Here is a 60,948-nt window from a genome sequence, read left to right on the forward strand (position 1 = left end):
GATAATGCCCTCGTCAAATTCTCCCTTTGGGGTGAGACTCCACAGTCTAGTGATGAAATACAAATGAGCTCCCTCAGAAAGATTTATCTTTATTCCTTTCTTTGTATTTTGCATCCTATACAATAAAGCATGCAAGCTTTTATTAAATCTGCTTCCAGTTTTATGGCAACGTATGTAGATGAAAATTGCTCCCCGCAAAGCATGCATTATGAAAAATACCGTGCAAAACAAGAATATTCATTTTTCACAAAATTGAACTTTATCAATACCACATACAAACATTCATAAACCTTTTCATGTAAACCAGGATACATAAAACTGCTCCTTAGAAAGAGAAATGCAATCTTCTTGTTGTATTTTAATGTGTCAAAAAATGAATACAAACAGAAATTTATCACAAAATGACATACATGTTTAATACACCCAAACATGTGCACTGTGTAGGGACAATGACGTTCCATTAAACACGGGTAAACCAAAACGGAAAATCTGTTTTTGTTTGTTACTAGTACTTTTCATGTGAAAATTCCTCAAATTCACTTTTTCAAAATGTAATACGCTTTTGCTATGCACATTTTTGACGACAACATGCACTCTCCTATAAAATGTTTGACAAAATGGAATTCTTTTGTTTTTGTTGTTTTTAAAACTACACTGGATGCCAAAGACAAATGGTCATCTAAAATCTCAAATTTAATTTTGCCATTTCGACAAAAGAATACTCTGTACTAAGAGATTGTGAGATGTTATTTCTATTGAATTGTGTCATTAAAGTAAAACCAGATTTAGTGTATTTAATGTGTATTATTTACAGTCCATGGAAACAACAACAAAAGGGTATTATAAGCGCATCATTCAAGATGCAGCTCACCTTTATCAAAAGAAAAGACAAATGTACCTGCAACTTGAATAGAAATGCTGTTGGCATTGCACACTCATGCACGAACATTTCTCTAAAGACATCCATCTAAATATATCCATAACATGGCAAAAGTGTCACAATTAAATGCAGTGAGATCATAAGTATGAATATGTGTTATGTTTTGTCATTTAGAATCTACCTTACTCCTATACAGAGAGGATGATACGCATTGGTTCACACTTCCATTATGCGATTACTTGCTTCATCAATTTCTTACTGAGAAAAATAATAATAGACAGTTCTTGTATAGCGCATAACACATTACAAATAACGTCTCTATGCGCTTCCAAAGGACTTGGATATTATTACCCTGGCTTTAGCCCTGCAGCCTTTTCAGCGCTGTGGCATTTCAAGGGATAAATTCCTGCCAGGTACCCATTCACCTCACCTGGGTTGAGTGCAGCACAATGTGGATAAATTTCTTGCTGAAGGAAACTACGCCATGGCTTGGATTTGAACCCACGACCCTCTCTTTCAAAGTCCGGAGACTAATCCACTGGGCCACAACGCTCCACAGATTTTATAAAGGCAGATTTTATCAGCTCTCATGGTTCATGCCATTCACTTGGTTTCCTGGGAAATATCACAAGCTACCATATAACAATTTATTACAAGCTAGGAAGTTTCCTAGGAAGTACTAAAACACTATACATGTAAGTGCATGTTGACGTTATAGAACATGATATCAGAAACTACCGTTATGCCATTCATTTGGTTCCCATGGAAATTGAAAAAAATGTGCAGCAACAGCAAGACCTGCTTGCAATGAAAAGGCAATTTCCCCCAAAATGCTTCATAAAAAGTATAAATTAAGTAATACATGTACATGTATATGAAGGCCCCACGAAGTGGGTTTAATCCCATTTGGATGGGGTTGAGCTAAGTTAAAGGATTGGTTAAAAAAATAAAACTCAACTTGATATTCATTGAGTGCCTATTGATAGGGGATATAGAGTGGGGGCCTTAGGAGAGGGGATCTTGCATTTTCTTTCAGCCATGGCAAGACTAAGTGTCCTTTTCAATTAAAATAGTGTCTATACCATGTCTTCCTAAGACTTTACTTCAATTGACAACATTCCTCATGGGATTTTCTAATGTATCCTCTTAGCTTTATAAGAAAAAGTCCACCAAACCCCTAATATGAGCTTCTTACATGTTGTAACAAAAAGGGGGGGGGGTACCTTGAAGAGCTTCATGGAATCGTGGTTCCTACAAGCATGGACCTACTGCTACAAGAAAGGAGTCATGGACACCATTCTCATTACAAACCTAAAATCCAGTTTACTGGAAACCGGTTCACGGATCTAGTTTGGGAGATAGCTTTGCTAGCGTTCCCATTTGATTACCCGAAAGTGGTTTTCAAAACCGTTTTAGGGAAAGTGATCTTGTTGTTATGGGTACATGTATGCTCTCAGTTTCGCCTGAAATACAAAACCGCAGCGTAGGCATTCTCCACACAACAAGTGCGAAGATTGCTTCCCGAAGAACTGTTGTGTCCTCACTTACCGTACACTTAAACTAGTCTAACGAGGCAAAGCGATCTTGAAAACCGCCAGGTACATGTACATCGCCAGGTGATTTTCTGAGCCCGTTTGGAAGATCGCTTCAAAGACCACCTCGACAGTTCTCATTACATGTTGTTTCCACTAACTAGTTTCCAGTAAACTAGTTTTAGAACAGTAATGAGAATGGTGTCGGGGATCCACAAAGGAATATTAAATGTGCATTTCTCTGAGTAAGCCAACATGTACAGTGTGGAGAAAGATAGATTTATAAGCAAAAATAAAAAGAAAGACAGAAAGAAAGGTTGGACGGAAGAAAACAAGAATAATGAATTTTAAAAGAAGTATGAAGGAATTATAACAAACAGCCTATTAAACCAGAATCTGCATCAAATGAGGAGAATAAATTGATTCCTTATACAACACTGTACAGTACATACTGGATATAGGCCTATAAAATATTGTCTGTGAATTATATATGTTCTAACTTGTGCAAAAAATATCAATTAAAGGAGAATGAAACCATTGGAACAAGATAGCTTGTGTGAAAACAGAAAAATCAAAGAAACAGATCAACAAAAGTTTGAGAGAAATCGGACAAATAATGAGAAAGTTATGAGCATTTGAATATTGCGATCACTAATGCTATGGAGATAGCAAATTGGCAATGCTACAAAGATGTGTGATGTCACTTGTGAACAACTCTCCCCATTACTGTAGTATATATTTCACTTGAATTGCCTCTTTTATCACATCTATCCATAGATCATGTGTTCTTTCTACATGAGGGCATGTAATACATATTTTTTAAGAATGCATCATGGATAAAGAGTTTGTATCATCATAAGAAAAAGCAAAAAGAGACATTTTGAGGGTATTTTATAGTCCACCAAAGGGAAAGTTGTTCATCAGTGACATCACACATCCTTGTCGCATTGCCAATGGGAGGATCTCCATAGCATTAGTGATTGCAATATTCAAATGCTCATAACTTTCTCATTATTTGTCCGATTTTTCTCAAACTTTCTTTATTCTTATTCTTTGATTTTTCTGTTTCTACACAAGCCCGTTTGTTCCAAAGGTTTCATTCCCCTTTAATCTTGTTTCTTGCGATTGTACAATGCATATCATTTTCCACAAAATGAAAATATATCTGATATCTTTCAAATCTCAATTATCTATTTTTCTTATTATATACATGTATTTCCATAAACACAGGTATTCAAAAGCTACATCTTTCAAACTTCTGTGGCAACTTACACCACTCTATCGACCCCCTCGGGGAAAATGCCTCATAATTGGCAAACATACATAGCAAGTATATTACTAGAGATCTCTATCCTACTTTGGGCTATCCATAAAAATCAATAATCACTTTAGCTTCTCAACAGAACTCAATTACTGCCATTATCAATAAACAATATTCATAATAAAGTAGACCCCAGAGAGTTCCCAGACTGGATTAATGTCCCGTTATGTTCTCTCTATAAGTGAGGAGATAATTAGCCATTTTCCCCTTACATTAATCTGGACTGTCCATGAGTCCCTAACAACATAACAATAGAAAGAGCACCCAAGCCACCTCATTCAGCTCATTTTGAATAGAATCTTCAAAGGCTTTTACCATGAGGAATGCATGAAAGAAGGCCCCTTTGCGATTAGACACTGAATTGGTTTTATTTTGGTGACCTATACACATTGGTGACCTTAAATAGACAATAATACATGTAACAGATTCCTATTTTATTGGTAAAATTTCAATAAAATTTGTATCTTGTTTTGAAGTAACAACACTTTTAAGGGCTGCAGCCTGCTAAAATATTAAATTATATTTATTTAAAAAAAAAGGATAGCTAATCAACTCGACAATCGGCCAGGCAAAAAAAATATTTTTATTTTTTATTTTTGGGAGCTACTTTTCACAAATTACTGCTTAAATCTGCTTTATCATTGAAATGATTGAGGGGATTACAGGGTTCTTATGAGCATACCAGGGGGCCGTTTCATAAAGCTGTTCGTAAGTTAAGAGTGACTTTATGACTGGTGAACCTTTCTTACGCGCTAAACCATCTCTAATGGTGTATACCATTTATCACAAGAAAGGATCACCAGTCGTTCATATAGTCACTCGTAACTTTAATACGAACAGCTTTATGAAACACCCACCAGGGCTCTTTTGAGCATTTCAGGGGCTAAATCGCCTCCAGCCCCTGTTTAAACTTTTTTCCCCGCAATTGGCCAATTTGAGATTTGGAAAGGTTTATGATTTCACAAACTTCCAAAATTATGAACCTGATGATTTGTATATGTCTAAAGACACGTTTTGAAGTCATCTGCTTTTTGAATTAATTTGGTGATTGCCATACAATTTCATTTCACTTTTATTCATGGCTTGCAAACCTTCAGACATTGAACTCATCCCCGATTACTGAAAAGCAAACCTTATCATACATGCACATTTGGATGTGGGAATTAATAAGTTCCACATAGGCTCTTGTTGTATATGGGGAAAAGATTAATGAAACAAAGACATGAACATTTTTTATGTAGTAAAGCACCAATATTGATTTTTTTTTTGCAAGTTTGCATTTTATCTTTAGGAAATCAATGATGTAGTGTATATATAAGAGGTAAATCATCTTCTATCTCATATTCAATCACATTTCTTACACAAGAATATCAATATTCAAAGATTAATATCAATACTCAAAGATCAATATCAAGTTTCAAGATCAAAAGCAATACAGAAATTGTGGGAACAATTGTATGCATCCTGCATTCTTGATCGTTAATTTATCAACATTTCTTTGTATCCAAAATTGAAATCTTTAATGATTTTTACTGATCTTAAATGTTTCTACATGTACATGTACAGTACATGTACTCTCAATAGGATGTGATAATAATGTATAAATGACTTCAATAAACAAATAATTACATACTTGTACACATGTACATGTAATCTATATTTGTACAAATGATCATTATTACAAATGATATACAGTGTAAAATCTGTATCAATTTGTAAAAGGTGAAGTTCATCCTGGTGATTTGTTAGTTTCATCAAAAGCTGGAATTTCCGGAAAATAAGATAAATTATCAGTGAAGTTTTGATGAAAATCAATACGAGAATAAGAGAGGTCGTACATGTACATGTATAAGTATGTATGAAGTTTGGGTGACATCATAAATGTGCTGTATGCAAGCATCTAAAAAAAAAACAAATTTCATAAATTTCAATTCTTAACATTGGTTCATCATCATGACTGAGATTACATTTCTAGTATATGAAATGAAATCTGATGGTACAATGCACAGGGAAACCCATTTCCTTTTTCTTTTCTTTTTTTGGGGGGATAGCATTTTGTTTTATTCATATCACATGACACATACAATGTAGAGCTGCTCCCATGCAAGATTTAAAAACTAAAACTTTATATAAAACTCCATACATCACTTATTTTTGCCAATCCTTTTATGTTTCTATCACAACTTCATTACATGTACATAAATATTTATATTAAAACCAATATTATATGTGCGTCAGGGTAAACTATCCTAATTCCTATTCAATATATTTTCATTTTTTTGAAAATAAAACATAAAGGGAAACAAAGTCTACGTCCTCTTCTAATAAACTATTTTTTCTTTTAGTTTAATGCAGTGATAACACACGTGGGGTTGAATAAACGATATACATGTAATGCAAAGACCTTCATACACTGAAGGGTGTCAGCAAACAGAGAAACTTAGTAACAAGGAATACTGTCTTTTGTGTACACACAATAAGTGCTATCTTCTAAAGACAACACGATAGTCATCTTGGAGACCCCTATCGTTCAACAAGATGAATTGAATAGGGTATCTCAGGAAAAAATTATACCAAACTTGCCCAGTATTTTTTTGATAGTCAAGATATTGGGGACACTTTCAACAAAAAGGGTATTAAAGGTATGATCTAAGAAAATAATGTATCCAAATGTCTGGTGGTCAATATACATGTATTCATCTTGGAGACAATGATATTCAGCAAGAGAAGACAGGGTATCTACACATAAGAACAAGAAATACAATCTTACAAACATGTCCAAATGTTTGATGGTCAGGATACTAATCTTGGACACACCTATCTTTCAACAAGGAGGATAGGGTATCTAAAAAATAGTATAGCAGACATACAAGTGTATCCAAGTCTTTGATGGTCAATATTTATCCAATTTCATTAAAAAAATCTTTTGCCATATATTTCGCAAACTTAAATTAAAAAAAAAACGTTGTGAGTCTCTATAATTTATAGAATTACATGTACACTTTTTAATATCTCTTACTTTATGCAAAGCTTACAAAAAAATGAAATGAACAAAAATGAGAGAAAATAAAATCAACAAATAGCTGTATATGTACACCATACATGTACATTACATACATGTAGGCCTACGGTGTACCATATACTGTATGACAAAATACATGAGGAAAATTTTAAACGCAAACATAAACTGAGTCAAATAAATGCAAGGTGTTTTGCATCTACATGTATTTAGGTTTAATAGCTTTCTTCCTTTTTTACACCTATACTGGTGACCTGATTTACAGACTTAAAAATAAAATAGCACAAACACTTGTAAATCCAGTCTTTGGTTTTCAAGAATTGATTGGGAAAACTACTACGCAAACCCTCACTATGGTGTTTAATAGCTTGACAAACATCTCGCAGGACGGTACGAAATAGAACAAGCCTATATTTCTATTTAGGCCAACCAAAGGTGTCACTACCCATTCAGGGCTAATAACACAGATTACAAAGGGAAGAAGTCGGAAAATCATTACAGTGGTCAATCGTTCAGACCCCGGGCCCTATTCAACGTTCATCTTAACGTTCCTCTTGCAGAGACACCCCACAAAGAGGGACAGAGGAGGCGCGGATCGATAACCTGATTAAAAATGCATGAGACTTTTCAGATAGTGTGAATGAGTCGTAAAGTAGAGAACTCTCGTGGTGGTAGCATGTTTTCGAGTTTTGCCAGTGTGCTGTCGGTAAGAATGTAAGAGGGTACAGTATGTTTATTGGAGATGACATGGATGTATTGTTAGGGTGACATGTGCGGAATTCAGGCAAGTGTGAATGATCTAAAAACAAAGATCGTTATTGAGTACTAGTGTGAAAAGCCCATGACAAAATAAAATTCTCTTACATACAGTGTACACGTAGGACTTTCTTCTGATGTACAGTAAATATCAATTTCAAAAGAATACATTGATCATAATGATGAATGTTACCAAGGATTTAACTTAATGTTGGATCCAAAAAAGAGGGGGGGTCACACTTGACAGTGTATATGTACATTGTGTGCTCAATTTCCAAACAACTTTGAAGAGTTTATTGATTTCAACATAAATATCCCCAAAAGCTTTTAGGTTGGTACATGAACAGTAAGTTTAATGTACAGTACATGCATGCACATGTACAAACAGGTCAAACATCCTGATAAGATCTTCTCCCCCCCCCCCCCCTAAAAAGGCTTCTGAACATGTTTTCTTGGACTAGCTTCCATGGCTTCTGTTTTTTGTACATCTACGGTAGAGTTAAGCTTGTAGTACTGTACAGTATGCAAGCCTACATCTTTTAAAATATCCTTTGTATGTTGACTTTTTCATTTAATTCATTGCTGGGTTTCTTTGGGTTTTTTTTCTCTACTCAATAACTTGTAACTTAAACTAGTGTGGGCAGGATTGGACTTTTAACACACTTGATTTCTCTAGAACTGTATGATAGTATATTTCAGCAGTGCAGGCCTACATACACTTATGTAAACTCCACACCACGGAAGATGATTTGGGGGTTTTACTTCCTTTCATAAGATTTTGAAGTCCTTCCTTTCATAAGATTTTGAAGTCCAGTGCCCTGTGTTTCAAAGAGTTACGACTGATCCAATCAATCACTCACAACTATGGACAGCCAGCAACGTCAACATCTAAATAACACATTCATCGTTCTCTTCAAAATTTATTGTGTGCCTTTTCTCTTGTTTTCGAAGGATATTGTGCAAATTCCCTCGATAAAAAATTACCATTATGACATAGTTGGATTCCCATATAATTTGAGATGATCATATCACTTGTAATTCTTTGTAAGACGAGGCCCAGTAAGACATGAAATAGAACAAGACATTCATGATTGTATGTATTGTCCTCACGAAGATGGTTTAGATTAGAATCATGTTTACAACACAAACCATGCCACAGCTCCAGTAATAATGGTTGCCATGGGAGCATGTAAACTTTACTTAAACTCTACAGGATCTTATATCCACTATTCCCTGACTGATAGTCTGTGTGGTCAGACCCATGTAAGGTCAATGGCACTTTTTATAAGTTCTAAAACACTAACATGGAAGCCTAAGGGCTCCCACCGACCCTAACTATTAGAAATTATTTGAAAATAGACAAAATAAAAGCTTGTATATTGTTAGAATTACATGTACATGTGCATGTCAATAGTGTACCAGTCACCCTTCGTAATCACATAGACAACTAATAGAGATGTACACCGAGGGGGGGGGGGCGTACTCACATTTATTGGTGGTACAGGCTTTGATGACCTCGTTTTTCAGCCCTAATTATCAGTTCTCTAGATACTCCGAAAGACAAAAGTTCCATTCACAATCAGCTCCGCCCTGCTCGCAAGACCCCCTTTACGAAACGTCCCAGTTCCCTAGCCCTGCCAAAATTGTCCAGCGCGAGCTCTACATGCGAGAGCTACACGCACAGCTTCACAACTCCCTCCGCTAGCAGCTCCATGCACCACTAGCGCCCACATTTACTGTTACATTTGCCTACTGTATACTGCCATCCCATTCCGTAGACCATTTTTCACACCGCCCTGTATGCTCCCGAGACCCCGTATTTTACCCTTGTGGTCAGTTCCTTTGACCCCCATTTCAGGGTTTCGTGAAGCACACCCTCATCAAAATATACATGTAATTTGAGTGCCCCCCCCCCCAGGTTGTGCATTTGAGTGCCACGAAATAAGGAGCAGGCCCTACATGTATGTTGAACCATGCAATTTTCTGTACCAGTGCATGTATTTCATAATCATGGATCCCAATAATTTTTTTTAAAGGTTTAATACTGTTTCTCATTTCTCAAGTCATCCAAAAAAGGGAAAGGGATCATCGATTTGAGGAAATCACCCATATGACAAAAACATCAAACATTTTTAAGTCAAAGCTTGTTCTCTACTCTAGCAAAACAAGTCTGGTTTGAAAGACTATGACAGGGAAAATTGAGCCCACCCATGCACCCTTGGACAATAATAGGAGTTGAACTTCAAACATACCTGGATTCAAATTGCCTCAAGGTAAACTAAGTTGTACAGAGCTAAAGAATAAACTCTTGTGCACACCTCTTTTAGAAGAATGTTTGCATGAGAAATACAGTGTATATACAGAACAACAACAAAAACATCTCTGTGACAGCTTGAAAGGAGGAAGGAGGAGGGGGGAGGGGTACATGAAGGTAAAGTAAAAGGGAATATGACAAACATAGTCATGCATAAAAAAAAAGATACAGAAATAAATGAAATATTCAATGAAATACACGTAAGGTGATTTTTTTTTGCACTTTTTGCAAGCTTGTTTACATTCTAGATTGAGCTGGTTCAAAGACTCTTTCCTGTTCAGTGTTGGTCTCTGTGTACATGTAGAAGTGACCATCCAATTATTAATTTAGAAACTTGCAAACTGAAACGTCAACACTCAAGCAATACATGTAACTCAAACCTTGGACCTACAATGTATTAACAAACAAAAATATCACCTTACACAGGCCTCTACAAAAAAATTTTTCGTCACTTGCCCTGTTGGGCAAGTGATGAAAAAATTTGCTTGCCCGATAGAAAAAACTGCTTGCCCAATTTTTTAAATAATTTTTTCATTACGACGGCACTACTCTTATTAGGTATACTAAATAACAATTGAGAATCATGTCCAGTATGCAAGAACACACATTGAAAAGGATATTTTCAGCAACGTAGGCCTGAGTCTTTATGTTTATTTTGGAGAAATAAAATCAATATTTTATGGCTATTTAAGGTTTTAAAAAACCCTTCAACAAAAGTTGCTAAACTTTCATATTTTGCATCTTTAAATCCATGAAATGGCTACCTGCGTAGCATATTTCCTTAGAATTGCTTTCATTTACCGTAGTTGGAAACTATAAAGAAAGCCAGTGAAAAATGTTCAGCTCTTTATTGACTCGGAAAAAATTATTCTATCAAAAGTGGAGTGGCTAAAATTTCACATTTTGCATCTTTAAATCCATGAAATGTCATTTCATGGATTTCATGGTCATTTATTTTCCATATTTACTTGATTGAAAAATAAAATTATTTGGAAACCATCAAGTCTTTTCTTCATCATTTTATGATGTTCCACTCGGTCAATAATTTTATCTACATGTTTTCACATGCTACTTTTTTTCTATTTTGAGGAATACATTTGTACCTGTTCACTTATTAATGAATTATTAATAACATTGTTTAATATTGTATGATTTTTAAGTAATTTTTTTCACTATATACTTAGAATCTTGGGTGTGTGTGTGTATGTATGTGTGTGTGTGTGTGTGTGTGTGTGTGGGTGTGTTTGTGACTGTGAGTTGAACTTTGATATAAATGAATTCAATATCTAATTTCTACTTCGCCTATTCCAGTACAATAACCTGTACTCAGCCATGTAATAAAGGCCCACATACCCTAACTTTTCCTAAAGTTCTTTGAAAACGCAGACTTCTACGGAAATTGCATCTCTCTATGGGGGAGTCTAAATTTGGTGAGAATGTATTCATTAATAACTTAAATATACATGACAATGAAGAAATCATCAAACTTTATTGGAAGTTTTGAATAATATACCCGAAATGTAAACTCTGTCTGAAACAGAAAATCACCATCATTGAGGCCTTTACTGAGCGAATTGTCCCCCAGAGCTCTGGCAGAGAGACAGAGCTCAGACTGGCTAGCTAGTATGCGCACGTGTGTGAGCCTCCCGCCGGCCTTGTAAAATAGATGGAGCTTTGTTTGATGATTTATTGTCTGATATTTACCTCATCCCCTCAAAAAGGGAAACAAATGAATTTTAAGTTATAATTAACAAATACGGCAAGTTATTTTGGATGTTAATAGGCCGTTTTGAAAAGCAAAGCCGAATGACATGACAACTCACCAATGCGAGGTTACTAGACTCTGTGATTTATTTCCTGTGTAATTCTTATTATTTTATCACAGAATTGTGATATCGGAAGGGGGAAAATGTGCATTAGAAATTGCACATGGTGGTAGTCATAATGGACCCCTATACTACATTCAACTGTTTCCCGGCCATTGCGTTGATTTTTTTCATACCTGGTACCATGTATGGAAATACGCGGTACAGAAAAAATAACGCAATTTCGGAATTTGAAACTGCACTACTCGCTATTTTTTAAGGCTGATTCATGATTTTGAGTGTGGATTTTGGATGATTTATGGAAAAACGAGGTACGGTACAGAAAAAAAAGACGCAACAACCACTTGCCCGATCGGGCAATTGACTTTGAGAGGTGCTTGCCCGCACATCATTTTCACTTGCCCCGGGCAAGCGGGCAAGCGGGTTTGTCGCGCCCTGCCTTACATGTATTTACCACTAACCTGTACATGTATATTCATTACTTGAAAAGTGAATGCAATCTACAGGTAATTGTCAAATTTCAGCATATTGTGATAAAACAAGGAGTTTCTTGATGGGTTTTCTTTTGTCTTTAATAGCTTTTCATAGCTTTATAACCAAGCAGAAGCTACTCATACAAGTATATTTACAGGTCAGAGCAAGCAATTCATTGTCAAAAAAAAGTTCACAACTTGACAATAGAGCCCTGACCACAAACCTCTAATGGGAAGGTTTTCCCTGGAAAAACAAGCCAGCCAAATAATTAGACAATGGCAGAGCTAAGCTATCAATACTTCTTCCCTAACTTCCCATTCTTCAGAAAAGACATTGAATTTTCCTCTTGAGGACACAAATCAATAAAGGTCCTACTGTCCTTAACCCCTTACAAGAAATGGACAAAAACTTGACTGGCTTAAACTGTTTGATTGTCTCTTCTAAGTGGGCCAATACACTCTTGAGGAAGGTGTTGTTTTTGTTCTTCAAGTGGCAACCCCTAGGCCGAGTTCTATAGCAACGATTACATCTGTTGTTATGCACACACCCTGGGAGGGATGATACAGGTGGATAATATCCAGCAAACTGAAGGATTAAGTAAACATTACTCTCTTTTTTTCCTACTTGATGCTAAAAGTTCATAAACTTACTGTAAACATGGAGGTACATTGTAGAAAGTGTTGTACAGTAAACCGAAATGCCATCCCTCCATGTTGGTACATGTGCATGTAGTTAGGGCTTTTTTTTTGAAAGAGAGGGGATTAGATAAAAACATTATTTATTCAAATATCCCTAATACTTTTTTTACAAAAATCAAAACACAAGTTTAATAATTGATAAAAATAAAAAGTTCTTTATTAATCATTGAATGCCTACTTTATATAGGAATCTGTTTAATTTTCAAAATAAGTGATTTTGTTATCAATATCATCACTGATTAATGTAAAAAAAAGACAGGGAGCTTCAAGACTTGAAGAAGGTAGAATAGAGTGAAGCGTTCATCATCTTGTTTTGAAATCTTCCATTTTGATATGCATTGTACATACAGTATGTACATGCATTTCCAATAGAAGTTATAGGGCAAAAAGTTTACAAACTTTCCCTGAGCTCTCAGCAAAATACAATTTGTAATAAAAACTCAAGAAAGACTTATTTCAATGCAGCCAAACCAACGTCAAATACAGTCAAAAGTTTCAATTACTTTATCCTTGGTGAAAAATGCTATTCATGACAGGACTACTGTATCTTCACAACCTTCACTGAGTCAATTACGGTATCACCAATAGACGGTGCGTTTCTCTCTATAAGAAAATCAATATTATGTGGTACCTGTGGTCAGAGGTGATTACGGTCTATATTGGCGCTTTTTTATTCTGGGATTATACAGAAACTACATGTACATGTAAACCATACACAGGGGATTATGATTGTAGAAAACTACCAGATGATTTGGCAGAAGATTTAAACTGGAGATCTATTAAGAATACCCTTTTCATAAACCTATCCTCCAATTAGCCGCCTAAGAGTAATGCGGATAATTCAATAAAAATTGCGTTCATAAACTCTGAAAATAAGCCGCATTATTTTTACGAGCGCCCGTCATGAAAAAGGCGGATAATCGCCATGACAACTGGACACGCCCCCTCCGATGCGGTTGTGTTGGAAAAGGGTGACCTTGTGACCGCATCATGGCAATTATCCGCATTATTTGGAAATGCGTTCATAAACTCAAAATCTTGTCCCGATGCTGCTATTATGCGGATAATAGCAGCATCAGAGTAATGCGGATAACTCTTGTCCTCCTCCAATTTTACGACCAAATTATGCTGCTATTAGCCGCCTAATTCATAGTAATTGGGTTTATGAAAAGGGTATAAGAATAACCATTTCAGGAAAAGAATAAAAGGGTAGTGATTAAGCCCCACCCCCCTCCGCCTGAAAGTTATAACTGGAAATTCCCATTGACTGCAATGCTAAAGCTTGTCTAATGTTGCAGTTGGTTATTGAAAAGTAGCCCCCGAAAATAAAATTTTTTTTTGCCTGATCAATATTTAGAAAACCTGTACTCAAGCAAAGTTTTATTTCATTCATTTGATGGTCCAATCCAGCCCTGGACCAACAATATGTTGATTTAAATCAAAAGTGACAAATCAAACAAGTATATTACTAAAAAAAAAATTTAATCGGATGAAATAAGTTATAAATTTTCAAAATTTCACTTTTTGTGAAAAAAAGAAAAATTAGAAAATATATCATAATCTCTTTATTTCTCATCTGTTTTTTTTTTAATAATTTTCAGTGAAAATCATGTTTGTCTTACATCAAAACAGGTATTTTCTCTTTTCACTCATACAGTTATTTTTGTGGGGGCAGATTTTCCCTTTAAGGTTTGAATTTATATATCAAGTAAAAATTTGAATAATTGGTGCATTAGATCCCAAATCGGCGTAATGCACTTGGGAGCTTGTAAAGCACTCATATGAATGAACGACCAAGACTTTCATTGCCTAGTACCACCCCTCAATAATTGTTCAATGCAGGCATCCAATGTTTTTTTTTAACAGGATACAAGTACTGTGGAATAATGTTGTTCCTTATGAAATCTGTGCCACAATCACCTTCAAAGAAAAGGATAGTCAACAAATTCTGCGTCCTTGCACTCCAAAATCATCATCACCTTCAAAGAAAGGGATCACCTACAATTCTAAGCCCATGTCAACCAGATCATCATCACTCCTTTGAAAAAAAAAAGATAACAGGACCTGCATCCGGTTATCATAACTGGATGACGCACATGGGAAGTGATGAGAGGAAGAGTGTTGGAGAGCATCCATTCAAGACAGGTGCAGTGTCATGATATCAAAGGTCAACTTTTCTAATCCCTTACGAGGTCTCATTCTTTACGTTTTTAATGAAAAGTGCATATTTAATATTGCTCTGACGTGCACCATCCAACTCCATTCTGTGTTTTTTTTCTCTTTTGAATAAACTGGGGAAATATTAGAGGTTTGGAGCAACTGTCCTGAACACATTGTTTGGTGGATACATAAATAATCAATGTCGATGAATGTTCATCATTACCACCATCACTACCATCATTTAACGTAGCATCAACATCATCATCATCAACCTCATCACCATCACCAGCATCATTTAATGTAGCAACATCATCATCAATTTAGGTGTATCATCATCATTAATTCATTACTCAAACCTGATCCCTAAGATCATCTTGATAACAGTAAATATACATGAAGTAAAACTTTTTTAAATGGTGAATAACTCATCAATATCAGAACGAAATTGATGAAATGCGTAATTTCCTCAAAATTTCCTAAAATTTGGAGGAATTGTATCAAAGGAGTTGAAATCAAACCTGCTGATTAGTTTAAAGCTGTGCCCTATTTTTTGAGGTGACAGACCTATATACAATCCCAAGAATATTACTACTGGTGCCGTACATTAGAACGTAATCATTAGTAACGTGACAATGTAGTTATCCCACTAAATTTGATGTACGCCTTCAATCTAGAAACCTATTAAAAGGCGCAGAGGGAAGATATTGAGAATGGGATTGTAGGCCTACACTGTAAATTTAGGCTACATGTACAAAGGTTTATGTAGAAAAAATTAAGAAAAATATTGGTGAATGTTTTGATAAGTCCACCCCAACAAAAAGTTGATTTGAATAAAATGAGAAAAATCCAACAAGCATAACACTGAAAATTTTATCAAATTTGGATGTAAAATAAGAAAGTTATGACATAAAAGTTTCGCTTAATTTCACAAAACATTTATACATCCCGGGGGGTGTTTCACAAAGAAATATACGTAAGTATGTCTTAACCCTATCTAGGCCGGGGGGGGCCTCGGAGGCCCCCCCTCAACGAAATGCACAATATTTTCGCCGTGCAAAATTTTTTGACCGCGCCGCTCACTGACTTTTTACTTTCAAGTCTTGCGCAACTTTTGAGACCAATTTTGCGTCACCCGGGTACGTGGTTCCGAAATTACGCAACATTATGTAAGTGCATGTCAGACCGGAAATTGCTCAAAAACGTGATTTCGTGTACAAAGTCAATGCAAATTGTGTTTTCAACCAAAATTCATAAATGTATGATTATTTTTAGTTTTTCTAGTCTAAATGTATTCATTTTATGCTTTTTATGATCACAGAAGAGTCCCTAACAAATTTCATTGAAAAAACAATGAAAAACAAAAGGTCAAAAAACAAAGAAATACATAAGAAATTGCAAAAAACAATATAATACATAAGAAAATGATTTGATATCACAATTTTTTCCATGTACACTTGCTAAGGACACCACAAAGAGTTTCTATACCAAAAATTAGTACATTTAGAGCTTTATTTAGGGAGTTAGAGGGAAAAGTATTATTTCTAATACTAATTACGCATAAATTAGCATAATCACTTAATAGCGATTCGCATAAATAAATTACTATACAATCTTGTAGATTATGCCCAAGGCAACCCACGTGCCAATTTTCGGCGCGATCGCGCGGTCGACGGCCGAGATCTTAGGGGGGGGCCTGGGAGGCCCCCCCCCGGCCATTGGAACTCCCAAAATACCCCGGCCTAGATAGGGTTAAGCCACACTTAGATGCAAATGTGTACATGATGCAACACGCAATCTTATTGATAAATACGCAGCAGTGCACGTCCTCTTCGCATGATCTGACCAATGTGGCCATGCCTTTTATACCGCGTGCAACTAGATATATATAAGTGCGACTCTATGTCATTCTTAAATCTTTGTGAAACAACCCCCCCCGGTCGGTATGCAAATGAGGGAAATATGACATATTCTAATTCCTCATTGTTCTGTGAAACAAAATTTAATTTCTCCCTGAACATGTTGAATTACCATTGTTTAACTTTTCATGATTCAGTCAAGTTGGTTATTTTCAAATCTGTAAAAAAATAAAATATTGTATAATTCAATAAAAACAATAAAAAACAAAAAGTAAGTCAGGGACATCATTGATTTTCTTATTTGCATGTGACTAAATTGTCCATATACCGGTAACTATTTTGTGAAAAATAAGCGAAATTTTAAAATATCATAACTTATTTTATATCCAATGTAAACAAAATTTTCAGCATTATGCTTGTCTGATTTTTCTCTATTGATTCAAATCAACATTCTTCTGAGATGAACTTGACCTTTTAGTTTTGATTTTGTGATGAAGACGAGCAGCTTATCCATAGATTCTATTGTGTGACATAAATTCTCAATATAATTTCCTCAAAAGTTTGATTTTATTTGTAATAGGGTCTATTTGAACAGTACAAATATCATCAGACACATCATTTCATACCCTTATTTAGGCCAAGTAAAAAAAGATAGTAGTTGATCGTCCGGGTTTTTTGAGAGCGGTGATGAGGGAGGTCCTTGCTATTTGCTATCTTACTATTTTTTTTAAGAACACGGAGGCATTTTCTCGGTCCGATTTTTTACATCAGTGATGAGGGAGGTCCTTACTATTTACTATTTTTTTTGCTATTTTTTATTCAAATGATTGTCAGGCCATGTCAAGCTCGAATTATGTGATCGATGTATGCTCAATAGTAATAATAAATGATTAGAAATATATATATACATATTATTATATATGTATAAATATCTACGATTGGAAATCTATGGAAAATAAAATCTATTGATGTATTATTACTGATGTATACTGGTACTGTATTGTTGTCAAACAGAATGTTCATGTCAAGTGAATAATTTAAACATTTTAATTTATGTAAGGGTAAAAAAAATGCATGGGGGTCTTTTTTATTGTCGTGGAGTCTTGTTCAATTTTCCAGAGCCAATCTCATTTTTAGCTCTGGGTAGTATGGTTTCGCATCGCAGTTTTCGGGTGCTTGTTCGTTTACATAATGTTTAATACTACTGCTCAATTTTTATTCATTTTTAAAATTGATATTGAATATTAAATCCCTCATTGAATATTCGATGCATTGCCTCCTGACATTAGAAAACTCGCCAGAAAATTCAATGCATTTCACAAATTCACATGTCACGCCAGCACAGTCAAATCATCCTAGCACACATGCAGTTCTCCCAACAGAGTCACAAGCACACAATCACCGTAACACACATCTAAGTACAGGCGCTATCACTCACCAAAAAACCCGCTGAAATACAAATTACGTCATTAGAATTGATTTATCTGCGCCATATTTCAAGAGCATGCGACGGATTAGTTCAGATTCAGTAAGCGGGGTCCCCGAAAATGCACTAAAAATAAAGAAATCCGCGATCTTTTCCGAGTTTGCAAACTTTATTTCCTCGCTAATTTATGATGGTATCTTCAAAATCCAATAAAAAAACAAATCAGAATTTTTTTCTTTCTTGCAATTACGGCGATATCGGACTTTGCAATTGTTATTGAAGTTGCGAGAGAGATCCCAGAGTAATCTTGTGAATTTTTTCGTTATTCAGCAGCCATAAAAATAGTTAATAACAAGAAAATTGATGCTGTTGATGCTGCAATTAAAAAGGGAAGATGGCGAGGACGAGAAACAACACAATTTTTTTTTTTTTTTTTTTTTTTTTTAGAAAATAGTAAATAGCAAAAATTTTCATGCGGCGGCCAAAAGTGATGCGCGCGAGGACGATCAACTACTTTCTTATTTTACTTGGCCTTATAAGAAAAATACTTTCATTCATGTTCCATTTAAAAATTTCAATTTATGGAAATCAAATGGGGGGATTGCTCGCATGTGGCGTCACTAATGAAAAAACCTATTTCTCTAACCTTCATGAATATTTTCTCTATTTTTTTCTACTAATCAAAACCCAACTTATCGTCAGGCTCAACTTCCCGAGTTAAGCCTTTTTAATCTGACAGGGGGGTTTTCTGAAAAGCTCTCACTTCAACTTATAAAAATAACTTGCTTGCAAATTGCAATTCAAGTTTTTGCAACTAGACCTAACTCAATTTTACATACCGGTACCAATTGCATACAAACAGTTCTTCTCTAAAGTGTACATGTAAAGGGAAAGATGAAACACCAAGAATTCCACGATAGGCTTGATACTAACTTAATTACATACAGTTGCTGCCATTCTTTGTGGACTGATACACTGTCTATAAAGACGAACACTGACAGTCCCCACATTTTTTATTAAGAGGAAAAAAAAACATTAAAAATGCATGCCATGATGTAGAACATGTCTAGACCTCGATCACTGTTGGAATCTACTCACACTTCCATCTTTTCCACCGGCATAGAGACATTTCTGTTCCTTCCTTTCTTCCCAATCCTAGGCCCAGCCGCCATTCTGGGGTCTCGTGATGGGCCAGGGCCTGGCGGCTGATGATGGCTATTTTGCGAATGAATTCTCAACATGAAATTATGAAAGTTTATGAACGTCAAGAATTCCAAAGCAAATCATGTAACAAATCCAAAGGTGAATCAAATGAGCTGGATATCTACATTGTTTATATTGTCCAACTATCCACATATCCAACATGATCATTCTGATACTACATAGTTGCAAATGCTTTTAAAAAAGCTGTCACTGAATTTTCTTTCGACTTTTTAGTCCCTCCACGGCTACGGCCGAGCGGCTGGTCCAGCAGAGACTGTAGTCAATGACGCCCGAAGCCCTGGGGAGTGCAACACTTGGTTTCCCGATGACTCTCAATGAGCTTACCCAGCTTCCATGGCGACAGTTGGCAAAAGTAGGCCACAAAGTCAACTAAGAGCACATTATCTGTTCGATATACTATTGTCTCACATACATCAGATTATTGTTAAGTAGATCGTATCCCTGAAACAAACCGAACCAGCTAAGGTCTGTTTAAATTCGACTTCGAAGTCAATGACACCAACTGTCAGCACACACTTTCGTCGCAGTCGAACCGTTCAACAACAAAAATGGCCGAGACCCTAGGATCGTTCCCACAATGCATCTAGAGCGGCACTGGTTGACTAGGCGACAGGCGCGACGGGTGTACGAGAGGGGGGCGAATACGAGAAAAGGCGGCTGGATTCAGGAAATTACACCTGTCGCTAAATATTTTCCCGTTCAAAGTCAAAGATGTCGTGTGAATCCGTGATGAAACTTTTGCTGGTCGACGAAAGGTCTCATGTTTGCAATCAATCATGTAGTCAAGATAAAACCTTCCAATATAAAAATGGCACCTGTCAGGAATTTCCACAATTAAATCGTAAGCCATTTCGAAGTTTCATGGCAGGGTATTAAAAGAGTTTTCATCATTATTTTAAGAAAAAAATAGACTATGTTTGAAGCATTTGATCATTTAGCATTCTGATGATTAAAGTTTTATACTAAACATGCATGTGACAAATTGTTGATTTATTTTTGTGGAGGTTAGGAATAATATTCAACCATCTCCTCTGATGGACAAACTTCATCCAAGTTGAATCGTAAACAACTCTCTCTCCCTCTCTCTAAACAATGAAATAATAATAAACGGTTGAATGCTTGTAATTCAAATCCAAATGCTATATAAGTATTGCCCTTTATATTTTGCAATTTAAATGCTAATGTTGCTATTTTAGATTTAGAAATCACGTGATGCTTTTAAAACAATTTCAGTAAAAACTATCCGTTCTCGGTATTGCTGTACCTTGTTGTGTTTTATTATTATCATTTTATTTATTTCCAGTAACAACAATATACATACTTTTGTATTGTGCATCGTGTGATAGATATTTTTGAAAAATATATTGTAATAATATGTTTTAAAAAGTGAAAGGCTGAAGTCAAGAAAGGGGCACTACTACCAGTGCGGCGCCAGGATATTTTCCGATAATTTTGAAAGGGGGCAGGGCGGTCGAAATATGACGTCATACTTTTGTTTGAATTGAAATGAAGGGGTATAGAGTTACAAGGCTCAGAACTTTCTTTTTAAATACCATTCTTTCTTCAAGTTCTTTTTTTCTCCCTTTTGGCCTTTGTCTACTTTTCCCCATTTTTTTACCACTCGAACAAAAATAAGATAATATTGTTTAGGGTTCTGTAAAAAGCATTGGGAGTAACAGGATACATTCTGAAAAGTTATAGCTCAGCAAAAAATATTGCAGATTTGCACCACTGTTATTCATAAAACAATAAACATTAAAACATTCCTTCTTTTAAAAAAATTGTATTGTTTTCATATTCAATTAATCAAGGTCATTTGGGCGGGTTTTTTTATAGCCAAAGTGATTGACTTTGAGATATTATTGATAAAAGAAAATCAAATCTACACGAAAATAATTAACATAAATCCTGCCCAAGTATGGGCGTGTAACACCAAGTCAGCCCCAGCTCACTCACTGCATAATTCAGTTGTTAGATTTTATTGGATTAACCCTGACCCATATCACATTAATAAAGTAACACAAATATATCGAGGATATTCTGAAAATAAATCAGAAGTAATTGAACATGTTTTTTTTTTGCTGAAGGCGGATTGTAATTGTACGAATATATGCTTGAAAATATGCTCGGGTCGTGTGGTCCAGTGGTTAGAGCATTGGACTCATAATCGCAAGATTGTGAGTTTGAATCCCTACTCTGCCATTGTTTCCACTTTGAATAACCCGAGAGTAATATCTGTCGTCTATAACGTCAACCATTATGACTGATAGACGTAAAATGTTTCAGGTAATTGGTTTTACCAGCAGCTGGCGGTTACCAGCAAAAAAGCTGTCCTGCCGAGTTTCTACGGGAGTTACCATTAACATAAACAGAATATGACGAACCAAACATAATATTGAATAATGAAATCATCTTGAACGAGCAGAATGGATGACGAAGAATGATCAAACTTTAGAAATAGAAGATAAACAGTTGTAATAGTATCAATAATCATGATGTAAAAAGGATGACGACGACGATGATGATGATGCATGCTGGTGGTGATGATGATGATTACGATGAGGATGATGATGACGATGAGGATGATGATGATTACGATGATGATGACGATGAGGTAGATGATGAGGAGGAAAATGAGGATTACGATGATGATGATGATGAAAATACATATGAGCATGATCAATTACTGTAGTGGTGGTGTGGCTAATGATTGATGTCTATAGAATAGTAGTGGAAAGTATAATTATAGACAATTATACACAATAGACAAATGAAAATATGGGGAAAGTATCGACACAGAACTTTGCCTTGCCTATTCCTACAGTAACTAAAGTAATGCAAAATGTAAAGGCTTCGTTATTTTTACCTGATTCTAATTATTTTTAAGTGATTTATTATTAAGTATTCTTTTATCTTCATCAATCCCTGCTGCGATTTATATCAAGTTTAAGAAGGGCTGTTGGTCGTCTTGCAAATCGACTACTAGTTTCGTAACTAACTAGTTTTAAGGTAGCAATCAATCGGGCCCCTCGGAGAGGACTAGGAGCTTTTGGTCATGTGGTCGTCCTTAGCTGATTTATCAGTGCATGATTAGCAGTACGGTCTTGAAACACGGAACGAAGATGGGCAACATTAACTGTTTCGTCGTAGATGTCGCTCGTGCTTCTCTATTGAAAAAGACATTGATGAAGATATTGATTTAGCCCTGTTCACAAACATAATTCATACATTTTGTATTAAAAAAAAAAAAACTGTCAGAATTACATTTCGATTTACGTCCATGTGATCAATAACTGGTCCCGATTGGTCCAATGAGATTCCAATGTGTTGATTACAATTGGTCCAGGTAATTGGGACCAATGGTTTCAGTCGGGATAAGTTAATTTGTTTTCATTGTTGATCATTATATAACGGGTTTATCTTATTTTCAGCGTTGAGGATTCGGAAGTTATTGAGAAAACAAATAAAAATTTTCTATTATATTTTACATATTTCACCCTACATCTGTACATGGTATAACACAGGGGCTGCATGCATAACGGTTTTGAAAGTGCAGGGCTGAGCCGAAAGAGGGGGGGGGGGGGCTGACCATGCCCCCCCCCAATCATAATATTTTAAAAACTTTCTTGTACACGGTTTTTGGAGAAAAAAAAGTGCGGGACTGAGGCCCCTGCAGCCCCCCCCCCCCCCGTTTCCATGATCCCTGTGACGTAAATAGGCGGCCTAACAACAGAAAACCTGATTTACTTATTTCCTAGTTCAATACTAGTATATTGATCATGCAATAAAATTAAAATTGGAGCCCCCAACGCATTGAATTAAATCACATCAAATATGTAATATCGTCGCCACCCCTGTTGATTTGACATTGGCAATACTCCTGCAGGTATACTTATTGTTTCATTAAACTCCCAATTGATTATCAACTGCAAAAAATTATTGATATTCCCTGTGGCATCAATTTTATTTTCGTCCGGGCTCCGTGTTTCCAAAAGTTAAAACGCACCAGGCTGACAAATTCCTGTTTCTAATAAAAGAGAGAGAGAGAGACAGTCCTATTATGAAACTTAAGTACCGATTTCCTACATGTATTTGAATATATTCCTGACTTTCTGAATATAAATTTCTTGTCAACTGGAAGATTTTTTTGGATTTTATTGATGAGAGGATACTAGTCCCTCAGATCCAGAGACTTTCTAGTAGTCTGGCGCCCTCTGTAGTTTCTCATCGTGCAATTTTCGCCGGCTATCTGCCACGTTGAGGTGTTCCGGAAGGAGCCGCCAGCAGCTTTCATCATTGATTTTAAAATCACTTTTCACTTCACATATAATACTTTCACAATATATATGTAAATGAGAGTGTAGGATATTAGTGTGAAAGTCATCTCGCCAAGTCTCATTCTGCTAAACAGTCATACAAGGTGAGAAAAATATTTTGTTTGTGCTCGAAATTTCTTGTTGACCGATGAAATCGGTTATGCTGATGTGTACTTTCCGAACGGCTTTCTCACAGTTGTCAATGGGGAACGACAGGCTGAGCTGAGCGAGTACCGAGTCGCGTCAAATTCGAGAATCGCCATTTCGTTTGTCTTTCCATTAACAGCTGTTGAGACGAGTGTTGTTCTTTTGTCTTGTTTCGAATAGAATTTTTGAATAGCGGAGATCTTACTGTTTAATTCTAGAAATGATTAAGCAAATATTTGTTTTTGAGATTTTGTTCGTGCATGTTTTTAAATTTTGGTTAGAAACAATAACAATACAATTCTTGAACTTGAAGACGACTATTCATGATAAGAATGATAATGCCTGGGCTTACCTTTATTATGTAGAATCCAATGTCATGAATCGATTACAGAGTGTGTGTGATCAGATGCCTTGTTCTTACACTAAAGTATCCATGTTCTCATAATCGATTAGATCGTTTACTCCGATCCAAATAACGTTTAACAGTAGAGGCGCACGGCCAATATGGGAGACTCTCTCCAATAAGGGAGACAATCTCCCATATTGGAGACTTGCTTTGCAAAAGAACAAAAGAAACAACACCAACAAAAGCATGATTTTTTCCACCCAAACTTTTGTCCCACTGAGGTCAGAAGCCCATTTGTTTTGTGTGTGGATGACGACAAAAATCCTTATCAAAACAAAAGTAGACGGTGAATTTTTAAAGTAGACGGTGAAAAGGGGTAATATTTCATGAGGAATCTGCTTATCACATTTTTATTTGCCACCAAGGTAATCCTTTTTAAGCAAATGTAAACAAAGAAAATTGGTCTCCCAAACTGGAGACTGTCTCTGAAATTGGATACCCGAATTCTTTATAAAAGTCTCTGGTATTGGAGATAATCTCTCTCATGGGAGACAGTCTCCAGTATTGGCCGTGCGCCTCTACTGATTAACTTTTAAGTTAGTCTTGAGCACTGAAGTTCGTCTTGTTGCAGTCTTGAGCGGGCCTTCCCTGGCACGTAATTCATTCGGAAAAACATTTCCCTCCCGGGAGTCCAGGAGTCCAGCATGAGCATATGGTTCTCAATTAAACTTGTAAAATTATGAGACTATTTTCATTGTTTGACAAAATTGGACAAAATCAATATCTGACTTTTCTTTGTGAAAAGCAAATTTTTTTTTTTTGATGTGCAAAATATATTTTTTTTTTTTTAATGTGCATAATATGCTGATGTTCACCCCGCCATCTTCAGTAGAGGCGCACTGCCAATATGGGAGACTCTCCACTGTGGGAGATTATCTCTAAATATCTGTAAAGAATTTGAGTATCCAATTTCAGAAACAGTCTCCAATTTGGAAGACCAATTTCCTTTGTTTACATTTGCTGCAAATAAAGATGGCAGCAAGTGAAAATGTGATAAGCAGATTCCTCATGAAAAATTACCCAAGTTCATTGTCTACTTTTGTTTTGATAGGATTTTGTTGTTATCCACATTAAAGAATGGGCTTCTGACTAGCCTGGAGGTGTCTGGGAGTAAAAATCATAGTACTATCGTACCTGTACTCCCTAACGCCTGGCATTGGGATCTATAGGGTCCCACACACCGAAGGAAAAGGCAACTATACAAATGCACCAAACTGCTAGTTATGTTTAGAATCTGAGGTTAACACTTCTGTACATGGGTAAAAATATCGGTTGGCAACTTTTGGCAAAAAATTTATACTTATCGTTAAAAAACATCGCAGAAATGCGATAAAGAAATAAAAGTAGGAGAGAGTTTACTCACATTTGTTGTCATCGCCATCTTTGATCCATTTTTAATTCAACCTAGTTACGTGACGCGTATAGAGGGCGTCAAAATCATGAGCGGTGCTAGATTAAAAAGTGCTAAAATGTCCCGCTTCAACCATTGAACTCAAAATACGTATTTCTGACCACAGTGACACAAAATTTTGGATGGAAAAAATTATGCTTTTGTTGGTGTTATTTCTTTTATTCTTTTGCAAAGCAAGTCTCCAATATGAGAGATTGTCTCCCATTTTGGAGAGCATTCCATATTGGCTGTGTGCCTCTTCTGATCTTGGCTTTTGTGATGGATAGTTGTTGCGCAATGTTGTTGTGCTGAACACTGCATGGTGATCAGACCAATTGATTGCACTCTTATTTTATTCGAAAAAAAAAAAGTAGGTGGCGTAACCAGGCATCAGCAAATTTTCTTGCAGTTCCTAAAACGAAAAAAACTTGGTTTCAATCTAATGGTACATTTCAAGCCATGCAATCGAATGCCAGTGAGCAGCAACACTTGGACAAGTGGCAATTTATCACTAAAATAATTTAGAGTGTCAGTTGGTGTGATCAGACACAGGGAAAAAAACCTTTTTGTTAATTTTAATAATGATTATAGCAAGGCTCCACTAAGCTTAGGTTCCACACTAACTTTTTTTCTTGGTTTCCTGATTGGTCCACCAAGATCATCAATTTCATATTCTTGGTGGCCCCAACACAAAAGAAAATATTACAATTTATCAAGACTTTGGAAGCCCGACCAGGCCAACAATTGTGGGCTTTCACAGAATTTTGGTGGTCAGACTCATTTTTGGTTACCCTGGGCCACCGGGCCACTGCTAATGTCAAGCCCTGATTACTTTACATTTGTATCTATAGCGCTAATTACATTGTAAAATTATTATCACAGTCTTCAGATCCTAGCATGCCCACACAATAAGTGCACTTTCTCCACTCCCTAGGGAGAATTCCAGCAAGAGTTTCAAGACTATTGCTAGGCATACTACGTAAGCTTATCCCACTGGGTCCCCATTAAACACCTGGGTGGAGTGTGGCAAATTGTGGACTGACGCTTTGCCAAAGGACGCTATGCTGCAGAAGATATTCAATCACACTACCCTCTGATTACAAGGCGAGAGCCCGAACTGCTACACTACAATGTTGAACATTTATTTCCCCTTCAAACTATCCTTCCTTATTTATACCTTCATCATTTCTACTGTAATAGTCTGGTGAACTGTGTTAACTCTTTCTTTACTACAGGTTTAAGCCATGAAGGTGAAGGATATCGGTCGAACTGCCAACATGGCATGGAGTCCCGCGGGGCAGTACCCCATCTACATTGCCACTGGAACGGCAGCTCAGCAGCTGGATGCAACATTCAGTACCTCCGCCGCCCTGGAGATCTTCTCCTTGGACCTGGACAAGAAAGGGCTGGAGATGGAGAGAGCAGCCTCTCTCAGCACTGAACACAGGTGGGCTTTTGGTGTAGTCAAAAACCATTATGTCGTTGACAAAATTTGGGAGATACCTGTGATGTCATTGCATGGACCACACCGATGCATCAGTATTGAAATCTTTGCACTTTTATATTGAGGATGGAAAGTTGTGTTGGGTGGATTGGTTTTCTTTGACTGAGTTCTTATTTAGTTTTGGAAGGCTCTGACCAGTGCACCAACCACCATGATTTTATTGATATATGCCATATAAGTAGTGATTTGGAAATTATTTTCATGAACAAAATCTTTTTGACAACACTGTCAACACATTACTTGTCTCCTGTCATTTCCAAATGGACCATTATTGTGTATTTTTATGTTTTTGAATGATTTTAGACAGTTTTCAGTTACTTTGCATAGAAATGTTTTTGGAGCAACTCAGAAGAAGTACTGTGTGCTGATGAGCACTCTCCTTTTTAACCAACATCTTGGTGTTTTAAAAACTTCCGTTTACATGAAGTTAACTCAAAATTTTATCATTAGTAAATCTGATTAAGTGAAACGCAAAATCATCACAAACTTTTGGTGCTTTGATACTGTTTACCTCTAAATGATAACAGTGAATAATCGCCTTGCAATAATTGTTCTTACTTTTTCTTCATCGACCTGTAATTCTAGATTTCATAAGTTGGTTTGGGGCAACTATGGAATGAACAAGGGCGACTTTGCCAACGGAACTGTCATTGGCGGAACAGATAATGGGGGCATCTATGTTTATGATGCGGCAAAACTGTTGTCCGGTAGCGAGGCTCTGATTCATAAAATGGACAAAGTAAGTAGCATTGGGTCTTTCAAACTGCAGGTGGGGGGGGTCTTGAGGTGGGTTTGATGTATTGGGAATGCTGTGTAAAAAAATAAAAATAAAGATTTTTTTTAGTTTTGATGTATTACCTTTTGATGGATCTGGGAGAAAACTCAAGAGACTTGATTTGATTCATTTCAAATGCATTTGTAAATCAAAATAAAATCTCATTGAAATGAGTGAGATTGAATCATTACATTCCCAAATTATATTTAAATAGGGGGTAAGAGACTGTCAGAGATGTTTTTTTTTAACTTGAGCTATGCTTGATGGATAGCTGAACCATAGTAGGCACAAACCACCCGTTTTATCTGAATTACAAGCAGGGAATAATTTTCCTGGTATCACATCGCAATTTGCTCCACAATTTTTAAAGACTGCTATGCATAAAGTCTTTTGTATAGCATAGTTTTACGTAGGACTGTACATTACTTAGTTGAGAGCTTTTCTCTTATGACCAAAAATGCTATTCAAATTTGTACAGCAAAATTATTCCCTGACAAGTATGATGAGCTGAATTTTTTAGACGAGAAGAGAGGTATTGGTATCGTATAATAATTCTACAAGCCCCGAAATTGCCTCGCGGAGTGAAAATTTGCCAGATTTTTCTCAAGACTTGACTTATTAATTAAAATGTAAATTTAAGTCTGTCTGCACTCTGCAGAGTAAATGAGCTATGCTTCTTAATAAAGCTTGGCTCAGGGATCATTTCCAGAAACTTGCAATTCATTGCTGTTCCCAAAATCAAATGTTATTCCCACTTTCAATTGTAGGTTTTGCAAGTATGCAATTATTGCAATGTACAAAGAGTATATTAACATGCTTTGCATTCAGTTGCATATTATTTCATAATCATTTGCAACAGTCAAATTTAACCAAGTTCCTTATGTCACCCCTATAGATGGTGACCTATGTTACAAAGTATTGTATCATCATTTATGTACTCCACCCAGGTAAGGTGAATGGGTACCCGGTGGGGAGAAATTCCTCGAAAGCTTGAGTGCCTCGATAGCCGAGCTAAAGCTGGGTGATGATAATAACAGGGCCCGCTGGGAGAACAGTTTTTGGATCTGAAGTGGCTTTCCTGGGTATATATACCATTATTGTTATTATTGATAATATTTTCAACATATGATTTATTTCCCTTCTGCCTTGCAGCACACAGGAGCAGTGAGGGCCCTGGATGTAAACCCATTCCAGTCAAACTTATTATCATCCGGAGCAAGCGACTCAGAAATATTTATTTGGGATCTCAACAATGCTGGAACGCCCATGACACCCGGGGCAAAATCGCAGGTAAGTATCCCCTTCCATATTCTAAAACAGTCTTGCAATGTGGTGATTCTTGCAATGTCTTTTTATGAGCATTTGCGAATAGTTGTTATAAATGCTGTGAATTCGAGAACAGACCCGTATTTGTCCTGATTTGTATGTTTCAGGGTTAGCACATGTTTATCCATGTGGTATGACGAGAGGGAGTAGGATGTAATTACCTACAGCACTATGTATTCCATTTGTTCAACTTGCCCTGCAAAATGGAAATGAAAAGAAGTAATACATCACTTATTACACTTTGTTGGAACTTTTACTTATTAATACTGGAAGATGTGCGTTATATGCATCTACAGTTATATGATTATTTGGGATGTTAGAAATAGAAGCATTGGTGTAAACGATTAAAGGGGAATGAAACCTTTGGAACAAATAGGCTTGTGTAGAAACAGAAAAATCAAAGAATAAGAATAAAGAAAGTTTGAGAAAAATCGGACAAATAATGAGAAAGTTATGAGCATTTGAATATTGCAATCACTACTGCTATGGAGATCCTCCCATTGGCAATGGGACAAGGATGTGTGATGTCACTGATGAACAACTTTCCCTTTGGTGGACTATAAAATACCCTCAAAATGTCTCTTTTTGCTTTTTCTTATGATGATACAAACTCTATCCATGATGTATTCTCAAAAAATATGTATTACATGCCCTCATGTAGAAAGAACACATGATCTGTGGATAGATGTGATAAAAGAGGCAATTCAAGTGAAATATATACTAAAGTAATGGGGAGAGTTGTTCACAAGTGACATCACACATCTTTGTCGCATTGCCAATTTGCTATCTCCATAGCATTAGTGATCGCAATATTCAAATGCTCATAACTTTCTCATTATTTGTCCGATTTTTCTCAAACTTTTGTTGATCTGTTTCTTTGATTTTTCTGTTCTCACACAAGCTATCTTGTTCCAATGGTTTCATTCTCCTTTAACAAATCATTTAGTTCTAACAAAACATTGAAAGGGTAAAGACTGAGGTAAATGATATCGATAGTGTTATGTTTAATGTTTTTTCCGACCCAGGTGACCCTAAATAATTCTTTGTGATGTCAGAAAATATGCAATAGATTAAAACTTCTGAACATCAGAATAGCCATTGAAACGGTCATGTTTGGCTGACCTTCACGAACCTTGTCCTAGTCTTTACTGGAAATGACTACCTTGTGTCTGCCAGGACACCATATTGTTTTATTTTCCAAATTTGTGCCCTGTAGAATAATATGAGAATTTGATTACCTGTCGCAGGTATAATGTACTTGACATAAAATGAATGATTGCAGTCTGTACTCTTGCTGCCATAGAATGATTGTCCTCAAATTAACTGTATCATGAATTTATAATTGTGTGATTTGTTAGGTATCGTAACTACATGTTCCATCGCACTGCAAGAGCTCTCAATCATTTTACATATTACTAGAGAAGGTAAAATTTAATTTTTGATAAATATAAGAAGATTGTCTATGAAAAAATACACCTAATGGGAATTCTGTTCTACATTTTATGAAATAATGCTATTAGATATAGTTGCATTATTCAATGCAGAAATAAAAGTCAATCATTCTACAAGTTAAAATGACAAAAATCCACAGAGGTTGCTTCAGACTTGTGTGATGTAGGAGGGGCTGGTTTGATTTATCACATAGTCAACCAAGTCCCCCCCCCAAGAAAAAAAAATGAAGGAAAGTGAGTAGCCTTATAAAACCCAGACCTCAAACTATAATATGATCATTGCCCTAGTATGCCAGTCAAAAAGAGGTACCCTGTTTCCTAGAAAGTTGGTAGCTAAGAATTATCCATCCTTTTTCTTTCCTAGCCTGCCGATGAAATTAGCTGTGTGGCATGGAATCGTCAGGTCCAGCATATCTTGGCGTCCACCTGCCCTGGTGGCCGATGCGTTGTTTGGGATCTGAGAAAAAACGAACCTATCATTAAAGTTACAGATCACAGCTCAAGAGTGAGTATATTTCAGGATGTTTTCATGTAAAATACCCAACAACATATCAACATGAATATGGAAACATCATTATGGAGTGCTTGTGACAATCACTTTGTAATCAAAGGGTCGTGTGTTAAAGTCTCTCCATGGATTATCGTCTACACTTTACCACTGGTCAGTATGTAAATGAGGCAACTGATTGCATCATCCACTCTTTCTTTTATATTAAATGAAATGTGAAATATTCTGATTTTCTCCTCACTGTCATGTGAAAGGAGTTTCATTCCTCTCTGAATATGTGTGATTACCATTGTGTTAACATTTTGTGGTTCAGTGAAGTTGGTCGTTATTGTCAAATTTGTAAAAATTGAAATATTGTATAATTAAAAAAATAAGAAAAAAGAAATTATGAGTGAGGGACATCATCGTCTATCTCATTTGCATGTTACTGAGTGGTGCATAAATACTATTTTGTGAAAGATAAGCGAAACTTCAAAATGTCATAACTTAGTTTACATTGGATTTGAATGAAATTTTCTGCGTTAGGCTTGTTGGATTTTTCTCAGTTGATTTAAGGTTACTACCATGGAAACCTTTGTTTTATTTGCTGCTGAGTACAAGTAATCATAATGGCGAAATTACCATAATTGTAAATCCTTTGTAAAAGAGGCCCTGGGCTACCACTGACATCATAGTAACTAGATTTGTTGTATTGAAGTAAAATCTGAAAGGAATAATTTCACCATTTCTATCTAAGTTATCTTGACGTAACTTGATTTTCATTTTGTTTCTGAACAACACCATAGATACGATGTAAAGCAGTGGCCTGGCATCCCGATGTAGCTACACAGATGGTGCTAGCGTCTGAAGACGATCACTCACCGGTCATCCAGATGTGGGATCTCCGCTTTGCTACCTCTCCCCTCAAGGTTCTAGAAAACCATCAGAGGTAAGGAAGATAAAAATAAGAAAAATGCAGGTGACTCGACCCAAGTCAAATCTCTTTGAACCATAGAAATCTTTTTTGATGGAGGTAAAATTTGACATAGAATATTGCCACATGATTTGCATATTATTGTCTGAATAATGCTTTGGGTTGGGTACTGTTTGACTTATGGAAGGTTGACTTATGCAGTATTTACTGTAACTGTTGCATGTTTTCTACACTTATAGATGTTTTCTGAACCTTTTATAGATTTACTTCAGTTGAGAGACCGGCAGAAGACCTTTAGATGTCAGAAATTGTTTGAACTTTTCTGGAAACATTTTGTGTTCGTTTGGTTCAAGTATACTGTTGATGTTGGTGCTAAGAGCAAAAAGATAGAATAAACCAGGATGCTGAATTGAACTCTAAAATAGAATTTGAGTACGGAAAAATATGGCTAATTATGTTTCTGAAAGATCAACACGAAATTATATCAATCCTAACACCGGGTTAAAATCTTTTGAAAATAACTTGAGAGTGGATAGACAGCTTTCCAGCAATCGAATGGTTGAGTTATATCCAGTTCTGTATTCATTTGAGAAAAATATATCTATAGCACCTTGGAAATGATAGTTCATCCAATCTGGTCATTTATCCATTCCTATCTATATCTTATAAGTTCTATTACAACTGTCTTTAATTCACAGGGGTGTCTTATCGATAGCCTGGTGTCCTCAGGATCCCGACCTTCTCCTCAGCTGCGGCAAGGACAACCGCATCATCTGCTGGAATCCCAACAGCGCCGTCGCCGGCGGAGAGGTCGTCTACGAGCTCCCGACGTCCGCTCAGTGGAGCTTTGATGTCCACTGGTGTCCGAGAAACCCGGGTTTGATCTCTGCATCGTCCTTCGATGGGCATATCAGTGTGTATTCGTTACTTGGAGGAGGTGGCGTGGATAACTCGGTGCAGCAACAGCAAGCTGATCAGGTAAGGACAAATGATGATAAATAGTAATAAAAAAAATACAAGGGGGCTCGGAGCTGTTTTGCCCCAAAAATGCTAAACAAAAAGCCCTAGAAATGTAAAAAAAAGTCCCAGAAAATCACAATTCATTGCACTGTTAAATTACAGAGTTGGGCAGTAGGTTGAGAAAAGTAGCCCCTGAAAAAAAAAGATATTTTCCTTTAATAAGTGCAATATATGATGTCTGAAATTCACTCTGCAGACTGCTCCAGGCGCACTGAAAGAGAGGAGGAGGAAATACAACAAGAAATAAAAGATGTGTCTCGAGGAAAAAAGTCCTGTTTTATCTGACAGTTCCTGAACTGTGTTTAACAGCCAATCAAAATCAAGAAAAATTTCAGATCAATTTGTCAGATGAAAGATGTTGATGAAACATTAATCACAAGCTTAGATCTCTGGTTCTACCAAATGAATGTATTTATGGAGTCATATTTTCTTTAATAGGGAAATTGATATCATTCTCCGCCCCGTAACACAGAGGTCAGCGATAAATCACTAAATGAAATGGCCTATCAAGATCACCATTGCCTGGGGATTTTGCTCTGTAGACTGCCTAGGAATCAGTCAGAGCTGTTCTTTTATAGTAGCGATTGATCGCTAACCTTTGTGTTATGGGGCCCAGGTACTTATCCATTAACAGGTTCTGTCTATCACGCAGGACGGAAACAAATATGCGATTAATATGTGTTTTATCCATATATGAAAAAAAAGGAAATGAAATACAATATAGAAATCTTGAAATTTATTTCCTATCATGTTGTTTTTTCAAATAACAAACTTGTGAGTCTTTAATTCTCCTGGAAAGGAAGCCTAGATCTCTTTTTTTTCTTCTGCTCTTTACAGATTGCTTCATCATTCCCAGGTTCAGACCCGTTCAATCGACCAGTCCCTCAGCAACAGACTCCAAAAGAACCAGTTATGCTTAAGAAGCCACCCAAGTGGCTTCGGACACCAGTAGGGGCATCCTTTGCAGTAAGTCTTGCTTTTCTCTCTAATTCCTTACTGATACAGTACTGATTTTCCGTATTTAGTACTGAAAATAGAGAAGAATACTGATGGTTTCATGTGAAATACTGATTTCTTAAGTTTCAGTTTATGTGTTGTCCTATGGTATTCCTGTGAAAATTCTAATTTCCTCACCAAAATACTGATTTTCAGCCTTGAAAATACTGAAATGTTCTTGTTCAGGTTGGCAGCTCTGCTGATAGTATATAGTTATGAGAAGGTCAGAGGTCATTTTGTATAGTGAAATTTATATTTTCTTGCGATAACTGAAGTACCATTTGAGGTGTCATCATCAGTCTTCGTTTCTGTGTGCATATTAGAGGGATGATGACGCAAGTAGATTCTGCGGTCCTGAGGTCAAAGGTCACAATTTTTAAATACCTGTCTGGCAATGACAGAGGCATCAATTATGACTATATGCTGTTGAAAATCAGTCTAGATTATATATACATATTTCCTTAATAGTTTCTCCCTTTTCTTCAGTTTCTTCAGTTAGTTGGCTGGTATTCAAGGTGCAAACATTTGATTTCAGTAGCTAATTCATCACTGGTAATTTCTTCTTGTACTTCATTTGATGGACTGTTGAATTTGTGTTTCACTCTTCTGCTTGTAATTCCAGTTTGGTGGGAAGCTAATCTCATTCGAGAGTCCCAAGCAGCCACCCAACCAGCAGCAACAGCCGGTACCTCAGGCAAGGCCGGTTCACATCAGTCAGGTCGTCACCGAGACAGATCTCATCAACAGGTCAAACACACTGGAGGAAGCCCTCTCCAAGGGGACCTTCGTAGAATTCTGCAACAGCAAGATCAAGCAATCACAGAACGAGCTGGACACCCAGATCTGGAGGTTTCTCAAGGTAAGACCCGATGAAAACCTTTCTACCTATACCGGATGAGTAAAAAAAAACTTGACACCTCACAAATCCCCAATTTAAGAAAAAAATATGTCATGAAAGCATAATCATTATGTATGACTGAAAGAGTATTTTCTCCCAAATAATTTGATACCATATTTATGTTGTATGGCTAAGATTATCAGGAGGTATTCTTTACCGTGATGAAGATTTTTATTTGCGCCAAAATAAGGCATGACTGCAATGAATGAACCCCAGATGCCAATGATGTCATAATCCTACATGAGTTAGTAAACATCTTTGCCAATCCCTTTTCAATGAAATTAGCTTGATAATTGATATTAACAAGTGTTTATTAAACAACTATAATGTAAATTGGTGAAAAGGTGTTATGAAGTGCATTTCAATGCAACCCCTGTAGGATTATGAAATCATTGACATCTGGATTCATTCAACGCAGTCGTGCATTTAATATTGTTCAAATCAGAATTCACATCACCAAGATTAATACCTCCTGATCATCCAAGTGTTAACACATACCACATAAATGAGGTAACAAATTATTTGGGAGAACATCCTCCTTCAGGTCATGTATAAGAATTATACGTTCATGACATATTTTTTCCTTGGGGATTTGTGAGGTGCCAATTTTTTTTACTCACACGGTAGATAGCTCGGTAATAATCAAATCTTTTGGGACCAAAAATATCTGTTTGACTTGCATCCAAATTTCTCGGATATTGTCTGTGGCAGATCATGGGGCAACTTTAGAAAAGACAGTCGCCCTAAACCATTCAATTTTGGTATTTTGAGGGGTGATTTGAGCTGTCGTGAGGGCGAAATCTCCTGTCGCTCTCGTTTTTCCTATACTGTTCAATGTCGATTTCAAATTTAAACAGCAACATGAATCATGATTGAAAACTTGATTAGAAAACACTGAATACAAACACAATCAGCGGTGCACTGTTCAGTGTTGAAAATCTAATACCGTTTACATGTTGATCGTCTTTAAATTTCCTGTTTTTGTTAGAACCGTCACAAGAAAAGTCAGTTCTGGCACCTGTTTGTGTAGGCTTCCACTGCGAGAGTAAATTTCAAGACGTTTCAAAACTCAATTGTGTTCAATGTTGCATTCGCAATGCTCAAGGGCGTAAAATTTAAGCTGATTGCATTAAACTTATCTTTTTCGACGTTTAAATTTTCCTCCGAATCATGATTTGAAAGACGTTTACTTTTACGATCGGCACTAGAGGACATTGAACACACCCTTTGTTTCTCATATCCACGTTATGTAATCACTATTTCAATCATGATCCATGTTGCGTTTAAATTTAGAAACTGACATTGAACACACCCTTAGTATTGGATATTTCTCCTATTCACAGGTAAACTTTGAAAAGGAACCACGCAGTCATTTTGTGAGCTTATTGGGTCACGATTCTCACGAGCTGGCGAGGAAAGCTGCCGTCGCTACTGGAGCGTCCATGGGTCTCACCAATGGCAGTTTAGAAGGTAATCCACTGATTTAATCAGTAATATAATAGGAAACCGAACGCTCTTTAATTTTATGGCGTTGAACTTCTTTAAGGAGACAATCTTGGATACATGACACTTTCTGCAATTTCGTGAGAGTTTTGGTCCTTCGAGGAGAGGTTGATAATACGACCTTCTCCCGTAGGCTGCTGCACAAAATTTGGGGTGGGAGCATGTCCCCACCCCCCCCCCCCCCCCCCGGGATTGCCACCAATGTTGTATGATGTATCTCCTTTCAAGATATTGTTAAAATTATTATTCTGATAATGTTTTATACAATAAACCTGCCACCAACTGCAAGAATTTTCAGAAAGTTTATGAAACCAAGACATTATCCCCATTACCGTTATCCACGTTGCATAGCTGTAAATGATTTGTGAACGAATAGAGAATATAAGATCATGATATGAAATGTGATATGCAGCAACTAATATTACACAATCAACCATGATTTAATGGATGCCTTTGTTCTTAGATACTTGCTGTAACCTTAAAAATTTTTTGGTTAAGAGTTTGCTTGGTGTGAACTACAACGATATTGCTCCATCTTTTATTTCAGGTTTTTTGCCTTGCCAGCACAACTTTGAAAGCAATACAGACAGAAGCATTATTATTAGATCATTCAATGTTTTTATAATTCAGCTATTCATATTATAAGCATGGTCTTCATATTCAAAATACTTGCTTATATCAGTTTATGTCTCCATCAGTGACGTTTTTATCTTGAGCTCGTATTTCTTTGATTTTTAAAAGCTTTGAAAATAAGATATATCAAAAGCATTATTTCAGCCTTTTATGATCTTAAGTGCATGTTACTAGTATATCTTTCATTGTGTACAAATTTTATTGACTGATTATTGTACATTTTGGCTTTTTGAGGTGTATTCTTTAGGTTATCTTCCATTTTTATTGTTTACGAATTGCTCATTTTGCTAAGATTCAGGCTCAATCAAAACAACACTTCATGTCAGTGAAAACATAAGCGGTTCTTCTTCAACCCAAAGGCATTTGACACCTTGTAAGTTTAGAGGTCACATGATTAAAAGTCTGTAATGTGTCATCCTGTTCAATGCTGCATGCATGCCGTAGGCTGCATTCTCACATCTTTCTATATCATGTAGTGAATGCTTCATTGAAGAACAAACTTTTCTATAGGCCATTGCAAGAAACTTACATGCTATTCCAAATCAAGGTTAAGACCCCAAAAGAAGCACAGGCCCTTTGATTGAAAGTAAATTTGATGCTGATCTGTGTTCAACTGACAGTCAAATTTCTTGCAATCCTTATTAGGCTTGATATTGGGACTTACGCTTGATTTTCAACTTTAATGTAAGTTTCCTGTGAGTCATACAACTTCCATTAGTGCGAACAGATTCCTGCTTGATTTGATAGATGCCATGAAGTTCTCAAGCTCAGCAAAGATATTTTCTTCATACCAGTTTCGAGCACTCTATAATGCGTAGACATGTGCTTGTCTCTAGCTTGCCTATGTAGTTATTCTGATTTCTAGTTAATGTCATGTGAAGAAAGATATGATTGATTCAAGGAAAGACATCAGTTCGTCGTGTGATTTTTTTTTAACGGAAACTCGTGCCGGTGGAGGAACGCCCTTAGCACCACACTTCCGCACACCTCACGATGTAGAAATGCCCTTACGCATTGCCCTAATGTGCGCAACTAAGGGCATTTCTGCACGCATTTTGTGGTGCTAATGACGTTCCTGCACCGAGTTTCTGTTCTAAAAAAAAAGAATTGTCTATCAAATATTTTTTTAAGATCATATCATTTATTTTTTTAGAATTCCAGTTTGATTCCATCCTTCATGTATTTGATAATATTCCAATTTCCATAGATTAAACACAGATGTGCTCAATGCAAGAGGAGCCATTGTCCTGGGTTTGGGTATAGATGGAATGAAAATTTGGACCAACTTTCAAGTTCTGTAGGATGCTAGATTCCATCTTATTAAAACACCTGTATATGACAGAAACATGGACTAAAATATTTCTGTATACTTATGATTTTACACAGAAATTCTCAACATATTTTGTGGGTTGACCCTGGATGAAGTTTGGACTGAAAAATGATTTTTCACCCATATTTTTAAATTTTGATGGAATGCTAGATTTCATCTTCCTGTATTATTAAAAATTCATGACAAATTAAAAAATATTAATTGACATTCATTTTATTTAGTCATATTAGATAAACTCATTGATTAGTTCATAAATGTAGCTCTTGCTCTAGTAGGCATGCCCTAACAGAGTATGTGATATGATATAGGATTGACTGGCCTTGATGTATAGAAATGTTATTTAACGTGCAGGTGCATATTAGAAAAATTAGTTTATACCGCATGGGGATCGGCATAATATGATATGAATCAAATGAGGAGAGTAAATGAAAGTCATAACTGATTTATCAGGAATAAGCTTACATAATAAACAACATATATTTGTTAAAAGCAGGTTTGGTATCCTGTACCTGCATGCATTAGACTTGCTTATTATGTGCATCTACTATTTTAGTAATGCTGAATATCTATTTCTTCCTTCTAGCATATATTGTTTTGAGGATCAAACCGTATTTTTCTGGTAAACTTCTGCACAGAGCACAAAACAAGAAATGTCTCTCAAATCTTTCGTAGCATTGGTCATAGTCTGTAATTCCTTGATCCATGGTAAACTTCTTAAAATTCTGGAGTGTTTTGTTCACATATTTTCCCAACCTCTTTAGTGCTTTTTTTTGTTTTTCCCAATTAAATGGACTTAAAGGTGTATTATTTCTTAATTGCAGATAGGTTTGTGAAAAAAAGAGCAACAGAAGCCAATTTAGTATGATTATACTATATCCCTTCTATGAATATTCATGTTAATAATAATAACAACAACAACGGTATATTTACCCATGGTAGCCACTTCAGTTCCAAAAACTGATCTCCCAGCGGGCCCTGCTATTACTACCTCGGCTAAGCAGCTAGGCTACCTATTCAGGTGCACACAGCTTGATGTAATTCTATGTTCGAGAGAAACGATTGGTCAGTTGATGCTCATGCTATAAAAATTATTTGTCACTATACTTTCTGGGGCACACTGAATATTTCACTTAGCATGCACAGTTCTGCCTTGAGTTGAAAAGAAAAAATACAAAAACTATGGAGAGCTCTTGCCGAGTTGCGGGCACAGCAACAGGTGGTCCCTATTAGGATGTACATGTAGTAGTTCAGTCAGAGATTACAAAGAGTTACAATTAATCCGATCAATCACAACTATGGAAAGCCAGCCATGTCAACATCTATTATGTATGTTCGTTCAAAATATTTTCTAACTGTGATGTATATTCATACAATGATATTTTCTTGAAAAGTCAGTGTTTTTCTGTGTTTGCACCGGACATTGTTCAAATTTCCTGTAGAAAATATTATGATAATGATGGATTTCCATAGAATACCCCAATCTTGGCTGAATGATTAGAAACTATGTTTTTTTCAAAGTCTGTTATATTGGTACATTACTGGCAGATTAGTCAGTATTGAAACACACCTTTCCCTTTTCCATACCTGCCATCTAAATAGGGACAGTCCCCACTTCTGTTGAAAGTGAGAGGGAAGGCCACTATTTTCACTATGTCCTTGTTTTGTGAAAAACTCTGAATGCATAGTAAACTCTGCAAAGTCTCAATTTTCAGCATCTGTCTTTCCGTTTGTGCCACTTTCGTGTGTACTCAGGTTTATAGCAGGTATGTTTTCCTATTAAAATGTATAGAGAGTTATTTGCTGTACAAGCATTCTGTCATGCAGTAAATGCTTTGTCACTTATAATCTTGCAGGGGATGGTGTAGATGCAGAAGAGCTTGCCGAGAGGATGCAGAGATTATCGGGAGGAAGCCTGGAGCAGGAGGCTAAGCTTGGTAGTGGGTCAAAGGTCAGTCCAACAGCAACTATGCTATTAGATTTGTTATTTTATATTCCCTCTTTCATTTCTTGTGATTGTTCATAATTTTGAAGCATTTTGTTCTTGTCTTGCCCATTAGAGGTGAAGGCAAGACTAATGGGGCATTTGCAAGAAACTTGAGTTCATTGACAAATTAATTGTTACTTTCCAAATCAGGGGGTTGTTTCACAAAGATTTATGTTTGACTAAAGAGTCTTCAATGCCTTGTTGTGTGCGCTAGAAAAGGCATGACCGCATTGGTCAGGTCATGCCAAGAGGACACGCACTACTGCGTATTGATCAATAAGATTTGGCGTTGCATATCACGTACACGTAGACATGTAAGTGTGTGCCTCTAAGTCATACTTAAATCTTTATGAAAGACATCCAAGGAGTTATTCGGCATTGCAAGAAAGTTGAGTTACAAGTAAATTGAATGCAAATCAATGATAGACTTGCATGTAATTTAATAACTTGTGCTTGATTTTGGAAGTTGCACTTTATTTGGAATTGAAATCAAGATTCTTGCAATGCCCCATTAGAGATCCATATGGCAAAGTTCAGGATGTAATCTTTGATTGTAGCTTTCTTATTTGCGATCACTTCACTTTAAAGATGAGTGGTCAATGGGCCTGCATAAACAAGAAATAAAAAAATAAAATTTCACCCAGAGAGGGTACTAAATAACGTAAATTGTAAAATTCAAATTGCTGATTCAATTTGCTGACTAGGAAAAGAATTTTATGCTCACTGTACTTTTTGTAAGATTGTATTTTTAGATGATCCTCCAATGTAGTTGAGCATTTTTATCAAAGCTTGAGATGAGATTCAATCACTTTTATATATTAATTTGTTTCAACCAGACACCAAATGACATGTATGGGGATGGAGACGGCGCAGCAGCCTTCGATGCCATCGTAGCAGCCGGTCCAGTGGAAGTAGAGAATAGAGGGAAAGAGGATGTTGGAAGGTCAGCATCACCGTTCACGATATCGCAAGAAGATGGTGAGTAGGCCTATGTCCGGGGAGCCTTTCACCAACAGTTTGCTAGTGGTTATCAGTTGCAACTGTTTATCGACTGAAATACTTGCATCTGATTGGTCTAGAGCAGATTTAATCATTAAAGATGCTTCATGAAGCGATCCTTAGGGCCTTACAGTATGAAACTTGTCTTGAATGGAATTGTACAACATACTGCTATAGAATAAACACAATGAAATGATGTCAGAAACGGCACTGAAAATATCAGAATGATTCATAAACTTCCAGATAATGAAATGGGTAAACCCGATTACCACGAAGTTCAGCACAAAGTATGAATGTGATGTTTGTGTATTATGCATTGTAGGCATGCCAAAACACCACACTGCTGTACGGGTCGCTAGTGAATTGTTTTCATCGGCCGGTCAGTTGCTAGAGCTCAAGATTAAAAATGCCCAGATGTTCGCCCCAGCCTATAAGCTAAAAGGCAATATGAATATTCTAGCATTTAAAATGTGTTTTGTTATCACTAGAGGATTTCTTTATTTTACCTCTGACAATATCTCCTTTTCACTTCCCTCTTGTGCTGCCAGACACCAATGGCCTTGTCAGTCAAGCCATCATCACAGGCAAATTTGAGATCGCCGTTGAGCTGTGTATCCATGACAACCGTATGGCTGACGCAATCCTCCTTGCCATCGCAGGGGGTCCGGAACTCTTAGCGAAGACGCAGCGAAAATATTTTCAGAAGACCAAGAGCAATATTTCCAGGGTAAGTACATGGAAGTGGTGCTGTGAGAGGCAATATTGTTGCTGGGCTGTTGAAGCATTGTAATGAAAAATACAAACTTATCGAGTGAAGGTTATGAAAATGCTGTATTTTACAAATATGGCAATATTGACAACCTCACGTTGTTTGAAAAGGGTTTCCTCATACCTGTAGAGAAGAAGTCTTTCCATACTGAAGAAGGTTGCTCCTTATGTCATAACTCTTTGGCCCGAACTCACAAAGGTGGTTTAGAAAACCCACGGTTGAGTCCATGGTTTATGCAGATTTCCTGTATAAGTTTAAAACTTAAAAAAATGTCCAATGCTGATGTGCACTTTTGTAAGAGTGCGCCAGATTGACGCCTGTTGCCGTGGTTATCCGCGCTATTTTATTCATGAGTCTACTGTTGTGAATAATGATTCCACTCTTCAAACAGTGGACTCATGAATAAAATAGCGTATCTTAACCATGGTAACAGGCGTCAATTTGGCGCACTGTGACAAAAGCGCGCATCAGTTAGATAATTTATGTTCATCTGTAGTGTGGAGTGGCCACATTTGTTGCATTTTAATGATAAAGTTTAGTTCTGGTTGTGATTTTGAATAACAGAGGAAAGTATTTGTGAAAGACTGTTTTTTTAATGGACCTGGAATTAGTTTATGCTGTAAATCAGTGAAGGAAAACTAAACGACTATGATTTCAAAGCTGCTAGTGCTCATTTGGGGCATTGTCTTTTCTTCAAAACCCCTTGCATATATAAACAACATTATAGAAACAAGTCTGGTATGTGTTTCATACAGCTGTTCGTATGTTACGTATGACTTTACATGTGACTGAGCACCTAAGAAAAACGGGTTCCAGTCATGCATAACTTTACAAACGATTGATCCAATCAATAGTAACTATTGATATCCATCATTGTCATATTTTTTTCTACAGAAAATTTGCAAAATGTCTTTTGTAAACGAAGGTGAACACACCAAATTGTCAAGAAAACAATGAATTAAAACATATCTAGAAATGTGTTTTGAACAGACATGCATTTTAGATGTGGGTGTTGCTGGTTTTCCATAGTTGAGGTTGGTCCAGGGCCCTGTCTTACAAAGAGTTAGGATTGATCCAATCAATTGTTACTCTATGGAAATCCATCAGTGTCATAATTTTTTTCTACAGGAAATTTGCAAATTGTCCTTTGTAATCAAAGGTGAACAAACCAAATTGTCAAGAAAACAATGAATTAAAACATATCTTGAAATTTTGTTCTGAACAGACATGCATTTTAGATGTGGGCATTGCTGGCTTTCCATAGTTGAGGGGGGTGTTTCACAAAGATTTAAAAATGACTTAGAGTCAAAGGACTTAGAGTCACACTTAAATGCCTAGTTGCATGCGGTATAAAAGGCATGACTGCATTGGTCAGATGATGCTTGGAGGACGCGCACTACTCCGTATTGATCACTAGGATTGCGCGTTGCGTTGCAGATACGCATTGGCATTTTAAGTCGTTCGTAAATCTTTGTGGAAACACCCCCAAAGATCAATTGTAACTCTTTGTGAGACGGACCCAGGTTCCAGTCATATGTAACTTTACACACAGCGTTATGAAATGCCCACCAGGGCCCCGTAAAAAACAAAGGTGAAAGAACAATTCTGATTGGTTCCTGGTCAGTCTTCAGAGCATAGTGCGCAAGCAACGATGATCATGATAGGTCATTTCATTTAGTCATTAATTGCTAACCTTTGTGTTACGGTGCCCTTGTTCACATTTGATGTTGAAGTTTTTCCTTTTAATCAACTGTCATTCTCATGTAACTTCCCCTTCACAGTTAATATCGTCAATTGTCACAAAAGATGTCCGTGATCTGGTGCAGAATACAGAGCTGGAGAACTGGAAGGAGGCCCTCACTGCTCTGCTGACGTACAGCCAACCCAAAGAATTCTCAACGTTATGTGGTAAGCGTCTCACTCTCATGATTCTATATTTTTTTTATTCATCTTAATTTAATATTTCGGGGGAAATTTTCTACTTCCATTTATGTTGCTAATTTAAGAGTACGGAAGTGATGGCATTGCAATTTTTTTTTCAAATTTGAATTTTAGCTTTTTTATACCATACTTTTGCAGGGCATGATAAAAAAAACCCACAATCCCAAATTGGGGGTATTCGTTCCATGGGGGCCTTAGATATGACCTCATGAATACATAATTAGCCCCGTTGAAGTCAGTGGGGTGGACTTGACCTTGAATAATTATACTATTGCCTTGCCTTCATACAGATATCCTTGGTCAGAGGTTAGAGACCGAGGGTAATGGTAAATGAGCAGCCCAAGCCTGTTTATGCTACATATTAAAGGTTACTATCAGTTGATAATATCTACCATTGCATACAGATATCCTTGGTCGAATTACCAATGAACAGCTTTTAAAAGTTACATTTGGTCAATAATAATACTATTGCCTTTCCACAATACAGACATCCTTGGTCAGAGGTTAGAGACTGAGGGGAATGGTAAATTAGCAGCTCAGGCCTGTTTATGCTACATCTGTTCTGGTAACGTAGACAAGCTGGTCTCGTGCTGGGCTCAAGTCAATCATGCCGCTACATCCCCCATGTCACTACAGGTAAGAAGAAAAATTTATCCTATTTTGCTACTCCAACAACAAGTTGATCTCAATGAATAGAGAAAAGGAAATGAGCTTCGCACGGATTATCTCATCGAAATCGGATGTAAGCTCCAAAGTTGCAACATTTTGCTTATTTTTCACAAAAATGGAAGATGCACATGATCCTGCTCTATGTAAATGAGGGAGCCTATAATGTCTCACACTCACTATCTTTTTTTTAAATCTATTTTATTGTTTGCAACATCAGATTTATCATTTTTTTTTTCATTATTGTAGAACTCTAGTCTGATTCTCCATAGAACATGGTAGATCATCTTTCTTCAGTTTATTGTGAATGAATTAAGAGCTTTGTAATCACAAAAGCTAGGAAAATTGAAATGTTTGATAATACACAATACTAATTGCTTGACCATCGGTATCTGTTTGACCTTTGACATTTCTTTGACCTAAACAGGACCTTGTTGAGAAGGTTGTGACCCTTCGGAAGGCCATTGAGCTGAAGGTCGGCTACGCCCCTGAGATCTCATCACCCATCTTAGCCAGCAGATTGACAGAATACGCTCATCTATTAGCATCGCAAGGCAACCTCAACACTGCCATGAACTACCTAGGACAATCACATGAGGTTTGTTGATAAATTCTTTCCTTCATTTATGTTATAAATAGTCTGTATGCGACTCACTGTATATTATTTACCGGTGTGTTGGCTCGGTTGGTAGAGCATCCGTCATACAACCGGGAGTTAGGGAGTTCAGACCCGGCCGCGTCAGACCAAAAGACATTAAAAAATGGGAGTTGCTGCTACCCTGTTTGGCGTTCAACAATTAAAGGGGCAGAGCCACGTCGATCTAGCGCTTGTTTCAAATCTTGCACATCTTTTGAGACCTAATTCCAAATTCTCTTCAGCACCTTGGGATATATACTATATTACCTTTTTAAAAATAATTCTAAATCTCTCTATATCTCTCTCACTTAAGGCTAAGATTTTAGAATTGAAGGACAGGTTACACAAAGCACAGGGTGGAGACAGCCGAACACAATCGCCATGGAAACAAGTCAACGTTCCTTCACAACAGCCAGCCCAGCAACCTCAAAATCTTGTAAGTAATGTGATTACTCAAATTTCCCCTTTGCTTGAGCCCCTTTAAAGTTATTATAGAATGCAAATAATGTTTAAAGTCAACTTGGACAATTCTTATTATTTTTATCACGCAGTGAAACCTTGTTTCTTAATCTTTCTATGTATTTTTGTAATTAATTGTTACAGGGCCCCTTTAGAGAACAATTCTGTATATATCTTACAACTCTTTGTAAGACGGGGCCCAGTTCTCTAGAGAATGACTGTATCTCTGTATAGGTCACAAAATTGGGTTTTTAGTTCAGTTGGAAGACAGTGAGAGGTGCATGTGTCTCATGTTTGACCTTGTTTCCTAGTGAAACCAGGTATCACAGTACAAAGCCTACATTAATGATTGCAGTAATTAATTAATCGCATTAATTAATGGATTGTTTAAAGGGAAAGTTTACCCTGACAAAAAAAGTTTATTGAGAAATCAGCAGGAAAAATAAAAAAGATACTGGTGAAGGTTTGAGGAAAATCCATCAAGGATTACGAAACTTTAATTAGAATTTTTATTTTTTGATATGTGAAGTCATATACGAGCAGCTGGCCTATATGTTACGTAATATAAAAGGCCTTCAATTTTTTATTGTTCATGATGACCTTTTATTTCTTCAGGGGCAGGTGTATATTGATTTGTCTGTTGGTCATACTGAAAGTACAGTAAAATTCATTTTCACTTTTTTGAGAAAATGACATTTCATTGATCTTTTATTCACGATACATGGAAAGATGCTCGCATATATGACTTCACAAATCGAACAACCAAACTTCTGATAACTTTTTAAATCTATGATGGATTTTTCTCAAACTTTCATCAATATTTTTTAATTATTTTTTTCTACTGTTTATACAATAAACTTTTTGTCAGGGTAAACTTTCCCTTTAATGGATTACATGTGGATGTCAGTATCAATTTATTGATGGGAAGATTTTTTTCCTACCCAAGTTATACCACAAAGTGAGGAACTTCCATATGTTTATTCCCAGTTCTGGCCATGTGCTATTTATTATTGGTATCAAATAAATCATCAACCTTCTCATTTTCTTTTGACATCTGCATACCTTGCAATCTGGCTAACACCAGGTGGGTTTTTCATAAAGCTGTTCGTAAGTTAAGAGCGACTTTAAGAATGACTGGTGATCCTCTTTTGTGGTAAATGGTATACACATGATTTATCTTCATGGACGATGGTTTAGCGTGTAAGAAAGGTTCACCAGTCGTTCTTAAAGTCGCTTTTAACTTACGAACAGATTTATGAAATGGCCCCCAGGAATCCAGGATTCAAATGATGATGATTGGGTTGTAGGGCTAATTTTGCAATTGAATGCATTCACTATTACAAGCAATCAATCATATAATGTAGGTGTATGATTAATTGGTAATTTTTGTCTCACCTGCGAAGCAAAGTGAGACTATAGGCGCCGCTTTTCCGACGGCGGCGGCGTCAACATCAAATCTTAACCTGAGGTTAAGTTTTTGAAATGACGTCATAACTTAGAAAATATATGGACCTAGTTCATAAAACTTGGCCATAAGGTTAACCAAGTATCACTGAACATCCTACATGAGTTTCACGTCACATGACCAAGGTCAAAGGTCATTTAGGGTCAATGAACTTTGGCCGAATTGGGGATATCTGTTGAATTCCTATCATAACTTTCAAAGTGTATGGATCTGATTCATGAAACTTGGACACAATAGTAATCAAGCATCACTGAAAATTGTGTGCAAGTTTCAGGTCTCATGATTAAGGTCAAAGGTCATTTAGGGTTAATGAACTTTTGCCGAATCGGGGGTATCTGTTGAATTACCATCATAACTTTGAAAGTTTATTGGTCTAGTTCATTAAACTTGGACATTAGAGTAATCAAGTATCACTGAACATCCTGTGCACGTTTCAGGTCACATGACCAAGGTCAAAGGTCAATGAACTTTGGCCGAATTGGGTGTATCTGTTGAATTACGATCATAACTTTGAAAGTTTATGGATCTGATTCATGAAACTTGTACATAAGAGTAATCAAGTATCACTGAACATCTTGTTCGAGTTTCTGGTCACATGATCAAGGTCAAAGGTCATGTAAGGTCAATGAACTTTGGCCATGTTGGGTTTTTTTGTTGAATAACCATCATATCTCTGTAAGTTTATTGGTCTAGTTCATAAAAAGTGGACATAAGAGTAACCATGTATCACTGAACATCTTGTGCGAGTTAGAGTAGTATTCAAAGTCAGCACTGCTGCTATATTGAACCGCGTGATGCAGGTGAGACGGCCAGAGGCATTCCACTTGTTGTGATATGAGCCCCCAGATCTTAGAAGTTTTACACATGACTTTAGTTAAAAGTCTGTTTCTGTAAAGCTCTTACTAAGCTTGACTTAGGATACTAATTATGTGTAGGTTGCCATGATCTAAATTTTGTTTGGCTTGTAAAATCACAATATGTTGTTCTAGCGTGTAAAGAATTTTGTCATTCATATATTAGAAGTCTGGCTGTAAGTAGTCCTAAAATACTTCCAAAGATCTAAAAAAAAAAAAAAAAAAAACTGTGACACATGCACTTTCTTTAAATGAGTTGCCTTGGCGGGCTCGCTGTCTCATCCAACTTTCTCCAGGGGGTGAATTCCTTCCAAACAACCACAGTGTCGAGCAGTTCCTTCTACAATTCACAGGTTACCTCTAGACTTCAAGGAAACGCCTACCAACCCCAGGGACAACAACCACAGCATCCGCAACAGCCACAGCCGAATGTCAACCAGGCAACGTATGCATCCACTCAGGCACCAGCTGCAACATCGGCCACCACTACCACCACGTCGCAGTCGAATATGAGAATGAAGGCAGGTGGTCCTAGGCAGTATCCGTCGTACCCTCAGACGGGTATGCAGCAGTTTTACTCAAGAGAGGCTCCAGGTATGAACAACCCCGGTCAGGTAGGTCAACAGCCAGGGTTCCAGACGCAAGGGTTTGGCCAAACGCAACCTTACACCAACCCTCAGACCAGCACGGCGCCAGCGCCCCAACCTGGCGGCTTCTACAATCCAATGGACTATGGTACGCAGAATCCGGCAGTCTCCCAGCCCGTTGCCACACCGGGTCTCGGTGGATACCAGCAGCCTCAACCAACGGTGTCCTCTGCCCCTAGCCAGTATGCACCTGTCCCTACATCAAGTCATTCCACGCTGGAAAGTAATGACCCAAAGAAGGCGTGGAACGATCCTCCACTCCTCAAACCTAAAGCAGTAAGTCATTTCCTCACTTGTAATCCCAACTGGATGGACAAATTCAGAGTCTGAAATGGCATGTGAAATGCATTTGGCTCTTAATTTGAATAAAAAATGTTAAATGATATTGGGTGGTTTTCTCATAGCATTGGTTCACAGTTAACCCTGGGCTAGCTTAGACTACACTGTTATGGAATGCCACTTGCCAACTCAACAGGAGAAAATTATTTCAATCATGCTCACCCCCCCATCTGTAATATGAGAGTTTCTCATCGCATTGTTTCATGCCTATAATCTTTGGAATCTCACACTTTCTTTACACCATTTTGTGATGCTCAGTTACAGAGTTACAAAATTAGGCAACATTCTGTAAGTGCACATCAGACCCCAAAATTGTTCAAAAACATGATTTCAGTGACATATTCAGTGCAGATTTTGTTTCTAGCCTTAACTTGCCCATCGTCTATCAACAACCGGTCTGTGTTTCCTCCCCACCAGCAACCCACTGCCTATGTACCCCCGCAGCCGATCACCGCCCCTATCATGGGCGTCCCCGCAGAGGAACCTCAACCAGGCTACCAACAACCAACCGGCTATCAACAACAGCAACCACCTCAACAATACAATCAACAACAGCAGAACCAGCAGGTACAACAAGAAGTGAGTGGTTACCATGGTATACTAACAAATGCAAGCTTGACTAACAACTTGTGCCCATTATACATGTATATTCCGATACCAGTTCGTAGTGTCGTTGCAGGAACGCCCTTCCCACCACACTTCGCGCACCTCATCGGTGCAGAAACGCCCTTGCGCAATGCCCTTATGCGCGCTACTAAGGGCATTTCTGCGCGCATCCAATGCACGTAAGTGTGGTGCGAAGGGCTTTCGTGCACCGAAACGACGAGTTGGTCCCATTTCTTATTTGTATCTGCACATTGGGTGATATGGCAATGATTCCAAAATTTGGTGTAGTTGTAAATTGTACAAGTGGAATTAGATCAAATGGTTTGTAGAAGAAGTGGTTTTAGACAAAATGGGATTTGACAATGTTTCCATTCAACAGTATATATCCCTTGTAAGCTTTGCTGCTTATTTTATTCTAACCACTTTGCATGTGGATTTAACTTGCCTTCGTTATTGATGTTTTCTTTATGGAGAAACAGGACTAAATTTCAAGTTCTTGATTTAACAATGTATTATCTCCTATCAATATCATATGATGTATTTGTATTTGTCTAATAGTAATATTGCTATTCTCAATATCATTAATGCTATATTAAAATTAGACAAATACAAATACAGCATATGATATTCAAATTCATTTAAAAAATAAATGATTTTGAATATCATATGCTGTATTTGTATTTGTCTAATAGTAATATTGCTATTCTCAATATCATTAAAAAGCAGACTTAATTGAAAAAAAAATAATTAACTTCACTTGCTTGCTTTTTTTTAAATATTTCTATCAATTTGCACTTCATTTGCAAAATAACACAGTTTTTTGTTCTTTTATAATCTTAAACTCTTTAACAATTTTTATTTCCACTAACAGTCCCAGTACCTCTATTCACCTTATGGAATGGTATTTTGATTTCATTCTTTTCTTTCATTCATGATTCATTCTCAAACAGCTTTTAATTCTACTGCATACCCACAAAAAAGAAAAAAAATCCACAAAAATAGCAGAATCCGCAAAATGAATTTCTACGGTGGCAATTAATCTTGATTTCAGAGACTTTATCGAAATTATTTCTCACGGCCCAAGTTTTGCTTTAATCACAGGTACAGTGTACATAGGAATCATTTGTATACTGTACAATAAAAACACTGTAAAATGAGTGGATGAAAGATGCTGGAAGTCACATATTTGTAACCTGGCTTTCATAAACTATAATGAATTATAAATCATATGAAAGTATAGCCTTTGTTTTTCACCTAGTGGCAAATTGTGATCAGTCATGCTTGAATGATTATAAATTCATTAAGTGTGATAATGCATATTTTCATACCTTTAGGTGATAATTGAAGCAAAACTGGCAATGTGTCAAAGATCATGACCTATTTCTTATATTTTCTGAGAGATGAGATTGTATGCTTTCATTTCATATAAAGTTCTAATCCTCATCATCTGTTTTGTTTATTTTAACATAAAATAATTGTAAATATGAACAAATTAATCTAATTAAACTTCTATGAAAGTCAAAGAGGCAACAGCAGTCAGATGTCCATTGGTTTTTAAATAGTTTGCAAAATGCGTAATACCGACAGAAATATTTGGCATTTTATATCGAATGAAAGCATATAGTCTCATCTCTCAGAAAAATAGGAAATATGTCATGATGCATGCTATGCTTCAATGATAACAGCAAGGTCTGAAAATTATATTGCATATCATGATTCCTAATAATTCATGTATGAGCAATCACAATTGGCAACTAGGTGCAAAACAAAAGGCTATTCTTCCCTCTTTCCTTTGTTACATCATTCGTCATATTATATAATAGCAAAAATATAATTTTTTTGGTTCTAACATAGTTCATCTTCTCATTTTGAATTGTTGAATGTATTGTACAAATAGTTCTTAGAGACACTCACTGTATGAAGCTTTTGCCTGAATTTCAGTCGCATCAAATGTCACAAATGGCTCTCTCTTTTTTTCATAGGTCGAATGTATTTATAGTATAAAACTTGAAAAAAATTTGGTCTAAGCTTTCATTATTAAAATTGGATGCAAAACTATTTGTTTCCTTGTCATCAAGTGCTTTTTCAAAATATAAATAAAACAATAAAAATGAATTGGTCTTGTCACATTTTTACATGATAATAATGATAGTAATAATATTTTAATGCTTTGTTGCATAGATTAGAGTAATAGAGTTGCTGTGTGATTCATATACAATAATATGCTTTGCAATTTTTTTTATTTAATGCTATTAAAAAACATCTAAGATATCAGTCAGTTCCTAATTCACATAATTGTAATTGCTTACCCTAATAAAGGCCTCTACTTTGACAAACTTAACATTGAATCTTAACACAATATATTTGCTCCATTTGATATTTGATCTTCCATTTTTATTCCCATCACTACTAACAGCAATACGTCCAGCAAGAGCTACATGCCCCCCAAGATGTGAGTTAATAATGCATGCTAACATTACACTTCATAAAGGGGCAGGTTTCACAAGATTCTCCTAAGCCTAAATCTAGCCTAACTCTATGTTTAACCCATAGAAATATGTGCTATATTTCATGCATATATGTCCATGAACCTAATCTTCTGATGGTTTTGTGAAATTTGCCAAAGCTTGATAAATTTGATTCCATACCACCATTACATGACAGGCATTATTCAAACTCTTAGGATATGATTTATTTGTATGGCTAATTTGATCACATAACAAGTTTTCAAATTGGCAACGTCACCTTTACTGATGCATACTTAATGCGTCAAGTCATAAAGACAATATACATAGTTGACACTTGTCAGAATGTTGCCATTTGTGAACTTTGAAGACTAAGGCCCGTATTCTGAAGTCTGGTTTAACTTTAGACCATGGTCTAACTCTGTGCTAAAATTATGGGAAGCCAAACGTTTCAAAATTTTGTTAACAGTGAATGCTTCTCATGTTTACTATGCTCTTTACTAATTCTTTAATGGTGAAGACAACTGTCATACTTATCCTTCACGGGCAGTTAATAATGTTTTGGGAGTCAAATGAGCTGATACACTGAACCTCTAATGTTAGAGATTTATGTAACAACTGGCTTTCCATAGTTAAACCACAACTTAAAACCAGAGTTTAAATCAAACCCGACTTCAGAATAGCCTTAGAGTCTGGACTTAGACTTCTTTTTAAATTCAGACTAAGACTCGAAATCAGACTCGGACTCGATGTCAAATACTCAACAAAAAAATCATAAACATTCGTCATGAAATGGTTAAAGTGTTTTTCATTTATGCACTTAACATGCTGCAAATTATGTGATTTAAAACAATTGTAAGTCAAGCTGTTCCCATCGGAACTGGGACTTGGGCTCCTTTTTGTCCAAATATTTTGTACAGTCAATATGCTGTGACTCCTATTTTGTAAATGAATCACTCCTATTTTATATTTTTACATGTTGGTAGGTCTGTATATATCTCATTGTGCAATCATAGCATCGATCACCATTTGCTTTTTAAAAAACTAAAACTTGCTGTATATGCAGCAAATTTAGGTCTTAGTGCTTCTACCTTGAAAAGCGGCTTGGCATTTATAGGCTGTACTCTAATGAAAAAAGTGAGCAAACGATAACCAAAGTTTCTTTTGTCATGAAAGAAAAAATCAGAGCTGAAACCATTAAGAATATTCAACTGGAATTGACTTAAATACTTTTGGTTTTATAAACATTGTGAAACTATGTTAAGGATGAATTCATGAACATACATGGGCATGTAGATAATATAATCTGTATTGTTATTTTTTCCCAGAATGCACCTGTCAAACCAGCCCAGTCAGCACCAGAGAAACCCAAATCCCCGCTACCGGCCGAACATCAATTCCTCTGTGATACGTTCAATGCTCTTGCACAAAGATGTGGGGCTTCCCCTTCCGTTAATGCTGTAAGTTTCTATAAATATTTCTTGCATTGGTATAAATCACCAGCATGGAGATTCTGTGTAGTATGAGGGTTTGTGAGGGGGGGTGATAGCCTCATTGTTTTATCAATTTAAGAGCAGAGCTGCCAGTTATTAAGGAAAAGTCATAACTTTTATGATTTTTGTGCCAAATTATGCCGTTATGCTTTTGACATTAATTATTAGGCGTTTGAGGTAGAATAGTTTTGTACACATGTAATACACACATAGTAATACATTGCACAGTTGTACAATTTACTTGCCTGACTAGGTAAGCTAGTGTATCACAAAAGTAATGTACATGTACCACCCTGGATGAATATACCTGACAACCATCATGTAGGGTTGGAAAACTTGGCATTCATGAGCATTGTGCATCTGTTCTGTTCTGTGTACGTATATATTACCTTTTTAAAGAAATTTATAGTACCACATGGCACGTATGAAATCATGACTTTTATCTCAAAGTTACGACTTTTTGGCTTCTGGATTACTAATTTTTACTTTTAAAGGTTGGAAGCTCTGTAAGAACAAAGATTTTCATGAACCATACATCTCTTTTTAACAATCTTCTTCACTTTCTATATCTTTTCCCCCTTCTCTACCCCCCCCCCTCTTTACTCCCTTCTCATTAGTATCCCTGCCCCCCCCCCCCCCCCTGTAAAATTGCTCCTGATAATATACCTAAATGTTATCATCGTTATTGTATTTTTCAATTTGCAGCAAATGAAGCGAAAACTAGAGGATGTTCACAGAAAGTTGGAGGTTTTATATGACAAGCTGAGGGAAGGAACGGTAAGTTACATCTCTCATTTTGTATGTGTGTGTGTTTGTGCGCAGTGAAGTAAGCGCATCAAAAAGCCTGACTGTGCGCACTCAGATTCATTAATAAAAAGCGCATCACAAAAGAACGTAAACAATTATCTGCTTTCATACACGGGGAAAATAATAATGTTTTCAGAGAAAATGAATTGTCGGACAAAGGCAAAATATATTTTAATTCCATCTGCTTTTGTTATTTTTTTTCATCTATATTGTCAAATAACAATCTAGAAGAGTTGTATGACCAAATGATGCCTGTTTTCATTCGTCCATTATGCAACATATCCACTCTCATTGAGGCTGTGTTCACCCCATTGTATGAAGCCGTTAGGCTGAGTGCAATGGATTGAACAGAGCCTCTACTCGCTTGAGGATAGATTGCATAATGAACTCGTGTGCATGTATCATTTGTATACCATTTTTAACAATTGTTTCAATTCTACAGCTCTCGGCGATGATCCTGCAAGGCCTCCACGAGATCGCCCACGACATCGGGACGTACAACTACCAACACGGCCTGGGGGTCCACACGCGACTGGTTACCAGTGGAAACTTCTCCGAAATCAGTGCCTTCATGCCCGGCCTCAAGGTCCTCATGCAGCTGGCCACGCAGCTTAGAGTATGAAGCACCGCACGCTCCGTTCAGACGTGATGCGGAAAATGGCAGCAGAGAATCCGAGGGGTGTTTTTCAAAGAGTTGGTTTGACTTATGAGAGTTGTGCTTAAATGCCAACACGCATGTTGTTTAATGCATACTTTAATCTGAATGATGGATACATGGTAGTGAGCATCCCATATACATGATCTGGGCATCGTCTTACATAGAGTTACGATTGATCCGATCAACCTCAAGTATATGGAAATCCATCAATGTCATGATTTTTTTTCCTCAGGAAATTTGCACAATGTCCTTTGTAAACAAAGTGAAGCACACTGATTGTTCAAGAAAACTCTGAATATATTTAATGGAAATTATATCTAGAACATATGTTGAACAAACATGCTTTTAGATGATGATGTTACTGGCTTTCCATAGTTGTAGTTGATTGGATCAATCGCAACTCTTTGTAAGATGGGGCCCTGACCAATGCGATGATGCGTTATGTACCGCACGCAACTGAAATTTTAAGTCACACTTGAAACTTTGTGAAACACGCCCTCCTGATGAGGTAGATGTGTCACACTTGTGTATCTCATTAACACGAAGCTCATTCAGAAACTGATTTCAGAGTCCTAAGAACTATCAGAGTAACTTTATTTCTTCAAAAGCCTCTGATGTAAAACCGATGCGATCAATATTGATGATCAATTGTAACTTGTATATGGTTGTTGCCATTGACTGACAGTTGGGATTGATTTTTGCATTTGATTATATTGTTTATGTAACAGGGCCCCAGTAATGAAGAAAAAGCAACAATAGTTAAATGTAAAGAGCCAAATGTAGTGAGCAAAGTAGGGTATTTGATGCAGTCGAACCTAATTTGATAAGGTCGGAGTAAGCCAGCAGGACCGTCACATCACCTTGTTATATAATGATCATTGTGTTATGTCAGAAGCGGAATGTCTTGTTATATTCGAAAATGAAAACACAATGCCTTGTTATATTGGGAAACAGAAGCAACATGTCTTTTAACATCGGTTACTGGAAGCGGAATATTTTGTTTATCTAGTATTGAAAGTGGAAAATCTTGTTATATCGAGTAATGGGAACAGAAAGTTATTTTGGGTTATAGAATCAGAATGTCAAAAGCTTGGAAGAGCAGTAAATGCACATTCAACACAGATTTGAAGATGTCGTTTACCATTGTGTATGAACAAGCCCATTGAGTGCTTACCTGACACAGTGATATGAGCTATTGATAAGGGATACTGTGTTCAGGTTGGGCACTTAAAACTTAATGCCAGTCACACCGCCGAAACTGACTCTAGACCAACCAAATCTATTACCTTTTTCCAATGACTTACATCGTGAGTTGTATAAATCACTTGATTACATAACCCTTGATGTATTCTATCTTTCATGCTAGAATTCGGTTTTACAAACCTATCATTGACAGTAGCTCTGTTATCAGTTGTATCTTGAAATTACGAGTGTGACCTTGTTCAGCAACCAGTATTTATGACAGAGTTACCATCGATTGTAGGCATTATGTCACAGAGTCTTGGAAAGTGTAATGTGCTTTGGCTTCAAGATCTTGGTACCAAAAAGCAATCCTGTGAATATCTACATCTGACCCCCTATATCTTGGCCTTTCCTGAAAGTAGTTATCTCTGTTTCTTAATTCTTATGAAAATTTGCAGTTCTCTAAAGTGGTAATGTACTTGAGCAGCAAAAACATTAAATTGTTTTATGGAATGCCAAAGGTAAAACTCAAGCTGTTACATTGTCTGTTTGCCTATTGTTTGGACATGTGCAAGAGTTAAGAGTAAATTTTATGTTGACAGAGCAATATCATAGTTTATAGCAAAGGGATATTTTAACATCTAAATTTGAGTTGAGTTAACGTGGGGAGCACTATGTAATGGTAGATTTATGAGTTTTATCATACCTTTGTTACTTTATAATTCATTAAAATAATTTTTTTAACTAAGGGAAATTATTGAAATAATCATCATTGAACAATGTAGAATTATTAAAAACGTAAGAGTCCATGTACTTGTATGTTTTTCTGCACTTGGCAGAAGAGAGTATACAAAACAAAGAAAAGGAACAGATATCAAGTTTTTGTTTTGTGTGAAGGTATGTTCCATTTCCGACATTGTCATATTCCAAAAACCATATTTTTTTTCTATTCTACTTAAACTTTAAAGGGATATCTTCAGGTATCAATTTATTTTCAGATTGAGGTGATGATAGTTGGTGTGATGATTAATATTTTTCTCCTTTCACAAAAAATATAGACAATTTACGCTAATTTTGTCATCAAAAACCCTATTGAAACATCTTGCATCTTGAGAATATTCCTATTAAGTGCATTCAGCTATTTCGTTTTCTCTGGGGATTTTCTTGGTGTGAAAGGCTAATTTGTTAAATTTTCATTTAATACTTGATCAGATTTCCACTAAACCTGATCATAGAAACATTGAAACGTGAAAGTGAATTTAGGCTATCACTCATTTTGTCTACTTTGTGTATGTCTTATTTATTATATACTTCCTTCCAAAATGATAGATTTATTTTTGCTCCTTAATTGATTCATGTTTTAGTCATTTTATTACATTTTAATTTAGGACATCTTCACATATTTCTTCTCTGTGAATAGGTTTCAACATTTTCAATTTACGTCATGTGACATCTTTTGATTAGTCTCTCAACAAAGCTATTTCTTTTTATTCATAAATAAAGTTATGGTGGTACATGTCAAAGAACAGTAAGTACTTTTAAAATCAATTACATATTTGATGTTATCTCTTGGGACAGCAGAAAAATGTTTGGCTTTGGTGAGATTTGACTTACAAAAGGCAAATTAACACATCTTTGCATAATCTGAGAAATTATGTCCACTTGGCGAGTATTCGGCTTATGAAATGTCACTAATGCAGGCTCTACTGTAGTTTGATATCAATTATCCCGAGAAACAGGGAGGTTTAGAAATGTTAGCTACGGGGGGTAATCAAATGCATGTATGTTTGACAACTTGAAGTTTCCCAACATGAAATATGTTTGTGTTAAGCAGCAGTAGCTCTCTTGAATACTGTCTGTTTGTGTCCCGAGTGAAAATATATTAAATTTGCTATATTTATTTTGTTACAAAATATCAGTCAGATGATTATTATTCAACTTTCTAAACTAATCCATATATTTCTTTAGAATTTTAAGAGGTTTTGTTTTGTTTTTTCTTTGGGATATACATTCTGTTGGATATCTCTTATGATTTTTCCACTAATTGATGTTTTTATATATGTTACTTTAATTATGAAATAAGGAGAAAATTTTTCGTTATATAAACCTCTCTACTTGCCATTGTATTTGAACTAACTGCACGAATGCCATATTAAGTGGAAAGAAATTATTATGAGAATTGATATTTTTTTAATTCCTGCCTTTTGACTCCTTACTAAATTATATTGCAAGCATGCAGATATGAATTGCCAACATTTGAAGTTGATTGTAAAAGAGAAATAACAGTCTGTAATTCACTTGTAAGAATTTTTTTTTTTTTTTGGGGGGGAGGCATTTTCAATATCTTGTCTCACTTTGTGGTAGTTTTATTTTCTTATTTCTTATGAATTATCAACCACAAATGAATTTCATGTATAACCCATCAGGCCTGATACGTATGGATCAAATTTAGTTTGTTGGGTAGCACTAATTGTAGTGTCGGACAAGGAAATTGACACCTGGGGAGCGTTTCATCAATATTTTCATCCAACAAGTTGTCAGATCTGACATGTTTCCATGATTTTGATTGACTGAGAGGCACTGTTCCTATGGTAACTGTTGGATAAAATGGGACTTGTCGGATAAAACGTCCGACAAGTCCTTTCATGAAACGCCCCCCCCCCCCCTTTAAACCATTAATCAGATGTATCAAAGTTAAAATTACAGAACCTGGGTTTCTGTTTCATAAAGACTATAACTAAGTTAACTTTGCGCCATTATGGTAAGTACCGTGGAAACCTTAATTGTGATTGGCTACTGAGCCCTGTTACCATGGTAATTGTAATTCTCTATGAATCAGGCTCCTGGTTCCTCATGCTCAATTGATATATATGTTTTTTTGTTTCAAACTATTAGAACAAATTTGATGGTGCAACAAAACTTTACACTTTATTTCCAAAGTATAGAATAATGATGTTAGAATGTAGAAATACCGTTGTGTAACAGTGATACTGGATTTATTTTTCCCCCATAGTTGGCAAAGATGATTTTAATGTATACTTTTTATGTGACATTGAATACTATCCTCTGCATGTCTTAGATAATGTTGTGAAATTGCTAATTTTATTGTAGTTTGAATCTCTCATCTCAGTGCATTCCATATGTAGTTTATTTATACCTGTCCAATTTCATCATAAATTTTCTTACCAATGGCAATTCATAAACTGTCATTAAAAGCAACTGTATTTGGTCCTTCCGATTGGTTGGAAGCATATTTATCATTGAATTCTAGCATCTGGCATTGATAACAAACTTTGAGGAAAAGGTATATGAAAGAAACAACTGGATTCTTGCGAAAGTTAGAGCTAATCTACAATTATATGGCAATTTTTCTCAACTTTTGTCACGGCTATTAAAATGCCCTTATTGCAAATGTTTTGGGATATATCTGCGATGTTACAAATCTTCGCAAGAAAAATATTGAATATTGTAAATATCGTGTATTATAAGAAATATCTAGCTTTGTGTTCTTAAATATTGTATGTGTCAAAGTATGAAAACATTGTATCGAAATTCTCTTTTTAAAGATAACAGACTTTTCACGGTGCGACCCAATGAAGTATATGACAATATTACATAATGGTTATAACCATTGCGTGTTCAGCTATTTTGACAATGTTATCCTCGTTATGCATTGCAACGATATAGTGAGTTCTTTGAATCTGTTTAATATGGTACATGTGTGTCTAGTAATGAGAGAATGGATGTAGTAGAAGAAATGACTAGTATTTGAATCCAATTAACTTTTCTATCGATGAAATGACATAGATGATGATGAATAAATGCTAATTGTATGGAACATGTAAATTAAGTGGTGTATACTGTCATTTGTTCTGTTTGTAAATAAATTAACCTACATGTATTTAAATTGAGGGAAAACTCAAAGGAAAGTTTGTACAACAATCAGGTAGATTTGTACATTTCAGTCCTAATTCATTTTGTTTTACCCAAGAAGCCAAACTCATGGGATATCCAAAATTATTGATATTTTTTTTTAAACTATCTGTCAAAATTTGTCTTAAATTTCTAAAAGAGAAGTCATCATGATAATGAGCTGGCTCAAATAAAAACATTGACACAATTAAATCTTCAAATTGTTGGTTACCACATCAAAATAATAAACAACATACTGTACTGAAACAGTAGAACAATGTATTTTTTACGTCCGCGATAGGAAGATCATAAAAAGCAGTTGACTAGTTGGAAATGATCCTCCCAAATGTTGGTGACGAAGTGAATATAATAGACAAGCTCATGGTTGGCTTTGCTTGAAATTTCCCTTCAATAATTACAGGGGCCCATTTCATAAAGGACTTGCAACTGTTGTGTTATGGCA

At 36.3% G+C, this 60,948-nt stretch overlaps 1 protein-coding gene across 5 annotated transcripts; it reads left to right on the forward strand.

The window, feature by feature from the left end:
- Window positions 1-23,723: 23,723 nt before the first annotated feature.
- LOC121432047 (protein transport protein Sec31A-like) lies at window positions 23,724-55,479 on the forward strand. 5 transcript variants are annotated; one of them, XM_041629867.1, is made up of 23 exons: window positions 23,724-23,906; window positions 26,981-27,192; window positions 27,835-27,988; window positions 29,177-29,314; window positions 31,166-31,306; window positions 32,095-32,237; window positions 32,921-33,200; window positions 34,080-34,208; window positions 34,861-35,097; window positions 36,480-36,606; window positions 40,456-40,550; window positions 41,423-41,564; window positions 42,134-42,312; window positions 44,136-44,262; window positions 44,783-44,931; window positions 45,389-45,559; window positions 45,912-46,034; window positions 48,673-49,299; window positions 49,780-49,941; window positions 52,385-52,420; window positions 53,762-53,893; window positions 54,632-54,703; window positions 55,176-55,479. In XM_041629867.1, exons 2-23 carry the CDS (start codon window positions 26,990-26,992, stop codon window positions 55,353-55,355), a joined length of 3,747 nt encoding a protein of 1,248 aa, XP_041485801.1. In that variant the 5' UTR covers window positions 23,724-23,906; window positions 26,981-26,989; the 3' UTR covers window positions 55,356-55,479. The 5 variants fall into 5 exon arrangements, with proteins under 5 accessions (XP_041485801.1, XP_041485802.1, XP_041485805.1 ...); XM_041629868.1 differs by having other exon boundaries at window positions 49,780-49,929; XM_041629871.1 differs by having other exon boundaries at window positions 48,730-49,299; window positions 55,176-55,478.
- The last annotated feature ends 5,469 nt before the right edge of the window (window positions 55,480-60,948 follow it).

This window comes from Lytechinus variegatus, chromosome 18, assembly GCF_018143015.1.
Source record: "Lytechinus variegatus isolate NC3 chromosome 18, Lvar_3.0, whole genome shotgun sequence".
Taxonomy (NCBI): Eukaryota; Metazoa; Echinodermata; class Echinoidea; order Temnopleuroida; family Toxopneustidae; genus Lytechinus; species Lytechinus variegatus.

Excerpts from the sequence above, each read along its gene's own strand:
- LOC121432047 (XM_041629867.1), top strand. The coding sequence starts at position 26,990 with ATGAAGGTGAAGGATATCGGTCGAACTGCCAACATGGCATGGAGTCCC. Across the intron at positions 44,263-44,782 it reads AGAATTCTCAACGTTATGTG|ACATCCTTGGTCAGAGGTTA; the intron begins GTAAGCGTCTCA and ends TCCACAATACAG. Across the intron at positions 46,035-48,672 it reads CCCAGCAACCTCAAAATCTT|GGGGTGAATTCCTTCCAAAC; the intron begins GTAAGTAATGTG and ends AACTTTCTCCAG.